Source organism: Octopus sinensis, linkage group LG5 (assembly GCF_006345805.1).
Source record: "Octopus sinensis linkage group LG5, ASM634580v1, whole genome shotgun sequence".
In the NCBI taxonomy this organism is placed as follows: Eukaryota; Metazoa; Mollusca; class Cephalopoda; order Octopoda; family Octopodidae; genus Octopus; species Octopus sinensis.
In genome coordinates this window covers 106,692,861-106,764,949 of record NC_043001.1, presented here as the reverse complement: position 1 = coordinate 106,764,949, position 72,089 = coordinate 106,692,861, and the positions used below count along the sequence as shown (strand labels likewise).

The 72,089-nt window shown below is 39.4% G+C and overlaps 3 protein-coding genes across 4 annotated transcripts; 1 reads left to right on the top strand and 2 right to left on the bottom strand.

Annotated features, from left to right (window-relative positions):
• Window positions 1-14,923: 14,923 nt before the first annotated feature.
• On the bottom strand, window positions 14,924-33,031 carry LOC115212014 (coiled-coil-helix-coiled-coil-helix domain-containing protein 1). The gene is made up of 4 exons (XM_029780806.2): window positions 32,688-33,031; window positions 21,196-21,314; window positions 18,927-19,061; window positions 14,924-15,280 (listed from the first exon to the last, which is right to left on the bottom strand). The coding sequence occupies exons 1-3, from the start codon at window positions 32,833-32,835 to the stop codon at window positions 18,969-18,971; spliced, it is 360 nt and encodes a 119-aa protein (XP_029636666.1). The 5' UTR covers window positions 32,836-33,031; the 3' UTR covers window positions 14,924-15,280; window positions 18,927-18,968.
• A 4,495-nt stretch (window positions 33,032-37,526) lies between these two features.
• Window positions 37,527-47,891, bottom strand: LOC115212299 (mitochondrial import inner membrane translocase subunit Tim23). The gene is made up of 7 exons (XM_029781147.2): window positions 47,708-47,891; window positions 46,661-46,728; window positions 43,857-43,953; window positions 41,742-41,829; window positions 40,501-40,559; window positions 38,634-38,744; window positions 37,527-37,963 (listed from the first exon to the last, which is right to left on the bottom strand). The coding sequence occupies exons 1-7, from the start codon at window positions 47,787-47,789 to the stop codon at window positions 37,854-37,856; spliced, it is 615 nt and encodes a 204-aa protein (XP_029637007.1). The 5' UTR covers window positions 47,790-47,891; the 3' UTR covers window positions 37,527-37,853.
• A 50-nt stretch (window positions 47,892-47,941) lies between these two features.
• Window positions 47,942-64,920, top strand: LOC115212298 (H/ACA ribonucleoprotein complex non-core subunit NAF1-like). 2 transcript variants are annotated; one of them, XM_036502986.1, is made up of 10 exons: window positions 47,942-48,868; window positions 51,501-51,552; window positions 54,217-54,310; window positions 55,853-55,938; window positions 57,244-57,404; window positions 58,760-58,811; window positions 60,885-61,036; window positions 62,742-62,794; window positions 63,901-64,245; window positions 64,294-64,920. In XM_036502986.1, the coding sequence occupies exons 1-10, from the start codon at window positions 48,258-48,260 to the stop codon at window positions 64,821-64,823; spliced, it is 2,136 nt and encodes a 711-aa protein (XP_036358879.1). In that variant the 5' UTR covers window positions 47,942-48,257; the 3' UTR covers window positions 64,824-64,920. The 2 variants fall into 2 exon arrangements, with proteins under 2 accessions (XP_036358879.1, XP_029637006.1); XM_029781146.2 differs by having other exon boundaries at window positions 47,943-48,868; window positions 63,901-64,920.
• Window positions 64,921-72,089: the final 7,169 nt, after the last annotated feature.

Genomic DNA, 72,089 nt, shown 5'->3' with positions numbered 1-72,089 from the left:
GTATTTCAAAGGGCTGGACTTATCACATTCAGTGTTACGTTGAATCTCCCTGAGAACTACATTAAGGGTACGTGTGTCTGTGGAGTGCTCAGCCATTTGCACGTTGATTTCACGAGCAGGCTGTTCCATTCATCGGTTCACCTGGAACCATCGTCGTCATTCATCGTCGCAACCAATGGAGTACCAGTTATTCCTATTCTTTAAAAGAGATAAAAATCTAAGCGCCCTTCTTGTTAGAAATTCCTGAACACCCGGACACACCAAGCATGGCATATTCCTGTATTTCCGATCTCAGTGTTAGTGGTTTCTTATCGTCTCTTTCGATAACTCTTTCCCTGAACTTCCTCTCGCTTGCATGCTGTAAGGTTCTTATATTGGTAAAAAGCGTCACCATATGAGAAGAATGATGCACATTCCCTAACAACCCTCGGAGAATCCTCGAATTCATTGCCTGACACTTTAACTCCTCTAGCAGCTCTTCGAATCATCTCTCAGTCAGTGATGTTTAAGTGATATTTTTTGCCTTCATTTCATTTTTCTGAGTCTGGTGTAGGAAATACTGATAGTTTTCGATGGATGCAGTTTAGTGATTAATACCTTTACGGCATAAAATGCAAGGTTTTGTTAAACATAAACTTCATTTGATAGAATTTAAATATAATAATTTTTCTTTTCAAATTTCCTGTTCAAAATTAGGATGAGATTTATGACTCAGGAACATGTCTGAGCATGTGGCTGGTTGCGAGTGCTCGCCGTTTCGAAAGGTCCCAGGATTGCCAAAATGTATCTGCTCCTCTCGCTGACAGCTTTTAACATAGCAAGTCCATAAGATATACTATTTCAGTACAAACACTGCAGCAACTGACCTATCGATAGTGTGTATACATTAAGTATGATACGTAGATGGCTATACATATACACACGCATATATACACACATACATGCGATGGTGTGCGTCTGTGTGTGCGTACGATTATATATACCTCGGTATACGACTTAATTTGTTTCCGGAGATCGCTCGTAAAACAAAAACTCATAAAGCAGAGCAATAATTTCCCATAGTAGCAATGTGATAAATCGTAATTCGTACCTATAACATCTATAATCCTCGTAAATGAATGGCAATAAAACAAAAATTGAATGTAAAGAATATTTTATGTTAAGTAAAAAGTGTGTCAAGATCGTTTATAACAAAAAAAAAAAGATTCATTATTAATTATAATCGTTTTCTGAATCACTTTCACTCGGTCTAGACTAATGCACACCATCAACTTTGGACGTGATCACCGATTCACAAGCACTCGTAGACGGGACTTGTAGATTGCTTTTTAAAAAAAACAAGCCTAGAGTTTCCGCTCTCCATAAATTTCTCAGTAACACATAGATGCATTTGTTATGGGGATAGAAACATTTACATTTGGCTCAAAATTTGGATCTTGTGCTTGGAAAATAAAACTCGTAACTCCTGGGTCTCCTAAAGCGGATCCTCGTTAAATGAGGTATTACTGTATACATATACGCGCACACATATATATGTGTATGTTTGTGTGTGTGTGTTTGTGTATATGTGTATGTGTATGTGTATGTGTGTGTATGACAGAAGGGAAACAGAGACAGAGAGAGTCAGCCGAAGATATCAATGAGTACATGGTGCACACACACGCGCACGCACGCACAAATACATATATATGTATGTATGTATGTATGTATGTATGTATGTATTATGTATGTATGTATGTATGTATGTATGAAGGACTCCTAGCCTTTGTTAGGGCATCCTTCTAGGAGAAGGTAACTCAGGAAACTGGGATAACTCCGACATAAAACCTGCGGCTCAGTGGTTACCGATGATGTTGACTTGTTCTTCTTTTCGGATTATGTCTGCTGTTGCTTAGTGAGTGGGATTGACTCGCCTTACCTCACTTTAAAAAAAAATCTTCTTGCACAGGCAATGCCCGATAACAACATTGATTAAGCTTCGTGCAATGGCCATACTCGATGACGAGGGGGCAGCCACCATGTATGTATGTATGTATGTATGTATTTATGTATGTATATATATGTATGTATATGTATGTATGCATGCATGCATGCATGTATGTATGTATGTATGTATGTATGTATGTATATGTATATGTATGTATATGTATGTATGTATGTATGTATGTTTGTGTGTGTGTATGTATGTATGTATGTATGTATGTCCATATAACACAGACATGCTCGCACGCACGCATATCTACATAAACATACATACGTATGTATGTGTGTATATATGTGTATATATATATATAAACCAAAAGGCAGTAGTGTAACTAGCCACCTATATTATTATTATTTATTAATAATGATATCATTATTTATGATATATATACATATTATTTATGCTATACATACATACATACACACACACACCACACACACACACACACACACACATATATATATTATATATATATATATATAGAGAGAGAGAGAGAGAGAGAGGGGGGGAGTGGGAAGCATCTAGGGAGCTAGAGTTAATTTCATTCTAATGGGTTTAATGAATCTTCGAGAAAGCATATCAAACAATCAAGATGGGTTTTAAATAAGATGATCAGCGTCATCAACAGCGCACCGCCATTACCACCACCACCACCACCACCACCACCACCATCAACACCATCAACACCATCAGTAAATTTAATAATAATAATAATAATAATAATAATAATAATAATAATAATAATAATAATAACAACAACAACAACAACACCGACAGGAACAACAATATTACAATTGTAATTCTGGAAATAATAGGTATAATACTATTTTTGATAATAACAATATTTTTGACAATAGTAGTAAATCAAATATAATTTTCGATTATAATATAGCAAAAAAAACATCGTCATCAACAACAACAACAACACAACAACAAAACTCCAATGCATATATAGTGAGGCGCACACAGATATGATAGCAAAAATAGTAACGAGAAGTGCTGACGTCATTGGGTCTAGAGTTTTGTTTCCAGCGCGGAGCGGCTAAACTGATAGAGGACAATATAGATGATGCCAGAATAAGATACTCTGTGTTTGAATGTCTACAGTGTTGTTGATAAGTTAGGAATGATCCGGAGAGACAGTCAGACACTGGTTGGCAGACATATAGAAGGCAACAGAGGCGGTGGGAGAGACACAGGAGGAGACATATGGAAGACAGAGAGGGAGAGAGCCTGGATTGAGGAGAGAAAAAGGGAAAACATAAAGGAGAGAGACAAATGGGAAACGTCCATCATTCTGATATATTTTATTGATGAGTTCACGCAATTAGCTGTAGTTAATTGAGATACATCATAATTGGTCATTTATTGTAATATGTAATGATGAATCACACATGGACTGAAACACACACACACACATACACACACACATACACACACACACACACACACAACACACGTACGTACATACATGATTCCGGTCATGCAGGGGCACCACCTTGCTGGCTTAAGTCGAACAAATCGACCACATGATCGCAAGATCGTAATTTCGATCTTCGAAACGGCGTGTGTATGTATTATATATATTTTGTGCCTGTGTGATAAGAAGCTTGCTCACCAACCACATAGTACCAGGTTCAGTCCCACTGCGTGGTACCTTGGGCCAGTGTCTTCTATTATAGCCTCGGGCCGACCAAAGCCTTGTGAGTGGATTTCATAGACAGAAACTGAAAGAAGCCCGTCATCAGTCTAGTAATTCCTTTTACGGGACTGTGACGTTATGTTGACAGTATACAACCGCTCTCTCTCTCTCTCTCTCTGCTCATATCTCTCTGAGATATTTAGAAATGTAATATATGCATATATACATGTGTATGTATATATGCATATATATATATATATATATATAATATATATATATAATATATATATATATATATATATATATATTATATTATATTATATATTATATCATATTATATATTATATATATATTATATATTATATGATCGAATGCCCTGCATCCTTTTCCAAGTAAGTTTTATCTGAATAATTATGATGCGCACTCTTCTTCTTTACTATCTCTTCTCTGTCTATCTCTTTTCATTGTTCCGTCTTTTACTGTTTTTACTTTTTTATCATTTTCACTGTTTTGTTCATACTGTCCTGTTCTTGTTACCACTTTCACCCTCCGCAAAAAACACCCAAATTTTATTTAATTTGCTTTGCGGGAAGGACTGTTTCAACGGAGTCGCGTCGTGTCCTTACCTTCGCAACGCGGAATAGATGAAACAGGGACAACTGAAGAAGGGGAATATTCTTTATGTTGTATGTCTCGTTTCTCAGTTTTTTTTCGTTGTTTGAAAAAAAGTTCGTTTCTATGTTTTTGTTTTTACGTTTTCGTTTCTCATTGTGTTCAACGTTTTTTTTATGTCCTGTACCCATACATGCATGAATATATACATATATATGTAGGTATGTACGTATATGTATGTATATATGCATATATTTATATATTATATATATATATATGTGTGTGTGTGTGTGTGTGTGTGTGTGTGGTGTGTGTGTGTGTGTGTGTATACATATATATGCGCCTCTCTCACTTTCTTATTTCTTTACTACCCACAAGGGGCTACACAGAGGAGACAAACAAGGACAGGCAAACGGATTAAGTCGATTATATCGACCCCAGTTCGTAACAGGTATTTATTTAATCGACCCCGAAAGGATGAAAGGCAAAGTCGACCTCGGCGGAAATTGAACTCAGAACGTAGCGGCAGACGAAACACCGCTAAGCATTTCGCCCGACGTGCGAACGTTTCTGCCAGCTCTCCGCCTCTCTCGGTTTCTGTCAACCAAACCCACTTACAAGGCTTTAGTCGGCCCAAGGCTACGGCAGAAGATACTTGACCAAGGTGCCACGCAGTGGGACAGACCCCTGACCCATGTGGTAGTGAAGCAAACTTATTACCACACAGCCACTCCTCCCGCCTTAGAGAAATACTTAATTCGTAGACCGACGTGTACAAAATGTATGAAATGGTTGGGGATGCCTCTGGTAGCAGATTCCTTCAATTAGAACAGATCTGATACTAAACAACAGCAATTAAATTCCATATGCCTTTATAGGAATTTCATAACGGAAAGCTTGCTTTCTTCGCACTCACGTCCGCTACCGACACCACAAACCACCAACTGACTACCTCCTTGCATTTTTCAAACGTGTTTAGCCCTTAACTTCATAAATTTTACTAATGTCACACAAAATACACAGGAGATTGTGTAAATATCGCTAATTTAGCACATAGATATATTCGAAGAAAAGAAAGAAAGAAGAAGAAGAAGAAGAAGAAGAAGAAGAAGAAGAAGAAGAAGAAGAAGAAGAAGAAGAAGAAGAAGAAGAAGAAGAAGAAGAAGAAGAAGAAGAAGAAGAAGAAGAAGAAGAAGAAGAAGAAGAAACTGCATCTATAAACACACGGAGATTCGGACGGAATAGAATAAAAAAGAAAAGGATGAGTTCGTTTTAGCGCCTGTTTGTTCATGTATTATATTCATTGCTCCAGAATGGCCTTAGCCCCGAAAACTAAAACGAACTAAAGAGCATCTACTTATTTACATGCAATTTTTCTCCTTGCAGACCTATGTGTTTAACACAGCCATGGTTCATGTTTCTTTTTCATTTCTGGCATTGTGTTACGTTCCTTTACATTCCAAGTTTCAAATCCAGCAAGAGACGATTATACTGTAGTGGGGATTCGAAACCGAATTCGTGGATATGTGGTCAGACATCACGAGCAAACCACCATAATTTCATGTGATCGGTCTGCTGACCGACCAATCAGCGTGTAGTGATGGCGTGGACAGGTTTTCTCGAACATTCTACAATTTAACTGCCGGTCCCCTATAAAAACCGCTGTGCGCACAATTTTATTCGGCCAGACAACCCAAGAAGGCGGCTAAGACAGATGGCGTAAATTGATGGCAATAATCACCACCAATATAGCACAATTGTTTCCAGTTATGTTGGGGCAGCCACATGTTGCATCAAAAGGTTGCCATAAATTCCAGGTAGTATCCCTCCACCCAACAGAATATAATTATTGTCGTTGTTATTTGTAAAAGGCCAATGCAGTTTGTCTTTGTGTGCGATAATGAAATCAACAGTTAAATGTTCGCGGATGTCGTTCAGTTACTTCTTCACACAACCCATGAAACATATTTTCATTTATTAACTGAACCAGTCACCCCCACAGACCAGCCCTCTTCACCTATACACCCCGACAATACCTGATCCTTAAGGGGCTTTAACAATGACCCATTCAATTTAATCAACGCCCAAAACACATGCGGTGACGATCCTATGTTAGAAAATTATTTTAATTGAACAAATTTTATTTTCAGGCATGGGCCACCGTATTTTAGAAGCGGGTCACATGTGTCATGATTTACTCTCAGGCAAGCCGCACTACTAAAAAAGTTTCAAGGGAATTTTCTGTTAGGTGTGCTGTTAAGAAAGTCCCGTGGGCCGCAGTTTGCCCATGAATGCTTTACATGACGACTCAACTCCCCAATAAAATACCCTTCAAATCATACACTACAATAGACGCAGGAGTGGCTGCGTGGTAAGTAGCTTGCTTCCCAACCATGTGGTTCCGGGTTCAGTCCTACTGCGTGGCACCTTGGGCAATTATCTTCTACTATTGCTTCGGGCTGACCAAAGCCTTGTCAGAAACTGAAAGAAGCCCGTCGTATATGTGTATGTGAGTGTGTGTTTGTCCCGATAGAATAAGTAGTAGGCTTACAAAGAATAAGTCCTGGGGTCGATTTGCTCGACTAAAGGCGGTGCTCCAGCATGGCCGCAGTCAAATGAACGAAACAAATAAAAGAATACCCTTTTCCAAAAATACCAAAACAAAACAAAACGAAAAGAACGTCACATTAGACAACGTAGTTGTGAATATATTTGAAACGCCTTTGATCCTGAGCCTACGAGATCAAGATTGAACTGGGACGAAACGACAACGGGAACAATTGATATTAAAGGTGAAGAAAACGGGGGAAGGAAGGAAAGAAAGAAAGCCTGAATGAAAGAAGTGAATGAAAGAAGAAGAAAAAACGTCAACTGCTTTTAACTGTCTAAAAGGTGGCACTGTTGTTTACTGGTGAAAAGAACTGTGGTAAAAGGAGTGGACTAAGTTAACTCATCATCGTTGGCTGAGCTTGACAAAGTGTGAGGACGAGGATTTGAAAGGAATCAAAACATTGAATGTGTCTGAAAGGATAAAGAAGTAAAAAACGAGTGAATACAGAAACGTTTTCACACCTTTCAGCACGGGAATCGACTTTCGTTAAATGTACCAAGCACAAAAGGGGACTTAGACATACACGGAGCTTTATTTCTTGCATTTAAATAAATAAAATCTTAAAGGATACTTACTGAAAGATTAAATTACATGGGAACAGTTTACACACACACAAACGTACCTACCTATGTATGTATGTATGTATGTATGTATGTATGTATGTAGTATGTATGTATGTATGTATGTATGTATGTACTATGTATGTATGTATGTATGTATGCATGTATGTATGCATGTATGTATGCATGCATGCATGCATGTATGTATGTATGTATGTATGTATGTATGTACTATGTATGTATGTATGTATGTATGTATCTATGTATGCATGTATGTATGTATGCATACATGTATGTATGTATGCATGCATGCATGCATGTATGTATATGTGTGTGTGTATGTATGTATGCATGCATGCATGTATGTATGTATGTATGCATGCAGGTATGTATGTATGTATATATGCATGCGTGCATGTATGTATGTATGTATGTATGTATGTGTGTGTATGTATGTATGTATGTATGTTTGTGTCTGTGTGTGTTTGTATGTATATATACATATTCTTTTATTTGTTTCAGTTATTTGACTGCGGCCATGCTAGAGCACCACCTTTAGTCGAACAAATCGACCCCAGGACTTATTCATTGTAAGCCTAGTACTTATGCTATCGGTCACTTTTGCCGAACCGCAAAGTAATGGGGACGGAACACACCAACATCGGTTGTCAGGCGATGGTGGTGGGGAACCATTTGATTGGGAAGCAAGCTTCTTACCACACAGCCATGGCTGCGCCTATGTATAATATAAATAAACATACTGAACATATACGACGGGATGATGAAAAGGTCCTGGTTTTGTGCAAAAGAAAACACAGGATGATCACTTAATTATGATTTTATCCAACATAGCCACCCCCCCCCTCAGATTCACACACTTATTGCAGTGGTCCTTCAGTTTTTCTAAGCCCTGTAAAAGAACACGGAAGGTTTGAACCTCTAACCAGGCATTTCGTGACACTCTTAAAGGCAGGACTTTTCCAGCACCCGCCTCGTATATTATTCTTTTATTCTTTTACTTGTTTCAGTCGACTGCGGCCATGCTGGAGCACCACCTTTAGTCGCGCAAATCGACCCCAGGACCTATTTTTTGTAAGCCTAGTACTTAATCTATCGGATCCATTTGCCGAACCGCTAAGGTATGGGGGACGTAAACACACCAGCATCGGTTGTCAAGCGATGTCGGGTGAGACAAACACACACACATACATGCATGTATGCATACATATACATATTCATATACATACATACATACATAAATGCATACATATATATCAAATAGATATACCAAATCCACTCACAAGCTATAATAGAAGACATTTTCCCAAGGTGCCACGCAGTGGAACTGAACCCGGAACTATGTGGTTGGTAAGCAAGCTACTTACCACACAGCCATTCCTGCGCCTATTGTTTATATTTTTTTATTGTTTTTATTTTACTCACTTCATTCTCCAGACTTTCGTTATTACTGGTACACAGCTTTTTGGATAAGATTCGACATCGATTTCGATTCTCATTTGAACGACTGCAGAAAGGTAATAAGACAAAGTTACCTCCGTGAGATTTGAAATCACGATATCAAGACGTCGACGAATACCACAAAGATTTTCCTCCAGGCTCTCCCAAATCAAGTCACCTAACCACATATTTATGTCAAGATACAACGCGGCTTCATATTAAAACTCTTCTCGGTGCTCTTAGCAGAGTTCAAACCATTTCCTCAATGTTCATGTTTTTATATTGCAGATCAGATCTCCAGGTTTTGTACCGATTACATGAATCTCACCTGTCTGACCCTTCAAAAGCCTTACATACATACATGCATACACATATGTATATACATACATACATATACGTTTATATCATCATCATCATCATCATCATCATCATCATTTAGCGTCCGTTCTCCATGCTAGCATGGGTTGGACGGTTCAACTGGGGTCTGTGAAGCTGGAAGGCTTCATCAGGCCCAGTCAGATCTGGCAGTGTTTCTACGGCTGGATGCCCTTCCTAACGCCAACCACTCCGTGAACGGATGGTGCTTTTACGTGTCACCGGCACGGGGCCAGGCGAGGCTGGCAACGGACACGAACGGATGGTGCTTTTACGTGCCACCGACACGGGGGCCAGACAGGGCTGGCAAACGGACACGAACGGATGGTGCTTTTACGTGTCACCGGCACGGGGGCCAGGCGAGGCTGGCAACGGACACGAACGGATGGTGCTTTTACATGTCACCGACATGGGGGCCAGACAGGGCTGGCAAACGGCCACGAACGGATGGTGCTTTTACGTGTCACCGGCACGGGGGCCAGACAGAGCTGGCAAACGGCCACAACGGATGGTGCTTTTACGTGTCACCGGCACGGGGGCAGACAGAGCTGGCAAACGGCCACAAACGGATGGTGCTTTTACGTGTCACCGGCACGGGGGCAGGTCAGGCTGGCAACGAACACGAACGGATGGTGCTTTTACATGTCACCGACATGGGGGCCAGACAGGACTGGCAAACGGACACGAACGGATGGTGCTTTTACGTGCCACCGACACGGGGGCCAGACAGGGCTGGCAAACGGACACGAACGGATGGTGCTTTTACGTGTCACCGGCACGGGGGCCAGGCGAGGCTGGCAACGGACACGAACGGATGGTGCTTTTACATGTCACCGACATGGGGGCCAGACAGGGCTGGCAAACGGCCACGAACGGATGGTGCTTTTACGTGTCACCGGCACGGGGGCCAGACAGAGCTGGCAAACGGCCACGAACGGATGGTGCTTTTACGTGTCACCGGCACGGGGGCCAGACAGAGCTGGCAAACGGCCACAAACGGATGGTGCTTTTACGTGTCACCGGCACGGGGGCCAGGTCAGGCTGGCAACGAACACGAACGGATGGTGCTTTTACATGTCACCGACATGGGGGCCAGACAGGGCTGGCAAACGGACACGAACGGATGGTGCTTTTACGTGCCACCGACACGGGGGCCAGACAGGGCTGGCAAACGGCTACGAACGGATGGTACTTTTACGTGTCACCTGCACGGGGGCCCTGATGTTGATCGACCTCAATTTGGTTTGATCTTGATTTTGACTGTTCTCACTGGTCTTGCCGGGTTTTCTCACGCACAGCATACCTCCAAAGGTCTCGGTCACTGGTCATTTCCTTGGTGAGACCTAAAGTTCGAAGGTCGTGCTTCACCGCCTCGACCCAGGTTTTCCTGGGTCTACCTCTTCCACAGGTCCCCTCAACTGCCAGGGTGTGGCACTTTCGCACACAACTATCTTCAGCCATTCTCATCACATGACCATACCAGCGCATACGTCTCTCTTGCACACAACAACTGATGCTTCTTAGGTTCAACTTTTCTCTCAAGGTACTTACACTCTGTCGATTATGAACACTGACGTTACACATCCATCGGAGCATACTAGCTTCATTTCTTGCGAGCTTACGCAAATCCTCAGCAGTCACAGCCCAAGTTTCACTACCATGTAGCATGGCTGTACGTACACATGCATCATACAGTCTGCCTTTTACTTTGAGCGAGAGGCTTTTGTCACCAGCAGGGGTAAGAGCTCTCTAAACTTTGCCCAGGCTATTCTTACTCTAGCAGTTATACTTTCAGCGCACCCGCCCCCGCTACTGACTTGGTCACCTAGGTAACGGAAACTATCAACTACTTCTAGCTTTTCTCCCTGGAAAGTGACAGAAGTTGGTCTCAGAGCATTTTCAGTGTTAATTGTTCCTGAGCATCTGCCACATACAAAAACCATCTTCCTAGTTAGCCTTCCTTTGATATTGCTGCACCTCTTATGTGTCCATAGCTTACATTTGGTGCATCTTATAGAGTTTCTACCTACACCTTTTCTACAGATCGAGCAGGGCCATCTACCTGAAGGCGTTTGTGATTGGTCTACCTTCCTACTTATTAGGACTTTGGTTTTGGCTAGGTTGATTCTAAGGCCCTTCGATTCTAAACCTTGTTTCCATACCTGAAACTTCTCCTCTAGTTCTGATAGAGACTCAGCAATTAGAGCAAGGTCATCAGCATAGAGGAGCTCCCAGGGGCATCCTGTCTTGAATTCCTCCGTTATTGCCTGGAGGACTATGATAAATAGGAGGGGACTGAGGACTGAACCTTGGTGGACCCCAACCTCTACCCTGAATTTTCACTGTACTCGGTGCCAACCCTCACCTTACTAGCAGCGTCTCTGTACATGGCTTGTACAGCTTTCACTAACCATTCATCTATCCCTAGTTTCCTCATTGACCACCAGATGAGGGATCGGGGGACCCTGTCGAAGGCTTTCTCCATATCAACAAAAGCCAGGTATAGGGGCTTGTCTTTGGCTAGGTATTTCTCTTGCAGCTGTCTTACCATGAAAATAGCATCAGTAGTACTTTTCCCTGGCACGAACCCAAACTGCATCTGATCTAGGCTAACTCTCTCTCTAATTAGTTGGGCTATAACCCTCTCCGTAACCTTCATTACCTGATCCAGCAGCTTGATACCCCTGTAGCTATTTGTATCTAGGGCGTCACCTTTACCTTTGTAGCAGCTGACAATTATGCTGTTACACCAGTCATTGGGAATGACTCCTTCGTGTATCACCTGGTTAACTATACGGGTGACTAGGCTATAGCCGACACTACCAGATATTTTGAGCATCTCTGCAGTAATTCCTGATGGGCCTGGGGCTTTCCCTGTTTTCATGCTTTTAATTGCCTTATCTACTAAGGAACTGTCAACTCGGATTGCTGGTCCCTCTGTTGGGTCAACATTCGGCAGACTCTCTTTATCCCATTCATTTTCCTCATTCAGCAACCTTTCATAGTGGCTTCTCCAAACCTCTCTCTTTGCATCCTCATTTAGCGCAAGTGAGCCGTCATCCGTGCGAACACATTTTTCTCCTACCACATACATACATATATGTATGTATATATATATGTGTATCAAATATAAATTAGAGATAAAACCACTATTATGCAACTCAGTGGTAGACATAAACCAAAACATAAATAACAAATAAAATATATAATTTTATAAAACATATAACTAGATCTCAAAAAGTATAAAAATGAATGAGCAATATGTAAGTAAAAAAAAACTACGTACGTTTAAATTTTAATTCAATTTAAAATTATAGTCAATCTTCAGGTTAATGATAATAGTTAAATAAATAAGCAAATAGAGTTAAACAATATTTATTTTGAAAATAAATAAAATAATTTTCTTATAGAAAAAACTCCATTAACTATATTATTTCCTACAACACATTTATTATGTTGAATTTAAGGTAAAAAAAAATATTAAATATTTAACATAATAAATGTGTTGTAGGAAATAATCCTAATGTTTTAAGTTTCAAATTTAGTTAATGGAGTTTTTTCTATGAGAAAAATTATTATCTTATTTATTTTTTAAATAAATATTGTTTAACTCTATTTGATTATTTATTTAACTATTATCGTTAACTTGAAGATTGACTATAATTTTAAATTGAATTTAAATTTAATTGTAACCATGAAACGTACATAGTTTTTTACTTATATATTGATCATTCATTTTTATACTTTTTGAGATCTAGTTATGTTTTATAAAATTATATATTTTATTTGTTATTTATGTTTTGGTTTATGTCTATCACTGTTTGAGTTGCATAATAGTGGTTTTATCTCTAATTTATATTTTATATATTTATATTGTGAAATTTGATTTAATACTAAATTGAATTTTTCCTTATAAGTTTGGAGTTATACTCCCTATTATTGTTATTATATATTTGTGTGTGTGTGTATACTGACACTCCATCACTTACGACGACGAGAGTTCCAGCTGGTCCAATCAACGGAACAGCTTGCTCGTGAGATTAACGTGCAAGTGGCTGAGCACTCCACAGATACAGTACTCCTTCACATATTTCTCAAGGAGATTCAGCGTGAGAAGACTGGCCCTTTGAAATACAGGTACTACTCATTTTTGCCAGCTGAGTAGACTTAATGTAGCAGTCCCAGGAAAGGGGAAAATGCTACTGATATTTAGCCCCAGGAAACACCGTTTCCAGTTGGCTATGTGACACAAGCGTTCTGTGTCCTCAAGTTTTCAAACAGGCGAAGGAGATAAGCTACTCCAGATGATGAAGAGCAATGACTCAAAAACAAGTCTCTGGATGCTGGCTTTGCTGGGTGGAGGTGCTTATCTCCCCTGTTTGAAAACTTAAGGACACAGAACGCTTGTATCACATAGCCAACTGGAACGGTGTTTCCTGGGGCTAAATAGCAATAGCATTCTTCCCTTTCCTGGGATTGCCACATTAAATTGGCAACAAACCATCACTATATATATATATACGCACATGTATATATATCCATAGCTGAAATTTACAAAAGAAAAAAAAACCCAAAAAAAACAAAACAAAAGACAAATACAGGTGTGTAAACAAGAAACAGATGTATGAAATTTAAGGCTCGGGAAGTGAGAAAGTCTTTTACATTTCGAATCTATGCTCTTCAACAAAAAGGAACACAGAAATAAGCAGGGAGAGAAAACAAAAAAGGTTTAGTGGCTACCGATCAATCATGGCGAAGATACACACACACACACATATATCCATATATATATATATATATATATTACACATGTATAAATATGTATATACATACATGAATATATATATATAATATATATATATATATATATATATATACATATATATATATAAATTTAAAATGAGGGTGAAAATTGGATATTAATTTGATTAACACCAATTTAAAACAAGTGGTCTAGCATTTTAAAATCTGAAAGTTCAGAAAATTGTATTACATACATATGAGGGATGTGGACAACCCTTATGCTAGAAGTAGATCCGCTATGGTCTTACCACTAAGAAATTTTCTCAAGAAAATATAGCAAACACCAGAACGTAAGCAAGCAAGACAAATGAAAAGTAACAAAAATATAGATTAACCATAAACATGTTTCACTATCAACAGCTACATAATTTAACTTACGCAATTTGTCCGTAGATCTTCAGTATGATCGTCATTACAGATATACTTTGCAGAACTATACACAAGACGTCCACATGAGGTTGGACATGTATATAGTTCTACCTATTATACTTGGTTATTTTTCAAAAGTCCTCGCTTTGGCATGCTAAAATACCAAACTAAAATTACGTAGTTGTTGATAGTGAAATATATATATATATATATATATAATATATATATATATACATACGAAATATATATATATATATATATATTACTCTTTTACTCTGCTACTTGTTTCAGTCATTTGAGTGTGGCACACATTCACAGTTTTATCTATATAGAAACATATACAAAAATGCATGTGTATATGCACATGCATGCATATGCACCTCTGAATATATTATGTGAAGTGAAAAAGAGTTAGAAACTGAAGATAGATCAACCACACCATCACACTGGGTTTCTATGGCTTTTTCATTTTTTCATTAAATAAATAAAATTAAATAAACAGACACAAGTTGCTTTATTTACAATCTTTTATTCCAAATTTCTTTCAGGTCATTTCGCACTTTCAAACAGATCATCACAGCATAATGTTAATAATAATAATAACGGTTTCAAATTTTGGCGCAAGGCCAGAAATTTTGAGGGAAGGGGCTAATTGATACCAGAAAAGTCAGAATGAACGCTACAAGGCATTTTTTTCCCAATGCTCCAATGATTTTGCCAGCTTGACACCTTAATACTACTGCTAACAATAATTCCAGGATAATATAGCATATATAACTGGAATATTCTTCAATTTGCTGACATTGGCATGATGATACATGAAGCACTGTGTAGACATCTGATGTGAATTGAACACTGGACCCTTCCTGAAAAACATTTTGCAAAAAAATAAAATTGTCAATCACATTAAAGGAAATGAAAATAGGAAAACATATAGAAAGAGAAACAAAAAGTGTGAGAGAAGTGAATAAGAAATAAAAGAGATCATGGCAGGTACTGACCACCACCACAGACTATTTTTCTCAAGGAAAATGAACTTAGCTTTTAACCCTTTTGTTACTGTATTTATTTTGAGATGTTCTGTGTTTCTTTCAATTAATTTTAAATATAACAAAGAATTTAGTAAAATAACTTATTTATCATTAAGCTGGTGTTAGGAACATAAATTGTGACTAAGGTTTGGTGGAAGAATTTAATTCAAATCTTATGAAAACAAGACATTTGTAGTACAGAGCCAGAGGCGGTTTCAGCCAGGTTGGTATCAAAAGGGTTAATATGATATTAGTAATGTTCTACTATAATTTACTACTACTACTACTAATAATAATAATAAAAATAATAATTTGTTGTTGCTTTGTTTTTCACAAGCTGTTCCTAGTCTTACCCTGAGACCTCAAGTAATAGCAAGTTGGAGGTTTTTACTATGGGGGTTATTTATAATTAACAATGGGAAGACCAGACTACTAGTACTACTACTACTACTACTACTAGGTTTTTATAACAAAAATTTTAATAATTACATGAGAATCAAGGCTAAAACTTTTTAATCATAGGCATGAGGCCTGAAATTTTGAGGGAGGGGGTTAGTCGATTACATCACCCCCAGCGCTCTGACACTTATTTCAACCCCAAAAGGATGGAAAGCAAAGTCAACCATGGAGGTATTTGAACTTAGAACATAAAGACAGACAAAATGCTGTGAAGCCTTTTCTCTAACAAGCTAACAGTTCTCCATTGCCTTAATGGCTAATCTAATATAATGGTGTCAAATTTTGGCATAAGGCCAGTAGTTTCGGGGAAGGGGACAAGTCAATTACATTGACCCCAGTGCATAACTGGTGCTAATTTCATTGACCCTGAAAGGACAAAAGGCAAGAGTTGACCTAGGTTGCATTTGAACTCAGAACGTAAAGACAAACAAAATGCTATCGAGCATTCTGTCCAATGTGCCAACAGTTTTGCCAGGACTAATTGCCTTAAGGACTAATCTAATCTGATATATTGCAAGATATTTAATAGTGACGGGAGGCATTTGAATTAATAGATACATCTTCAGACTGCATCACGCTGCCCTTAGATGTTGCAAAGGGAAAGTGGAATAGATAACACAATATGGATTTAGAAGTCACATGCCAGATCTACATAAAAAGCACCCAAAACACTCCGTAAAGTGGATGGCATAGAGGAAGGGCATCCAGCCATAGAAACCATGACAAAGCAAACAGCTGGAGCCTGGTCCAGCACTGTGGCTGGCCATCTCCCTGTCAAACTGTCCAACTCAAGCCAGTGTGGAAACAGACATTAAACTGGTGAATTAACAAAAAAAGCACAAGACTTATTTGGATGCAGTGGTTCACAAAAGCTACTTGCTACATCATCATCATTATCATTTAATGTCTGCTTTCCATGCTGGCATGGGTTGGACAATCATCATTATCATCATCATTTAACGTCTGCTTTCCATGCCGGAATGGGTTGGAGAGTTTGACTGAGGGCTGGCAAGCCAGAAGGCTGCACCAGGCTTCAATCCGATCTGGAAGTGTTTTTACAGCAGGATGCCCTTCCTAACGCCAACCACTTGGAGAGTGTAGTGGGTGCTCTTTATGTGCCATCGGCATGAAGGCCAGTCACGCAGTACTGGCATCAACCACGTTTCAATGGTGCTTTTTATGCGTCACTGGCACAGGACCAGTCAGGCAGCACTGGCATCAACCATGCTCAGATGGTGCTTTTTATGTGCCCACCAGCATGGGTGCCAATCAGGGAGTACTGTCATTGGCCACAACAACAATTTCACTTGCCTCAACAGGTCTTCGCAAGTGCAGTTTATTGCCCAATGATTGAAGGGTACTCTTAAATGGGCTGGTTATGCTACACTGGCATAGGCCATGGTTACGGTCTCACTTGGCTTGCCGGGTCTTCTCAAGCACAGCATGTCTCCAAAGGTCTCGGTCACTAGTCATTGCCTCCCTGAGGCCCAACATCCAAAGGTTGTGCTTCACCACCTCATCCCAAGTCTTCCTGGATCTACCTCTTCCATATTTCCCTCTACTGCTAGGGTGTGACACTTTTTCACACAGCTGTTCTCATCCATATGCAACACATGACCATACCAGCACATTCATCTCTCTTGCACACCACACCTGATGCCTCTTATGTCCAACTTTTCTCTCAGGGTGCTTACACTCTGTCATGGATGCACACTGACATTAAACACCCAGTGGAGCATACTAGCTTCATTCCTTGCAAGCTTACGCATGTCCTCAGCAGTCATGGCCCATGTTTCATTGCCATGTAGCACGGCTGTTCATACACATGCATCACACAGTCTACCTTTTACTCTGAGCAAGAGGCTCTTTGTCACCAGCAGCAGTGGGAGCTCTCTGAACTTTGCCCAGGCTATTCATATTCTAGCAGCTACACTCTCAGAGAGCATCCACTCCCACTACTGACTTGGATAAACAGGAGAAGGTTACCAATGCACAGATGGCAAGTAGCAGCCATACAGACAGAGGCCCCTTTGAAGGTTCATACACCAAGCAGCTTATCAGTCTCATAATCTTTATTAACTCTTTAGCATTTAAACCAGCCAAATCAGGTCCACATATTCTTTTTGCTTCATGTTCAAACAGGACAGATTCAGCTTTTCACACCTACCCTTCAATGTCATACTAAAAGTAAACAATCCGATCATCAAAATCTCATGATTAATTCAAAATAAATAAACATTGCATCTGACAGAGTAACATGAGTGCTAAAGGGTTAAACATTTGGCTGTTGTTGTTGTTTAGTCCCAGGTCAGCCCTGAATCATAGACCCTGACGTTCCAGCAATGGTCTATAATTGAAAGATGACCTGAGGTTAAATATTTTATTCACACAATGTATCTAAGACTACATAATGTCATTTCCATTTTTAAGAGAGTGTAATTTCAAGGAGATTTGATTGTTTCTAGAATGAGGAGGGGATTTCCACCACTGCCTTATCAAGTAACACACATACAAAACAATAAAGAATTAGTAATTAATTATCAAATCATGTAGGATTTTTCAACAAAGCATGATGGTAAGAAAAATAGAATTTTAAAAATATTTCTACAATTTTACATTAACTTTTCTCTGCTGGGTGGGTCAGGCCATCACATCCTGACTTAGTTCTTATGCAGAGTTACTGGCCTCCTAAACAGGTTAGGGGCAGATGGCATGTCTTGTTCACATGTTCCCTTTTTATAATAGTTTCTATGGAGGGATGTGCCCTAACACAAACTATTTTACAGAGTGAGCTAGGATTGAGCCGGGAACCACATGATCGCAAGCTAAACATCATGACAACACAACCATGCTTGTGCCTACAAAAGAAACAACAACAACACTTTAACATTGCAGCTGTTGTGATTCTTACAGACAGCTAAAAAAAAACAGAAAAGAGAAATGATCTAGAATTGAACCTGCCTCTAATGTAACAACAGGAGTTGACCAAAGCAGGAGCTGAAAGACCAAAGATCATACTTACACACACGCTGTTCCCTTTGTTAAAAACCTTTCACTGGACCCTCTACTTGTATGAGTGTGGAGGCTGAGGAAACCTCTTGAGTAATTTGTTCACTTCTGCTGCGGAAAGTCTGCTTCCAGTTTGAGGAGGTTGATTCTGTAAGAAACATAAAAAGATTAGGAAGGGACTTCAAAGTGTTTGTAACAACACCAGCAATAACGACAGTAGTGAAGGAAGCTGGAAGTTAGTGGTTTCTTGCAACCAAGAACCAGAAGACCCTTGGGAGTAGAAAATGGGGAGAATATTTGCAACAGATATGGTTTAAATAGTAAAAGGTCAAACTAAAGCCTTCAATCAAAATTTCTTGCTAATTTATGTTCCAGACATCAGCTTTATCATCATCATCATTTAACGTCCGTGGTCCATGCTAACATGGGTTGGATGGATTGACTGGGATGGCACGCTGGAAGGCTGCACCAGACTTCAGTCTGATTTGGCATGGTTTTCTACAGCTGGGTGCCACTCCCAACGCCAACCACTCCAAGAGTGTAATGGGTGCTTTTATGTGCCACCAGCATGGGTGCCATTTGTGTTACACCAGGGTGTGCTTATGTGCCAGCTTGCATGACACTGGTATCTGCCATGACTGCGATTTTGCTTGGCTTGATGGGGGTTCTTCTCAAGCATGACATAAACCCAAAGGTCTTGGTCATTGCCTCCGTGAGGCCCAATGCTTGAAAGGAACTCAGCCACTTTGCCTCCATGGGGCCCAACACTTGAAAGGAACCCAATGTTCAAAATATGTTCTTTACATACCGCCAGCATGGGTGGACTTGGCTTGATGGGGCTTCTGAAGCACAGCACATTGCCAAAGGCCTCGGTCACCAGTCATTGTCCCTGTGAGGGCCAAGCACAGCCCAAGTTTGTTGTCAGTGTAGAGAAAGACACACACACACACACACACACATATGCTTGCAACAAGCCTCTTTCAGTTTCAATCTATGAAATCCACTCAAAAGCTTTGGTTGGCCCAGGGCTTAGGTAGAAGACACTCATCCAAGGTACTACAAAGTGGGATTGAACCTGGAGCCACTTAGTAACAAAGCGAACTCCATTACCTCACAGCCATGCCAGCCACATTATATTGTATAATCTGAGACATTCCTAAGAGGATGGGTTGGCCATGGTTGGAATGCCTTTGATCATTAATCTGAGTAGAGTTCCCTTGGAGTTAAACAATAACACTTATGAAATTACTGTGAATGAAAGAGGTTAGAAATACCAGAGAAATCAATGGAAACACTGTTTGGAGAGAAGGAAGATGGTAATTCATAACGGAATCCTAGAAACACACACTGTTGGAATAAAAGACAGGATGGTCATGGTTGGAACACCTCTCATCAAAGGCTTACTGATTAAGACTAGCTTGGCATTCTTCCTCTACAACAACAACATCATCATCATTGTTTAATGTCCGCTTTCCATGCTGGCATGGGTTGGACAGTTTGACTAAGGGCTGGTAAGCCAGATGGCTGCACCAGGCTCCAATCTGATCTGGCAATGTTTCTACAGCTGGATGCCCTTCCTAATGCCAACCACTACGAGAGTGTAGTGGGTGATTTTTATGAGCCACTGGCACATGGGCCAGTCGGGCAGTACTTGCATCGACCATGCTTGAATGGTGCTTTTTACATGCCACCAGTATGGGAGCCAGTCAGGCGGCACTGGCAACAACCACACTTGAATGTTGCTTTTTACATACCATTGGCACGGGACCAGTCAGGTGGCACTGGCATTGACCACGCTTGAATGGTGCATTTTACGTGCCACTGACATGGGTGCCATTCAGGGGGTACTGTCATCAACCGCAACGATTTCACTTGCCTGAACAGGTCTTTGCAAGCACAGTTTATTGCCCAATGATGGAAGGGTGCTCTTAGATGGGCTGGTTATGTGACACTGGCATAGGCCACGGTTAAAAAATTCTAATTAGATTTTTCTTTTTGTTATTTGCCTTCATGAAGAAGATTTGGAAAATGGTATCTATCTGTAGAAGCTTTTTTAGCACCAGTTCCATACATCAGTTGCTGTTCTTCTGCACAGTTGGTACAGTGTAAAGTGTGTAGGATAAATATAGAAAGAAAGTTTGGATAATAACGATGAAAGAGATGATGATGATGGTTATGGGGGTGTGATGATGGTGGTAGTGATGTTATTTCTTGAAAATCTTCCAGAAGGAAAATGGATAGCGGAGTTTTTATCGAAAGATATTAGTGGAGAGAGTACATACCAGAGACGCTGCATAGCATTCGTTAAAAGCCTTTACTTCCTTCTCGCATCCTTTCATGGAAAAATCTGAAGATTTCCAGCAAGTCAGCAACAATCCAATTTCCTCCAGGCAGGGTGCCACTACAGAAGAGAAAAACAATGTTTATAAGTAAAAGTGCAGGTGTGACAGTGTGGTAAGAAACTTGCTTACCAACCACAGGGTTCCTGGCTCAGTCCCACTGCGTGGCACCTTGATTAGGTGCCTTCTATTTAGCCATGGGCTGACCAAAGCCTTGTGAGTGGATTTGGAAGATGGGGATTGAAAGAACCCTGCTTTGCATATATATATTGGTGCAGGCATGGGTATGTGACACGAAGCTTACTTCCCAACCACATAGTTCCGGGTTTAGTCCCACTGCGTGGCACCTTGGGCAAGTGTCTTCTACTATAGCCTTGGGCTGACCAAAGCCTTGTCAGTGCATTTCGTAGATGGAAACTGAAAGAAGCCTGTCACACACACACACACATATATAATTAGGGTTAAGCAACAAGTTACTTAACCACATACCGAAAATTTAGAAATAGCAGCCAAAGACCGCTTATTCTTTTTTAATACATATATTACTCCACAGATAACATTATTTGTAACTCACATAGGCAAAAGAAAACTAACGAAATCAAACAGTCTTCGATTAATTGTGGACGTGTTCCTGGGTTGTGTGTGTGTATTACTGTCTTCTTGCTTTGACTTTATGTAAGAGTTGTCAACGAGTGTCGCCATCTTGCAAGCACTGCCCCTACATTTCTGATACAGAGTGGAAACCTGCCAGGTCATGGGAAACTATTAGCTTACTTGGAAACAAGTGAGGATTGGTGACAGGAACAACATCTACCTGCATAAAAATCTGCCTCGACAAATTCTGTCTGACCTATGCAAGCAAGGAAAGGTGGTCACTAAAGCAATGGTGATGATGATAAGGAAAGTATTCACCAGCATACATTATGTAAAATACTAAGGAATTATGTTTTATTAAAATTACATCCTTAAGAAGGCTTTTTGATTGAGACAGAAGGCCATTAATGCTGAGGAGAGCAGTTTAGTCAATATCATTCAGCCCTACCAGTTGACAATTTATTTTTGATGCCATGTAAAAAAAGCAGTTGTGTTGGTGCCATAGAAAAAGCTGTTGTGATGGTGCCACAGAAAAAGCAGTCGTGATGGTGCTACAGAAAAGGCACCCGTGCTGGTGCCACAGAAAAAGCAGTTGTGCTGGTGCCACAGAAAAAGCGGTCGTGATGGTGCCACAGAAAAAGAACCTGTGATGGTGCCACAGAAAAGGCACCTGTGATGGTGCCACAGAAAAGGCACCTGTGCCGCTGCCATGTAAAAAGCACCTAGTAAACCTAGTTGCTGATGAACTATGACACAGTTTACTCCACACTACATATAGACATCAATGATAACACCAGCTGATACTCATTTCATTTTAGCTAGGAGAAATGAAGTTCAGCGATGGGTGTAGAACTTAGCTATGGGGTTAAGATGTTGGCTTCGAAACAAGATAGTTCCAGGTTCAATTTCACTTTGTAGCACTTTGTGTCTTTTATGTGGAGTCTGGTAGATAGAAACTTGGTGGGAGCCTGTCATGAATGTATGCACCAGCGCCACGATGTGCTGGCACCGCATAAAAGACACTCAGTGCACTCCAACTGGCTTTAGGAAGGACATCGAGTCACAGAAACTATGCTAAAACAGACAATGGAACCGGGCATAGCTCCCTGGTTGGCCAACTCCTGCCAAACCATCCAACCATGCCAGCCTGGAAAACTGGTGCTAAATGATTATGATGTACATGTGTATGTGTTTTGAAGGAAATTTGGCTGCTATTTCTAGCAAGTAAAGTAATTACATATATGCTTCTTCACAAGTATATATTATAAATGAGTGCATTAATTGCATGCGTATAAGTAGTTATATGGAATTATGAATAGGTGTGGCTGTGTGGTAAGAAGCTTGCTTACCAATCACATGGTTCTGGGTTCATTCCCACTGCATGGCATCATTGGCAAGTGTCTTCTACTATAGCCTCAGGCCGACCAAAGCCTTGTAAGTGGATTTAGTAGATGGAAACTGAAAGAAGCCCATCGTGTGTGTGTGTATCATCATCATCATCATCGTTTAGCGTCGATGATGATGATGATACACACACAGAGGATGGGCTTCTTTCAGTTTCCATCTACCAAATCCACTCACAAGGCTTTGGTCGGCCTGAGGCTATAGTAGAAGACACTTGCCAATGATGCCATGCAGTGGGAATGAACCCAGAACCATGTGATTGGTAAGCAAGCTTATATTTACATAGGTATATATTTGTGTGTGTGTGTGTACATATATATATATATATATATACATAGGTATATATTTGTGTGTGTGTGTGTGTGTGTATATATATATATATATATATATATATATATATATATATATACATACATAGGTATATATTTGTGTGTCTACATCCCCGTAACTTAGCAGTTCACTAAAAGAGAACAATAGAATAAGTATCAGGAATTACAAAGAACAAGTCCTGGGATCGATTTCATCGACTAAAAGGCTGTGCTCCAGCATGGCCACAGTCAACCGCCTGAAACAATGATTTGAATGTGAGTACAACATATACACGTATGAGTGACTGACTGTTTTTGTATATGATGTTTACAGTACAATATAGTCTGGTGTATAATGTGAGAGAGAGAGAGAGAGAGAGAGAGAGTGTGTGAATGTGAGTGTGTGTGTGGTGAAGATGATGGGCAAGGAAGGAGAGTGATAAAGGAGTTGTTCTGTCCAATATTAGTATTATTCATCAAAGTAAGTATCAGACAACAATCAACAAGCTAAGTAAAATGTGGGTGGAAAAGGAGGAGGAGGAGGTGGTGGTGTCTATTTGTGTGGAGGAGGGGAGGGAGGGCAGCGGGGGCGATGGGGGCACAAGGGGGACAAAAGTTAGCCTCGTCACACTGTCTGCCCACATTTGCTTCTACGCCCATCAAAACATTGGCAAAAGAGCACTCCACACGCTTACACACACGTAAATCTGCACAGACACATGCAGAGTGATTTGAGACTGGCAAGCAAACACACACACATACACACACACACGTACAGAGTTTTATAGGTACATATAACTACAGACACAAGTGTTCTTCACATAAACATACTCACAAAAATACATAAGAGTTTAAACACAGCCAAACTAATGCTCACACATGGTCATACGTTTATAGAGTCCTAAACACATGAAATACATCCAGACAAACCTTTTCCTACAAACACTCACACCCACACATGTGTAGGTGTGGCTCTGTGGTAAGAAGTCTGCTTTTCAGCTAAACGGTTCCAGGTTCAGTCCCACTGCACAGCACCTTGGGCAAGTGTCTTCTACTATAGCCTGAGCTCAGCCAAAGCCTTGAGTGGATTTGGTAAAGGAAACCGAAAGAAGCTTATCGTATATGTGTGTGTGTGTGTTTGTCCTCCACCACTACCACCACCTGATAACTGGCCTTGGTGTGTTTGTCTCCATAACTTAGCAGTTTGGCAAAAGAGACTGATAGAATAAGTACCAGGTTTTTAAAAAATAAACAAGTACGGGGGATAGTTTATTCGACTAATTAAATCTTCAAGGAACTGCCCCAGCATGGCCGTATTCTAATGACTGAAACAAGTAAAAATAAAAGATAAAAAAATACATAAATAGGTGAAGGCATGGCTGTGTAGTTAAGCAGTTTACTTTCGAACCACATGGTTCTGGGTTCAATCCCATGGTGTGGCACCTTGCGGAAGTGTCTTCTACTAAACTCTTAAGACAACCAAAGTTTTGTGAGTGAATTTGGAAGAAGATGGAAGGAGCCATTTCTGAATGTATATATGTGTATAGCTTTGGAGTTTGTGTGTGTGTGTGCGTGTGTGTATCTTTGAGTTTATGTGTGTGTTTTATTGGCTCCTTGTGTGATTCTGGTAAATGAATGTCCTTGTCATGCAAGCAGGGACTCCATTTCCATTTTCCTGTAAAAACATGCCTCCACATGAAGATTTAATCTTTTCTACTCTAAGCACAAGGCCCAAAATTTTGGGAGAGGAGGCCAGTCAATTAGATCAACCCCTGTACACAACTGGTACTTAATTTATCAACCCTGAAAAGATGGAAGGCAAAGTCGACCTTGGTGGAATTTGAACTCAGAACGTAAAGAAAGAAAAAACACCTATTTCTTTACTACCCACAAGGGGCTAAACACAGAGAGGAGAAACAAGGACAGACAAACAGATTAAGTCGATTATATCGACCCCTGTGCGTAACTGATACTTAATTTATCGACCCCGAAAGGATGAAAGGCAAAGTCGACCTCGGCGGAATTTGAACTCAGAACATAGCGGCAGACGAAATACTGCTAAGCATTTCACTTGGCGTGTTAAAGTTTCTGCCAGCTCGCCGCCTTAACATGGAGATATATTATCTTACTTAAGGATTGGTGACCAGGCACCAGCGATAGGAAAATTGTAATAACAAAATCCCATCCAAAAATGGACATTAAAATGATGTTGATTATGCCACATGTGTGTGTGTGTGTGTGTGTGTGTGTACATAATCATCATCGTTATCAATTAATGCCTGTTTTCCCTGCTGGCATGGTTTGACAGGAACTGACAAGGTTAAGGGCCGCACCAGGCTTCATTGTCTATTTTTATGGCTGGATACCCTTCCTAATACCCTGATATATCATCATCACCATCATCATCATTTAATGTCTGTTGTCCATGCTGGCATGGGTTGGATGGTTAAAACCAGGGCTGACAAGCCGGAAGGCTGCACCAAACTCCAGTCTGATCTGGCAAGGTTTCTACAGCTAGATGCTTTTCCTAACACCAACCACCCTGAGAATGTAATGGGTGCTTTTACATGCCACCTGCACAAGTGCCATTTGCATGACACTGGTATCTGTCACAGTTTTGCTCAGCTTGGTGGGTCTTCTTCTCAAGCACAACATAATGTTAAAGGTCTTGGTCATTGCCTCTGTGAGGCTGAACATTCAAAAATAGCTCAGCCACTTTGCCTCCGTGAGGCCCAACGCACAAAAGGTGCTTTTTACATGCCACCAGCATAGGTGCCAGTTAAGTGACACTAACAACAGCCATGTCTACAATTTCACTTGGCTTGATGGGTTTTCTCAAGCACAGAATACCACCAAAGGTCTTGATCACTATCCATTGCCTCTGTGAGGCTCAAAGTTCAAAGGTCATGCTTCATCACCTCATTCCATGTCTTCTTGGGTCTACCTCTACCACAGCTTCCCTCCACAATTAGAGTTTGGCACTTCTTTACACAGCTGTCCTTGTCCATAATACACAACACATGACCATACCAGTGCAGTTGTCTCACTTGCACACCACATCTGATGCCTCTTATGCCCAGCTTTTCCCTCATGATGCTTACTGTTGAACATGCACACACACACACACACACACACACTGTCATAATTTAGAAAGCTATAACCTCTGTTAGTAACAAAAGGTCTGTCTGTCTGTCTGTCTGTCTCTCTTTTATTCAGAGTGAAAGACTGATGATTGTGTGATACGTGTGTATGAACAGCAATGCTACATGGTGGAGAGATATGGGTCCTGAATGCAGAGGACATGCAAAAATTGGAAAAGAATGAAGCTAGAGTGCTCTATTGCATGTGCAATATCAGTGTGCATGTAAGACAAAGTGCAATGCATTAAAGAGAAAAATTGGGCACCAAGTGGGAATCAAATGCAGTGGAAGAGAGATTACACTGGTATGGTCATGTAATGTATATGGTTGAGGACACCTGTATATAGAAGAAGCAATCAATAAAAATGGGGAGAACTTGGGAAAGAAGGAAACCAAGGAAGACATAGGATGGTGTAGTGAAGGCTGATCTCAAGATGTTGAGCCTCACAGAAGAGATGACAGGTGATTTGCCCTTTTTGAGAGGCCCTGTCTATCTCAGCAAATGGGAGGTCTTAAAATGCATTATGTTTAGACCTATACCTTCACTGGGCCTTGCCCCTGCACCCAATCAGCAGCTGAACTAGAGCGTTGTTCAGCTGCTGTAATTATACAAGGGCAGAATATGCACATATTACATCTCCCTTTCTGACACCTGTTACCTTCCCTTCTTTCTGGAACTACTGCCATTTAAAATCCATCCTTCATTCTCAATATCATCCATTCTCATTATATTCCCAATGATTCCCCTTTTTACAAGATAAGAAAATAGAGAGATAATTAATAAATTATTATTTATTCATTAAAAAATTGACAAACATCTCTTACACAGCTCTTTCAATTCAAGACCTTTCAGAAAATTAATTAATAAAATTAAAAATTATTTGAAAGTCGGATTTCATCAGAGCTGTTCAATTCCTGCAAACCGTTAACTGATAAAATTTATGTATAAAGAACATCGTATAAAGCATGGTATAGACCTGTCCGTTTGCCCCTCAACACTGCTCGACAATCGGAGTCTAATTCCCCGTAACTTAGTAGTCAGGCGAAAGAAATCGATAGAAGAAGTACGAGGTTTTTTAAAAAATGAACTGGAGTCGATCGTTTAACTAAAAACTCGAAGGCAGTACCCCAACATGGCCGCAGTCCAATGATTGAAATAAGTTAAAAACAAAACGGATTCAGTAAAGGATAAAACGGAAAAAGGGGGGTGGGGCGTAGTGCGAGGCAAAACTTTGCAGCTAAATACGATGGATTGAATGCACTCGGAATTATTAATCTGGATTTTGGTGAAAAAGAAAAATCAATTTCAGGCCAAGGGAAATAACTCTTGAGCTCATCACTTGTTCGTCGATCTTTTTGATTTTGGGAAGAAAACCTCAAATTTATCTGTCGAATTTTGGTGCATTACTTTTGCCGACCAGAGAAGACAGAAACACAAATTTTACCTCGGGCGTATTTGATTTCTAAATATAAGGCAACTTTTTTCCGTTACTCGACCGAATCCAAACTTTGCTAATAACAAGAATAATTTCTTATAGAAGCAGAATTAAAAAAAAAAAAATGACCAGACAGGAGCCTGCACCAAACCTCTGTGACTGTTTTGGTATGGTTTTTATGTCCTTCCAAACACCAACCACTTTAGTGTGAACTGGGTGCTTTTTAAGTGGCACGTGCACTGACAAGGTCACCAAGTACATGCAAGATAAAAAAAAAGACATACATACATATGTGTGTGTGTGTCTTGTCACCACATGATACTTATAAATGAGTGTCACAGTCAAACAAGAGTTGTCATACATTTCAAATATCATGCACAAACATCTAGCCAAGGGGAAACAGTGCTTTGCATGGAAACAAGCGAAGGTAAACAACAAGGAGGGTATCCAACCATAGAAAAATTTGCCTAAAAACAATATATCTGACCCACACGATATTGAGAAGTGGGTGTAAAAATAATGATGATGATAATTTTAGACATATACAGATATCTTTTCCTTTTTCATTCATTTTATTTCAATTTGAAATAAAGAGCAATAACAAAGAAGTGCCAGGAATCATCTACAAGCATTTCCTTGTGACTTAGCAAGGCACATTACTGTACATAATCACCTCATATCATCTTCTGTCTTTGGCATCTGTATTTCTCATGAGATGATGAATCAACAAACCAAGGAAGTCTTGCTTCCGTTTGGGTAAGTAGAATGTGGTGAGGTGATGCTGGCAGGTCTCCTGTAGGGTGCAGGCCAGAGCAAGACTGTATGGAAGACCGGTAGTGGCCCATGTAGCAGGTGTTCTCTTTCCAAGACACTGATATTGTCCAAGGGGAGGGTAAGGACCGATGCAGCTTCGTACCAGTTTAATTGCAAAAGATACTAGAACAAAGTTGAAGCAGGGATGTGTATAGAAATTTTCTCCATCACAAAATATGAGGAATAGATTTCTTATGGATTTCAATATGCTTCAAGCATATTTGACTGACAAGTTTGTATTAATACACATCACTGCTTAATACTGCCACTCCGTATGTGTGTGTGTGTGTATATATATATATCATCATCATCATTAGGATCATTTAACGTCCGTTGTCCATGCTGGCATGGGTTGGACGGTTTGACCAGACTGGCACACTGGAAGGCTACACCAGACTCCAGTCTGATTTGGCATGGTTTTCTATAAACGGATGCCCTTCCTAACACCAACCACTCTGAGAGTGTAATGGGTGCATTTACATGTCACTAGCACAGGTGCCATTTGCATGACACAGCGGTGCATGTACGTGCCAGTTTGTGTGACACCAGTATCTGCCACAAAAGAAATTTTTCTCAACTTGATGGATCTTCTTCTCAAGCACGACATAATGCCAAAGGTCTTGGTCATTGCTTCCATGCATCTCTTTTATGAGTTTTAGTCATTGGTCTACAGCTGTAACCTACACCAGTGTCGCATAACCAGCCCATTCAAAAGTACCTTGAATCATAGGGCAACATGATGTGCTTGAGGAGACCTATTGAGTCAAATATATCAACAGCAATATCAAAATCAAATCAAATGGAACTTGTGGTTGTGAGTCCTGTGCTGGTAGCACATAAAAAGCACCATCCGAACCTGGCCGATGCCAGTGCCACTTTGACTGGCTTCTGCACCAGTGGTAGGTAAAAAACACCATCCAATCGTGGTCGATACCAGCTCCTATGGCCCCTGTGCCGGTGGCATGTAAAAAGCACCCACTACACTCTCAGAGTGGTTGGCATTAGGAAGGGCATCCAGCTGTAGAAACACTGCCAGATCAGATTGAAGCCTCCTGGCTTCACAGACCCGTCGAACCATCCAACCCATGCCAGCATGGAAAGCAGATGTTAAACGATGACGATGATGATGACTACAGCCATGCTGGGGTACCATCTTGAAGTGTTTAGTTGAACAAACCAACCCCAGCACTTAATTTATTTTTTTTTATCAGCTATTTATTAAAACACCACTTGAGCGTGGCTGTTACCAGTACCACCTGACTGGCCCTTGTGCCTGTGGCACATAAAAGCACCCACTACACTCTCAGAGTGGTTGGCATTAGGAAGGGCATCCAGCTGTAGAAACTCTGCCAGATCAAGATTGGAGCCTGGCGCAGCCATCTGGTTCGCCAGTCCTCAGACAAACCGTCCAACCCATGCTAGCATGGAAAGCAAATGTTAAACGATGATGATGATGATTTATACTATTGATCTCTTTTGGCCAAAATACTAAGCTGCAGGGATGTAAGCAAACCAACACCTGTTTTCAAGCAGTATGGTGGGGACAAACAAATACACACACACATACAAGGTGGTATCAAAAAGTACCCGGACTAGTTCAGTAGCATGCCAACAGATGGCAGCACATGATTGCATGTGCGGTGAATGCTAGCAGTGACCTTCATGATTCAGTGTGCTGAGTGACATTGCTGTTTACTTTGCAAGTTTTGAAATTTGTGGTTTTGGATTACATGTGTGTGCTGTAGTGTGCGATTTTGTCATGGACAGGAAGTTGGATCAAAGAGCGAACATGAAATTTTGCATTAAACATGGGAAGTCTGCTATAGAGACATTGAGCATGCTTCGGCAAGCTTCAGGTGATGAAGCAGCAGTCATCACAATGGAAGAGGCCTTCATCTCCATGACTGAAGATGAAGGCACGACAGAGCTGTAACTCAATCAAGAGCAAGCTCATAATTTTTTTATTTCAACATCTGTGGCATTGTGCATCGAGAATTCAACCCTCTGGGACCAGACTGTCAATCGAGAGTTCTATTGTGATGTTTTGAAGTGTTTGAGGGGAGGACGTTTGGTGAAAGTGACTGAATCTGTGGGGTGCAAAGAATTGGATTCATCAAGACTGCGATGCACCTTGTCACTGGGCTCTCCTCACCTGTGAGTTTCTTGTCAAGAACAACATGGTATCTCTGCTGCACCTGCCCTATTTGCCTGCGGACTTTCATCTCTCCCCCAAGATGAAAATGTAGCTCAAAGGTGGTGACAAATCACAGAAAGTGCTCAACTTCCAGGCCGGATTCCAACAATGCTGCGACTGGTGCATTGCTGCGCAAGGTGAACATTTCGAAGGAAGGGATGTTAAAACTTAGATAAATAAGTTATTTTTTATTAAACATAACTAGGCCTGAAATTTTATGATACCACCTCGTACACACACACATATATATATTTATTTATTGAACAGAAGCTCTTTAAGCACGTCACATAAAACTATAATTAATAGTCAGCAAATATTGGGTAGTAAAAATCATTTTGGACAGAAAAAGTCAAAGGCTGCCTATCCAAATAATCTATAATAATAATGATAATAATGAAATTATTGTGTATCTTGCTCAGGTGCACTACAACTCATCGAAAGTGCATGTACAGTACATAGAATTATGTATGAAAGTCAGGAAAGGGAACAGTGTAAGAGTCATGATATACAGGTGTGCATGCATTGGAGGTGGGGATATCAGGTGTGGTCTTAGTGAATTTCAGGAAGCATGGAGGTTTTAAAGGATGCAATGTCTTAGCAACAACTGATGTAGGCAGTTTGTTCTATGCTTCAGTAACTCTAAGTGAGCAAAAATGTTTCTGAAAGTCATGGGAGCTGGGGTTTTTTTTTCTGACTTTGTAGGTATGTTGGATACACGGATATTTAAATAATTAGCCAATATGATTGAATGATTGAGAGGAGTTATATATGTGATAATAATATTCCAAACTATTGACCTCATCTTTAGAGAGTAAACATTGTTCCGGGTACAATCCCAATGTGTGGCGTATTGGGCAAGTGACTTCTACAATAGACACGGGTTGATCAAAGCCTTGTGAGTAAATTTGGTAAACGGAAACTGAAAGAAGCCCGTCGTATGAGTGTATGCATCTATCGGCGTACATGGCGGAGACGTAACCCAACTCCTTTGTGTTTGAGTTTATCCCCCACCAACACATGGCAACTGGTGGTGAAGTGTTTATGTCCTGTAACTTAGCGGTTCGGCAAAAGATGTACTAACAGAGGCTTCAACAAAGTCTTGGGGTCGATTTGTTCAACTAAAAACCCTTGGTACTACTTGAGAACAGTGGTCCCGGTGCGCGCACTCGCGTATTCGCGCTAGCTAGTCATGACTAGTCGATCCTTACTTTGTGTTTTTGCGTGTTATTTACTTTGTTTAAAAAATGATTTATTTTGTGTTTTATTTACTTTGCTAGGTAGTCGTTGTAGGATCGACTAGTCACGACTAGCTAGCGCGGATGCGCGACTACGCGAGTGCGCGCACCGGGACCACTGTTCTCAAGTAGTACCCAACCTTTCAAGACTGTGCCCCAGTATGACCGTAGTCCAATGACTGACACAAGTAAAGAATAACAGTTTTATTTCCTGGCTGTGGACAACGATGACTCTTTTGGAAGAAGAAGGAACTCAGAGAAGCGATTTTCCACGTAATTAGTAGACGAGAGAATCTAAATAAAGATCTTACCTTTCGATTTGTCTTTCTTATTCGATACACTGTTCTTAAGGATCGGAGGCAAAGGCAGTTTATAGGGAAACACTTCTTTGTAATTGGTGAACTTCCCATGATAACCGGGTCGTCGGCCCCGATTTAAGACTTCTGTAAGCCTCGTCATTTCAAGATCGATTCTGTTGTTGTGACTGCTATTTCTACCCGGTCCAGACACCACTCAGAAGTTCCCCTACAGTAGGATATAACCCAGGCTAAACTACAGACAAGATTATCAGGAAGGCGACGATGGTTCGGTTCCAAGCGACAGCATGCTTAGAAAGCTTCAACCTTCAGACCTATTTCCGATTACCGTAGTTACATAATATAAACACAGATACATTTGTGTTTGCAAATTATATAATCTAGTTTAATTATCGAAAGTTTTCTAATTTTGATGATACCATACTTTATATATTCGTAACACTTTAATAAGTTTCTAGAAAATCAAATGTGTTCGATTGATTTCATAAAAGTACGACACTAAACACTTTATGGTAACTAAAGGGAAGCTACTCAAAAAGTTTTAAATCTAAGGGGAATAATTCTGTATTCGCGTGATCCGTGGAAATTCCTCGATGTCAGGAAACAGATTTGGAAAATATTGTTTTAACATATTAGACACGCAAACAAAGAATTTCAGAAGAAAGTCTTCCGAAATCCTGCCATTCCTAGCTGACCCGCTGCGAAGTTTCTGTCTCCAGTTCGTGTGTCATGAATCCTGCCCTACAACCTCTAGCTTACCCTCCCGGTTGTTGATGGAGTCTATTTTCTGTTTTATTCTACCTGTGCATCTTCCACACACAAAAGCTATTTTCCCTGTTAACTTTCCTTTGATATTGCTGCACCTCTTATGTGTTCATAGCTTACACTGGGTACATCTTATGGAATATCTACCTACGCCTTTTCTACAGATTGAGCAGAGCCATCTAATTGAAAGGATTTGTGATTTGCCTGCCTTCCTACTTAGTAAGACTTTGGATTTTGCTAGGTTAACTCTAAGGTCCTTCCGTTCTAGACCTTGCTTTCATATCTGAAACTTTGTCTCTAGTTCTGGTAGTGATCTGTCCATCTATCTATCTATATATATATATAATGCGTGACAATTATTCAGTGGCCATGATAAAATTCCGAGTTTCGGATGCTGAGGTGGAAATCCACACCGCCATCTCTTCAGTAATGAAGAGATGGCAGCGTGGATTTCCACCTCGCCATCCAAAAGTCGGAGTTTTATCATGGCTACCGAATAATTGTCACATATTACATTTACAGATAAATTCCTCTATTTACATAACATCGAGGTCTCTTTCATTCATTTGTTGTCTTACCATCTCTATCAATATATGGGAAGCACTCCGTCGGTTACGACGATAAGGGTTCCGGTTGATCTGATCAACGGAACAGCCTGCTCGTGAAATTAACGTGTAAGTGGCTGAGCACTCCACAGACACGTGCACCCTTAACGTAGTTCTCGGGGATATTCAGCGTGACACAGAGAGTGACATGGCCGGCCCCTTGAAATACAGGTACAACAGAAACAGGAAGTAAGAGTGAGAGAAAGTTGTGGTGAAAGAGTACAGCAGGGATCACCACCATCCCCTGCCGGAGCTTCGTGGAGCTTTTAGGTGTTTTCGCTCAATAAACACTCACAACGCCCGGTCTGGGAATCGAAACCGCGATCCTATGACCGCGAGTCCGCTGCCCTAACCACTGGGCCATTGCGCCTCCTATCAATATATATATATATGCAGATTGGAGCCTGGCACAGCCATCTGGTTCGCCAGTCCTCAGTCAAATCGTCCAACCCATGCTAGCATGGAAAGCGGACGTTAAATGATGATGTATGTATATATATTAAAACAAGAGGTTAATTTCTGGTTATTGAGTTACAAATGGTTTCGTTTCCACGAAAGCCACAGCCTTGTGGACAGCTGGTCAGACTCTATACAAAGACAAAATTTAATATTTCTAGGTAATGTTAGGACAATGACGTTTCATGTCTAACGTATAAAAACGTTAATGAGGATGGTTTATCTCCATCGGACTAGAGGATAAAAAAACATTTAGTCTTGTAACAGCCCAACCAGCACACGAGGAGAACCAATTTTCCAGTAGGTGACGCTTGAAATGAACACATTTAGAGAAAATTTCTCTACGTACGACCATTTAACGCGCCAGGTTTAGTCCTTAAGAATTTTGGTTCTCTCTGCGAAACAGATTTTGCAATGGCCAATCCCATTGATATATGAGCCTGGATGTTCTGTTATTTTCCACCTGGGGTCCCTTGATGTTTGAGGTGCCATACACGGCTGGCTAAGGGTGTGACAAAACGTTTTTCTGTGACTCTGAAGGATGACTGGTTGTTATAGAAGCGTTATTTGAAGGATGTACTGGCTGATCCGATATATTTACAAACTTGGGAGGTGGCTATATTCGTACTCCTGGTATATTTCTGGTGGGCTCCAGGCCTGGGGATGCTGTTGGCAACACCATTGCTGACGTTGTCATTATGATGCAATGATTCGGCCGTGGTTGCCATTTCTGGTCATATGGTTGGCAATGCTGCTGCAGGTGTTAGTGAGGGTGTGACAACATATCGTGCAGGGGCCGGTCACTCCTAACGATGACCAAACGATTATCATTGACACTGATGGAGTGACCAACTCCTTAACTCCTTTGCAAGTTATATAGCAACACTACTCATAATGGTTGCCCAAAAATAAAGCACCTAGTACACTCTGTTAAGTGGCTGGTGCTATGTCAAAGATATTACTGGAGCTTGATGCTGCCCTGCATATAGCTGGTTCCCTGTTGAACATTCCAGCCCATGCCAGCGTGGAAAGTAGGCGTTAAATAATGATGACGAAAGATCTGGTCCTGAATGTTTGCATCAAAACATACAGAAAATAGTCTGCATCAAATGCCAGCATGGAAATCTACAAGGAGTTGATAGCTTCTGTTACCTAGGCAACCAAAAGTCAGTAGTAGAAGTTGATGCTCCAAGAGCTTGGCTGCTAGAATAAGAATAGACTGGAGAAAGTTCCGAGTGAAAGGCAGATTGTATGACACCTGTGTGCAAACAGCCATGCTACATAGCAGTAAAACATGGGCTCTGACTGCTGAGGACATGTGTAAACTTGAAAGAAATGAAGCTGGTGTACTTCGCTGGATGTACAACTGAGAGCAGGCATCCTGTGAGGAAAATTGGGCATAAGATGTAGTTTGCAAGAGAGAGACGATTGTGTTGGTATGATCATGTGATGCATATGGATGTGGACAGTTGTGTGAAGTGCTGATCTTGAATTCTGGAAGAGGGAGACCCAGGAAGACATGGGACGAGGGGGTGAAGCATGATCCTTGAATATTGGGCCTCACAAAGGCAATGACTAGTGACTGACACCTGTGTTGGGGACATGTAAAAAGCACCTTTTGAGTATTGGGCCTCATGGAGGTAATGGCACATGACCAAGTCCTTTCGCAATATGCTGTACTTGAAAGGCGGCGAGCTGGCAGAAACATTAGCACACCGGGCAAAATGCTTAGCAGTATTTCGGCTGTCTTTATGTTCTGAGTTCAAATTCTGCCAAGGTCAACTTTCCTTTTCATCCTTTTGGGGTCGATATATTAGGTACTAGTTGTGTACTGGGGTTGATTTAATCATCTGCCCCTGCCCCACCTTGCCAAAAAACTTTTGGGCCTTGTGCCTATTGTAGAAAAGAATCTGCTGTGCTTGAATAGAAGACCCTCAAACCAAGTGAAATCGTCATCGTGGCAGATAATGAATGGCGTCATGCAAAAGCAACTATTACACTCTTGGAGTGGTTGGTGTCAGAAAGGACATGCAGCCATAGAAACCATGCTAAACCAGACTGGAATCTGGTACAGCCCAGGTCAAACCATCCAACCCATGCCAGCATGGACAAAAGATGTCAAATGATGATGAACTTCACTAAAAGCATCCAAGAGCAAGCAAGTGAATTATACAAGGCAGACGGAGCCTCTACATGGTTGCTTGTCTAGCTAGCAATAATAGCCACACCACCTTCTATGGTCTTTAATCCTTTTGATGCCAACCCACCTATGTTCACCTCATGTTGTATGACACAAATTCCTGTTTAAAATAACCTAAATTATAACCCTCCATCAAAATTTCAGGTTGATTTGTTCCAAACGCCAGCTAAATTATGACAAAGTCACTTTAATTAGTTCTTTGGCACGTAAAAAGCACTATTCGAGCAAAGTCGATGCCAGTGCCACCTGACTGGTCCCATGTTGGTGGCACGTAAAAAGCACCCACTACACTCACAGAGTGGTTGGCATTAGGAAGGGCGTCCAGCTGTAGAAATACTGCCAGATCAAACTGGAGCCTGGTGCAGCCCCCTGGCTTCCCAGACCCTGGTCGAACCGTCCAACTCATGCCAGCATGGAAAGCGGGTGTTAAACGAAGATGACGATGATGATTGATTGCTAATTTGACGGGAATTCTTGCTTGCTCAAATATGCAAACACACTTATCATCATCATCATCATTTAACGTCCGTGCTAGCATGGGTTGGACGGTTCGACTGGAGTCTAGGAAGCCAGGAGGCTGCACCAAGCTCCAGTCTGATCTGGCAGTGTTTCTACAGCTGGATGCCCTTCCTAACACCAACTACTCTAGTATAAATTGTAACAATTACACCTGGGTGCCAACTCTTCTCCCACGTTCAAACACCCAATAGATTTTTGCATTTCTGAAGAACCACAAACAAAGAAAAAAAAAAAGAAAGAAAGAAAAGTCAAGTTCAAAAGAAGTCAGAAAGACAGAACATTCTTTTATAAATTGGTAAAATGGCAGTTATTGTTTAGATCTTTTTTTTTTTATTTAGTTTCTCTGGAATCTCTGGAGAATGGATAAATAGTTCTTACTGACATTGTTTTAAATAGTGTGAGAAAACATGGAATTGGCCAGAAATGGCATTTGACACTGAACAATAGAATTTTAACGTGATCGATGCCAAAGTTTATATTTATAATGGTCCGATGATGAGTTTTAAAGAATGGTAAACAAAAGTGGAATTCTGAGCAACTACATTCATGTTAAAAAATAAATTAATTAAAAAAGAAAACATGAAAACAAATTAAAAAAAGGAAAAAAAAAATCTTTTAATCAGAATTTAGCATAGATTTGATCCTGTCTCGGTTGGAAAATAAGCAATAAGCAGCAGCCAAGCTGAAACCAATTCCACCTGCACGTACACACTTTTTCAAACCAGCTGGAAAAATATAGAAATAGAACAACAGATGAAATAAATATTTTTTAAAATCTTTCAAATTTGGACACAAAAAACAAAAACCATTCCAAAAAGTATAATACAAATCTACAATCATTTTAGTTTCTAGAATTTTAATAAATTAAACGGTTCCAAAGTATTTATGTCCAAGGCTGTGACTTCCAAGACTGCCTGAACTTTTAATTTGGAAGAACAGAGACTACTGCTGTCAACCATGGAAGATGGATGTTAAACGATGATGTACTGTATGTGATTACATGCTCACACATAATGGAAGCTATTTAAAGGGTTGTCTGTGGCTTTTCTTGAATAAACTCAGCGAGGTCATTGCCAGTACCGCCTGACTGGCCCCCGTGCTAGTGGCACGTAAAAAGCACCCACTACACTATCAGAGTGGTTGGCATTAGGAAGGGCATCTAGCTGTAGAAACTGCCAGATCAAGATTGGAGCCTGATGCAGCCATCTGGTTCAACAGCCCTCAGTCAAAATCGTCCAACCCATGCTAGCTTGGAAAGTGGACGTTAAACGATGATGATGATGACTAGTCCGTATGTCTTTCCATGTCCCTTAGAAAAACAAACCCCAAAGAAGACCCTTAACCGGATTCCTCACAGTTGGTTGAGCTGCAATGGTACAAACAAATTATTCTTACCAGACGATTTGTAAAGCAGACCAGTGCTTGTGGCTGCCGTTAGTGTATTTATTTCATCATCAACGCCACGGCCGAGCTGCAGTAAGACACCAATGACACTGTACATCAAAGCTGGAAAGAAACGAGAAAAACTTCATTGCTGGAATTGCAAGAATTTGGAATATGACAATTGTAAAGGTTGCGCTTATAAATAATTGGTTCATTGGGAATTGTGAGTAAAGATATAGAGAAACGACTGAAGGAGATTGGAATAGAAAGTCCTGTAGAACTTCTACAGAAAGTTTGCCTCTTAGGGACAGGAAAGATTGCCAGGAATGTTTTGAGCACTTGAAAGATTATTGAAAGCTTGTGGATACCTAAGATTACAGGTAGCAATCTGCTACTCACATAAATTCTATCAGGAATAAGAACGAACCCGAGTCAAATCATCAATAATAATAATAATAATAATGAGAATGGTTTCAAATTTTGGCACAAAGCCAGCAAGTTCGAGTGTTGGGGGTAAATCGATTACATTGACCCACAGTGCATAACTGGTACTTATTTTATCAACCCTGATAGGATAACAGGCAATAATAATAATAATAATAATAACATTTTTGAAGCATGAACCAGTGACACTCTCCATCATACCCAGCAAAATAAGCTGCAAGTTTTCATCAAATAATAATAATAAGAAGAATTAACATTTATAAAACACCCAAAATTCTGAGGTCAGAAGAAGAGTGAATTTGATTGGCCCCAGTACTTATGCCCTCACCCTTAAAAGGATGAAAGGAAACATATCTGTACTCAAAAAGTAATGAGATAAACATTTTGTCAGCTGCTCTGGTGATTCTACAACAAGAATGGGCGAGTTAACGGATTTACAATTCTATATTTGTGAATAATTAAATGATTTAATCCAGGGCTGTGGAGTCGGAAACAATTAAGTGGTTGCTGGAGTCAGAGTCGGTAAAACTATATTGACTCTGACTCACAATATCTTTATTCTTTAATATAAACCAATTATAAGATATACGCCTACTCAAAGTACGAGTGTATGCATATGCTTTATGAGGTATGTTGACCACAATCACTTGATCACATGAAGAGGAGTCAGAGTAGGAGTCGGAGGTGCCAGTAGTACAGGAGTCGGAGTCAAAGTTTTTTGTTTCGACTCCACAGCCTTGATTTAATCAAACCAAAGAATTTCAATGTTATTTATTTTATTAAACAAGAATTAATGGAATACAAAATTCCAGTCTTCCTGCAAGCTGTTGTCTTTGATGCAGCTTCAGCTCTTATTAAAGATATATTAGTATTATCACATTTTAGATTTGCTTGAAAAACATTATCAGCAATGAATTTGACTATATTTCTTTCTAATTAATGAATAATTGAGAAAGACAACATCTATAACATGGAGGCACATGGCCAAGTGGTTAGAGCAGTGGACTTGCGGTTGAGGGATCAAATCTCAGACCGGGTGATGCGTGTGTTTATGAGCGAAACACCTAAGCTCCATGCGGCTTCGGCAGAAGGTAAAGGCAAATTTATGCTGACTATTTTGCCACCACTTTCTCTCACTCTTTCCTCCTGCATCTTGCAGCTCACCTGCGACAGACTGGTGTCCCATCCAGGTTGGGAGCCTATATGCCAAGGAAACCAGCCCTAATGAGCCAGGCATGGCTGGAGAAGGAACAAACATCCATAACAGACAAGATCCTCTGATACTTTTAAGTGCAAATGTACAGGAGGACATAAGTACATAGACAGCTATGATGCACCCTACCCCAACAAAAAAAGCGAATACATACATGGAAAGACAAACCATTAAAATTATAATAAACACAATCTCCAAGAACTAATGTAACTGTGGACTTACCAATAACACCTAAAGATTGAGCTGAAGAAGCACCTTGTTTTGTGATAAAGTTTAACATCCTGCAAAATCAAAAGAGATATGCTTTAGAAAAGAATCTGATATGAAGAATTAGAAAAACTTTAGCAAAGCCCTATTTAGGAAAGAAAGTTCAATCATTTTCTGTTGTGTCTGGGGAGAGTCATTTTCTTTTTGTGCCTTCACACACGAACTCATATAAAGAATCTTGCAAACCAAATCCAAAAACGAAACATAGTTCAATCATTGATAATAGGAAATTATTCTCTCTCACACACACAAAACCACACACTACAGCCGCTGTTGTAGTTTTAATGTCTACTTTTCCATGTTCATGCAAGGGTCAGGCAGAATTTGTTGAGGAGGATTTTTCAAGGCTGTTAGCCATTCCTGTTGATCCTGTTTCTAAGCAAAACAATATTTCTTCAATGTCAGATATTATTATCTTCATGGAGGATTGGATATGAAACCATTTGTAGGATGGTAAGAGTTCATTTATAACTGTTACATGATGTCAAGACAAGGACACACAAACACATGTATCCACATAAATAAAGGATTCCTTTTAGTTTCTGCCAATCAAATCCACTCACACAGTTTGGGATGGCCTGGAGTTATAATAAAACAGAGTTGTTCAATGCGCCATGCAGTGGGACTGAACCCAAGACCATGTGGTTGGAAGCAAACTTCTTAACCACCCAGCTATACTTGTGCATATAGACCTGTTTCATCATCATCGTTTAACGTCCGCCTTCCATGCTGGTTTGACAGGAACTGGTCAGGCAGAAGCCTGCACCAGACTTCTGTGTCTGTTTTGGCAAAGTTTTTACAGCTGGATGCCCTTCCTAACATCAACCACCCACCAAAGTGGACTGAGTGCTTTTTATGTGGCACAAGCACAGGCGGGGTCAATTTTGGTAACGTTTTTACAGCTGGATGCCCTTTCAAATGCCAACGACCCAGCAGAGTGGACTGGGTGCTTTTTACATGTCATTAGCACTGGAGATGTTTATAAGAAAAACAGGAAAATTTAGATAAAAGAGAGAAGAGTACATGTGGTGTGTTACACCTTAAAAATAAACAAAATTTAAGTGGTTGAAAGTGTTAAGCTCTAAACGTACAAAATCCAAGCATTTCAACAACTGAGCAACAGTGAAAAAAAAAAAAAAAGGAGATTATTAGAATGTTGTTTCTTTTTTAGATGATGTTAATTTGAAATTACTTACTGTGTTCGTCGTACAGCCCCTGTCAACTGGGCTGTGCTTGTTTCTCGGAAGCCTGAATATAAACCATTTAAACCTCCTACAGCTGCTCCTGTTTAAGACAAAAAACAAAAGAAATTTACATACTTTAATTACCATGTGTTCCTTAATTCTTTAGCATTTAAAATAACCCTATCCAGCCCAAATATTCTACATGTTTTATGTTCAAAAGGGCCAAAGTGTTCAAATTCATCTCACTAAATTATGATTAATAATAATAATGAAATTAGTGTGTATAGTGCTCAGGTGCATGTACAGTAAATAGAATTATGTACGAAAGCCAGGAAGGTGAACAGTGTAAGAGTCATGATATACATGTGTCCATGCGTATGGAGGTGGGGATATCAAGTGTAGTGTTGGGGAATTTCAGGAAGCAAGGAGGTTTTAAAGGATGCAATGTCTTAGCAACTAACAACTGATGCAGGCAGTTTGTTCCATACTTCAGCAACTCTGGGTGTGGAAAAATGTTCCCAAAAGTCATGGGAGCTGTGCTGTTTTCTGACTTTGTAGGCAATGCCCACATGTATTAGACACATGGAATTCAAAAAGGTGCTCAAAGTGGTTGTTGGTGCAATGGCTAATAATTTTGTGGGTGTTTACCAAGTCAGTTGCCAGACGTTGGAGCTTCAATGTATCTTCTATGCCCAAGAAAGCAAGGCATTCAGAGTATGACGGATGCTTGATGGAGGGTATTCACTTGGTTGCAAGTCTCTGAATGGTTTCCAAGAAGTCAATATCCTGAGCAAAATAGGGATTCCAGACTGGTGATGCAATCCTTCGTTTACTTCTTTCTGCTCAAATGACAATTGTGTGAGGGAACCCAAATCAGAGTGGAGTGGTTAGTTGTTAGACCCGGATCGGATTCCAAATAACTGACTCCCTATGATCAAAGGTATTCCAGCCACATCCATTTCATTTTCTATCAAGAACTACATTATCAAATGCATCCTTCCATTGTTTTAAAGATACTAGGATATGACTTGAGAAAGGCTCCCTAACGACTGGTGGAGGATCTCTCTTTCACCCACGAAGTGGTTGATATATAACTCACATGTTTTTGGTTCAGTAAAAAATACCTAATCATGTACCAATACAGTTTTTCCATGCTGGCATGGGTTGGATGAGACTTACTGATGTACTTTTCTACAGCTGGATGTCTCTCCTGTTGCCAAGGAAATTGTTTTTTTTTTATTCCACAGATCCCTGAATGAGAAAACAGTAGAGCTAAGAGATGTACTAAAAGTGCCGATCTCTAACTGTGGAGGGAACCTGTGGTAGAGGTAGAGCCAGGAAGACATAGGAAGAGGTGGTGAAGCATGACCTTTGAACTTTGGGCCTCACCGAGGCAATGACTAGCGACCGAGACCTTTGCAATATGCTGCGCTCATGAAAACCCCTCAAACCAAGTGAAATCGTAGTTGTGACTGCTGCTGGAGTCATATAACTGGCACCTATGCCAGTGGTGCATGAAGAGTACATTTCAAATGTTGGGCCTCATGAAGGCAAGTTCATTTTGGGTGTTGGGCTCCACTGAGGCAAAGTAGCTGAGTTCTTTTTGAGTTTTGGGCCCTTCAGAGGCAATAATTGAGACCTTTGGCATTATGTCATGCTTGAGAAGAAAACCCATCAAGCCCAGCAAAATCGCAGTCATGGCAGATATCAGTGTCATGCAAATGGTACCTGTACCAGTGGCACATAAAAGCACCCATTACACTCTTGGAGTGGTTGGCATTAGGAAGGGCCATCCAGTCATAGAAACTATGCCAAATCAAACTGTAGTCTGGTGCAGTCTTCCAGCTTGCCAACCCTGGTCAAACCGTCCAACCATGCCAGCATGGACAATGATAGGAGACATAAGCAATCACTATTTTTGCTCAAATGGTGACAATAAGAAAACAAACATAATGCACATTCGCACGATTTCCATTTGCTAAATTTCTCTCCCAAGGTATTTGTTGTCGCAGGGCTTTAGGAGAAGACACTCAAATTGCAATAGAATAGGATCAAAACAGAAACCATGTGGTTGTGAAGTTCACTTTGTAACCAATCATGCCTAAGATTTTTGAACAAGAACTTTACCTGCAAATACAGAACCTCCAATCTGAGAGAAAGCTAGTTCAAGTCTACCACGTTGTCGACTTGCACCTTCTGGGAAAATGAAGTCTGATCCACTGTCCTGCAAAATGAGACAAACGGAAAAGATTCAAGACATTGGCAGTGGTAGAAATTTGAGGAGATAATAAAAATGTAAGGATTACCATTCTTTTATAGCTTCCAGCAAGTAATTGGTCTTTAGCATTTAACCCTTTTGCTACCAACCTGCCTGAAACTGCCTCTAGGTCTGTACTACAAATGTCTTGTTTTCATAAGATTTGAATTAAAATCTTCCACCAAACCTTAGTCACAATTTATGTTGCTAACACCAGCTTAATGATAACTAAGTTATTTTACTAAATTCTTTGTTATATTTAAAATTAATTGAAAGAAACAGAGAATTTCAAAATAAATAAAGAAATAATTCTTAACCCTTTTGATACCAACCCGGCTGAAACCACTTGTGGCTCTATAGTACAAATGTTTTGTTTTCATAAGTTCTGAATTAAAATCTTCTACCAAACCTTAGTCACAATCTATGTTCCTTAATGATAACTAAGTTATTTTACTAAATACTTTTGTTATATTTAAAATTAATTGAAAGAAACACAGAACATCTCAGGAGAAATATGGTAACAAAAGGGTTAAACCAGCCTTACCTGGCTAAAATATTCTATGTTTTAATTTTGAACTGGTCAGATCTGGCCTTTCAAACCTACCCAACAACTTCTTTCTAAATACATCTCGGGAAAGATGTTGATAGCAAAATCTCAAGGCTGCAAGATAATGCAAGTTTAATTCAAAACAATGTGAATGAATAAGCATCCCATTTGACAGAAGAATCTGAATGCTAAAGGGTTAATATACCCAGCTCCCTCCTGTTCATCAGTTATCAGCCTCCTCCTTATTGTCATTCCTCAGCCCCCTTCTGTTCATCATAATCCTCCAGGTAATAACAAAGGAATTTAAGACAGGCTGTCCTTGGTTGCTCTTCTATGCTGATGACCTTGTTCTTATGGCTTAAACCACTATCAGAACTAGAGAAGAAATTTCAGGTGAAGAAACAAGGTCTAAAATCAAAGGGCCTTAGAGTTAATCTAGCAAAAACCAAAGTCTTAGTAAGTCGGAAAGCAGACAAATCATAAATGCCTTCAGGTAGATGGCCCTGCTTGACCTGTAGAAAAAGGATAGGTAGAAATTCCATAAGATGTACCCAGTACAAGCTATGGATGCATAAGAGGTGCAGTAATATCAGAGGAAGGTTAACTAGAAAAATAGTTTGTGTGTGTCAAGTGCACAGGTACAATAAACACTAAATTGAGGCTATGAAGCAAAACTTCTTGACCCTGCCTGTGTCTATCAACATGTTAATGTCCACTTTTTCATGCATGGGTCTGATGGAATTCACTGATTTTTTGTTGAATATTGTTTTTTAACATTCATTTTTCGTCCTACTACAATAATTTCTGTGTTTAGTTGTTCTGACATAGTTTGAAGTTTGGTTGGATCTCTTAATATGAGAACCCAGGATATTTTACGAAATTTGCATCTGACATTTTCATTCTATTTTGCCCTGAAGTGGAGTTTTTTAAGTATGTTGTGAACATCTTTTAGGTAGTTGTGAACATCTTTTAAGTATGTTGTGAACATCTTTTAGGTAGTCTTAAGGAAACAGAATCTCGCGGTCTTTTACTCATTCTTAGCAAAAATTTGTGTATAATGATAAAAGCTGTAGCATTCTGGCAGCTGTATCGTAAAACCTTGGTTTCTTATAATTGTCATCATTGCTGGGACTAACACAATCAAATTCTTTTTAGTGGTCCTTGAAGATTATGAAGATTGGGATATAATGTCAATGGCAGAAAACTGCCAAGAAATCCTATTTGTATGACAGAATCGTTAGCACACCAGGCGAAATGCTTATTGGTATTTCGTCTGCTGTTACATTCTGAGTTCAAATTCCGCCGAGGTTGACTTTGCCTTTCATCCTTTTGGGTCGATAAATTAAATACCAGTTACACACTGGGGTCGATATAATCGACTTAATCCGTTTGTCCCCTCTCTGTTTAGCCCCTTGTGGGCAATAAATAAATAAAAGACCTATCAAATTTGTGATTATTTTCGAAATTAATTTAAAGTAATAGACAATATTCTTTATGATTATAAAAAGGGAAGGAATATTCTAATTAATTGGTTAATGATCATCCACTACCTATTCATGGTACTTTCACTTCCCTTATCGAGTTCAAATGCAACATTGTCTCTGGTTATCGATTCCAATACCCAAATACTTTCTCAGGTCATTCGCGGTCAGATTTAAGTTATACGAGAAAAAACACCCTGCATTAGAAGTTACCATAAATGATGTATGGTTAGTGTGTGAAATAATTACTTTCCGACAATAATAGTAGAAAATACTGACTGGCTTGAAGCAATTAAATAATAAAACATGGAATAGATATCGAATGAAACGATTTTTAATACAAGGCTGTATATTTTTGGAGGAGCTGTTGGTTTAAATGTCAGTAACTGACAGGTACCAACGAAGAAAATGCCGCAGAATTTAAAAACGGAACGAAAACGGATGTAACTAAATATCATAAAGTATCGGAACCGGACACTGGAATAACAACTAAGAAGCAAATAGTTGATTAAATAGTCATCAGTAGTAATTGATTTGTACTTATCGATCTCGGGAAAGGGAAAAGTAAAGTCGATCATCACAACACTTGAACTACTATGAAAAAAAAAATACTGTAGAACAAAATAAAACAAATAACAAAACTTACTGCTCCAATGTACGCTGGATCGAAATTTAGGTACGGTGACATTACACTACCCATGCCCCCGGCCGAAACTGGAAAGGAAATGGAAGTTATAAGTAAGATTACACACTTGACTGAAGTATAATTCAAACATAACTTAATACATAGAATTAGCAAAGGTTCCTAACTTGATGATGTAACATACTAGCCGAACAAAGGCGTTAACCGAAATCACTGTAGCGACAGACTGAGAATGGTTCAACAAGCTCAACGTCCATATCAAGGAAACGGAATTCTTTGGACAGCTTGATATAAGCAAATCATACAAATGAAGCTATTTATTCAAAATATTGACTAAAAGGTAGACTCTGAGAGCATAGTTAATGACTTCTAAGATCTTTAATTTAATAATAGAAGCACTTTGGTTATTAATACCAACTCGCACACACTCATATTACGCACGAACAATGTTTCTCTGTTATTGCAGACAAGATTAATAACCAGAAGGCATTCGACAATTAAAAACAACATCAACCGAACATGTGTGTGTGTGTTTGTATGAGTGTATATATATATATATATATATATATATGTTAGAAGTATTGGGGTGATGTACAGATTTAATACATATGAAAGAAAAAGGTGTTCAGAATGTTGGATGGTTGTAAAAATATATATTTATTTATTTACATATCACATATTATTTTTTCATATTGTAATATGTAAATAAATATATATCTTTACAACCATCCAGCATTCTGAACACCTTTTTCTTTCATATATATATATATATATATATACACACCACAATGTACAAAGCGATTAATCTACAGACAACACATAATAGATTACAAATAGAAAGGCGATTTTTAAAATATCTTGAATTAGAACTGCAAAGTTTGTAAATTAGGTGTCTCTGTCACATTATTTGTTATATTTAAATTCATAGGTAAAACAGAAAATCGCTTGTATAATCGATTATGAGAATTGTTCTAGTAATTAAAGGTCAAGTTATCAAGTACGTGACAATAACTAATTGGTTTAACAGAGAATATAATAAATCATAAATACCTCCAGCTGCCATTGTTGGATCAGAACTGGAATATGGATTAAAGAATGCTCTTTTCGACGAAGGATCTCCACCGCTGTCCATTTTCCTAAAGAATTCCGTTGACGACCTTAAACCCTATTGCTAATATACAATCTCCTCACAGAGTCACCATGCGGGGGTCAAAAGGATAGTGCGCATGCGTTAATTATATAACATTAGAGTTATTCCCCCTTATCACTGGAATTGATTCCCCGCGAGGAAGCACGTGTCGTATGTTTCGTTGGGTCCCAGAATGGTTCTGTAATTATACTGTCCTGCTCTCTAAGATCACTGCTTAAAAGGTAAATTTAATTGCAGTTTTGAAATATATCCGGATAGCTAAAAGGGAAAAAAAAAAACGTTACGAAACGACATACATGTTTGATAAACAAAATTCAAATTAAACTTATTTTTGTACGATTCTGCTACCTTGAAAAAGAGAAGCAAGTGTTTAGTCGTTCACATGGATATTTCTTAACTTTGTAAAGTCTCTTGTTGATTAAAAAAAGTCTTTGTTAGCGTTTTCCCAACATGGATGTAAACGATCCGACAGAATCTACTTTTAAAGATGTTATATTAACAGAAGTTAGAGATACTAACGCGGAATCAACGATGGATGTTCCAAGTAACACCGGAGAAAATTATAGCTTGGAAGATGATGATACAACGGCAAATGACGGTAATGATAATCCGAGAAACGACGGTGTTAACGAAGTCTCTGTCACACCTTTATCTAACAAAGATGTTGATAACAAGAAGATTCACACAGTTGTTAACGAAGAATCCGTTGCAGCAAGTGTTGCTGACGAAGAAAATATTGTTGAACATGTTGTTAATGAAGAGAATACTCTTAATGTTGGTAAGGAAGAGGGAATTATCAGCAATGCTACCAACGAAGTTGACCATTCGAAGACTGACAACCCGGTTACCATGGGTGCAGAGAAGAAATGTGAGACGTCGGAGCAGAATGCAGCTAACGTGGACCTTCATTTAGATGCAAATCACACAATTTATCGCTCCAGTAATGTTGATGACGAATTGACTTCGGACAGTGATAGCGATTCCTCTTCATCTCTTAGTTCTTCATCGTCAAGCGACGAGGAGGAACCAACGAAACCAAATGTGACAGAAAAATGCCCAGAGTAAGTAGATTAATTGATTTAATTTTCAAGTTTGTATGTAAAATATTCCAGTTTTTTTTAAATCTTCCATTTGCCGCGTTTTTCTCCGTAAATTAGAGACCAGCAATTAATATGTACTTTACTGTTAATCTATAAACTTTATAGTTTATTACCAGTATTTGTCCTTATGTGTCTGTAACTGTTACAAAATAAAAAGAAGAGAACTTGATGGCCTTGTTTATATTCAATAAGACCTTATACGATTTGATGTCTTCCTTCTTTATTTCCAAGATCACACCCCGTAGGTATCCATTTGCATAACGAGGTACTCAGGTCTTCAGTGAGCTCCATATCCATACTAAAACCAGGAAAAAAGTCATGGGCGTTGAAAAAGGCCATATTTTTTTTCAGAAAACTATTGTGTAAAATTTATCTGTCTACTGGTTTAACACTATCGTCTGGTTTTGGGGCACCTTTAGGGGAGTCCATTCTATTGCAAGTATTTGAGTTAGATCTGTAGTTTGAATATATCTTCCTCTCTCTGTTCTTCCCTTCCTCATAAAATCGGTTAATATAGGGCGTAACAAATATCAGAAAATCAAAAAAAAAATGTGTGTAATAGGTGTAAAACAACTTCCTATGAACGAATATGAAAAAAAATTCGCGCACGCGAAAGGGGGGTGGGGGAGAGGCCTCGGAAAATTCACATCGGGAAGTTCCGAAAGCGTCTGAGGGGCTGACCCGGGCACCAAACAAAAAAAAATAGTGTAATATGTGTAAAACAACTTGCTCTAAACGAATATGAAAAAAAAAATGCGCTCTCGAGAAGAGGGGTGGGGGAGAGGCCTCGGAATATTTATATCGGGAATTTCCGAAAGCGTCTGAACCGGGCACAAAAACAAAAACAAAAACAGCGTAATAGGTGTAAAACAACTTGCTCTAAACGACTATCATGAAAAAAAGGCGCGCTCGCGAAAGGGGGGTGGGGGAGAGGCTTCGGAAATTTCACATCTTCAGTCCACGGCCTTTAAACTAAGAAAAAATAGTGTAATTGGTGTAAAACTACTTGTTCTAAACGAGTATCAAGAACACACACTCACACATGAATCATAAACTCCGTATTTCGCAAAAAAAAAAAAATAAAGAGAAGAAATTCTGGAAAAAGTGAAGAAATGTTGGATCTCATTCCTTGGTTAAAGCTATTTTAAACATTAAATTTATGCTTTTCTTTGAAATAGTTCAGATATATGCAATTCTTCTCTGTCATCACTATTCTTGTTAAAGAATGATGAATTTAAAACTCTACAAAAGTATGGTGTAAGCCTTCAGATGAACGATTTCAATATAACCGAACACGCACACATACATGTATAATGTATATTCGAATGTTTGTTTTTTATTAAAAAAGTATCTAAGATTATATTACCAAGTAAAATAAAACCCTGTAGGACCCCCTCTATTTCATAAAAATGATCTTTGGATTTTGTTTTTCTTTGTGAAATATTGAGTTAAGTTGCATTTGTGAAAAGACTCTCCCATGAAAGGGTCACTCGGCTACAAAAGGTTGCAGGTTGCACTGTGGTTGTTGGGAAGTGCACTTCGTTAGTTGTCTTTCATTTGCCTGGACACAAATACTTCAGCTGTGTCTATCCTAGGATTGCTACTGACCTCTTTTGTTCCAATGAGCTAAGTTGGCAGAGTCGTTAAACCAGCCTTACCTGGCTAAAATATTCTATGTTTTAATTTTGAACTGGCCAGATCTGGCCTTTCAAACCTACCCAACAACTTCTTTCTAAATACAAATGATCACATCAGCAAAATCTCAAGGCTGCAATATAATGCAAGTTTAATTCAAAACAATGTGAATGAATAAGCATCCCATTTGACAGAAGAATCTGATTGCTAAAGGGTTAATATACCCAGCTCCTAAGAACATTAGGATGGAGGCTGTGCAGTGTTCATTCAATTCTACAAACTGAGTTCAAATCCTACCATGGGTTTCTTGGATGGTTCACTTAACCCACCACATGGCACATTGGGTGACTTTGTTGAAGGGGTCTTCTCTGTTGTAAGCATTCAGGCACAGTCTCCGGTTTGAGGTCTTCCACTCTTCCTTCCTCCTGGACAAAATGCTTAACAGCATTTATTCTCAATTTACATTCTGAGTTCAAATTCCAACAAAGTCAACTTTACTTCTCATCCTTTTGGGGTTGATAAAATAAATGCTAGTTGAGTACTAGACTTGTTTCCCCACCTGAATTTCAGGCTTTGTACCTTTGATAGAAAAGATTTTTATGTATAAAGAAAATCTGTTGTTTAACCCTTTCGTTGTTGTATTTCTTTACAGATGCTCTGTGTTTCCTTCAATTAATTTTAAATATAACAAAGAATTAAGTAAACTAACTTAGTCATCATCAAGTTAGTGTTAGGAACATAGATTGAAACTAAGGTTTGGTGGCAGATTTTAATTCAGAACTTATGAAAACAACACATTTGTACTCAGAGCCAGAGCTGGTTTCCCCGGGTTGGTATCAAAAGGGTTAAAGTTTGCTCAGCTGTCTTATTAAGTTTGTGTAGGAAATTCTATCTCCTGAAATTCTAATTTAATTCAAAATTTCACCATGGTTTAAAATTTTGTTCTTTGACATTTTAGGGAGAAGAAAACTATTGAAAAGCCTAAAGTGAAAGGAGAATTAAGTATTGAGGTAAGACTCGTCTAGAAATATTTATTTCAAAATTTCTTTTACTTTTTACTTGTTTTAGACTGCAGCCATGCTGGGGCACCACCTTGAACAGTTTAGTTGAACAAATCAAGCCCAGGATCTTTAAGTTAGGAAGGGCATCCAGCTGTAGAAATCTTGCCAGATCAGATTTGAGCCTGGTACAGCCTCTTGGCTTGCCAGTCCTCAGTCAAACTGTCCAACCCATGCCAGCATGGAAAGCGGACGTTAAACGATGATGATGATGATTGTTCTACCAGTCTTTTTTGCTGAATCACTAAATTATGGGGATGTACAAAAACCAATTTGTGTAGTGGGGGGAACACAAACTTACAGACAGACATCACCTGTGAAATTGTAGTTGTGGTCGTTGCCGATGTTCTGTTGGCATGTAAAAAAACCACCCATTACACTCTTGGAGTGGTTGGCATTAGGAAGGACATCCAGCTGTTGAAACCATATCAAATCAGACTGGAACCTGGTGCAGCTCTCCAGCTTGTCACTCAAACCATCTAACCCATGCCGGCATGGAAAGTGGACGTTAAATGATGATGATAGGTGCAGGCGTGGTTGTGTGGTAAGTTTGCTTTTCAGCCACATAGTTCTGGGTTCAGTCCCACTGCATGACACCTTGAGCAAGTGACTAAAGCCTTCTGACTGGATTTAGTAGACAGAAACTGAAAGAAGCCCATTGTATATACGTTACATGATTGACGCTGTTATACAAGCTTCCACTTTCATTTCCAATATTCTGTATGAACTTGGTCTGGTTATAGAGTATATTTGCTTGGAAACCGGTGAGGGTCAGCAGTAAGAAGGACATGGAAATTCTGCCTCAGTAAACTCTGTCCGACCTGTGCAAGCATGAAAAAGTGAACATTAAAATGGTGACACACGACAACTTCTGTCTGCTGAATTTTCTCACAAGGCATTGGTCAGCCTGGGGCTATAATAGAAGACACAACTGCCCAAGGTGCATGTGGTTGCAAAATGAACTTCTTAAACCCGCAGCCATGTCTGCAACTACAAGATGGATTTTTGTGGACTTGGTTATAGATTTCTTAGTCAATCATTGGTTGATAAAGGATGCCTGTGCATCACAGGGTGGAATAAATACCACAAGGATTTTTGTTTTAAACACATTAAAAAAAGTGCCGTGTAAAAAGCACAACTCATCTGTGCGTGTGCCACATAAAACACACTAAGTCCCTCTGCTGAGTGGTTAGTGTTAGGAAGGGCGTCCAGCTGTAAAAATCGTGCCAAAACAGTTACAGAAGTCTGGTGCAGGCTTTAGCCTGGCCAGCTCTTGTGGTACTATCTCACCCAGGCTAGCATGGAACATGGAAGTCAAATGATGATGACATTGGCTTTCTCCTCCACAAAAGACATCAGCAAAAGATAATCTGGTGTAGATATACACCATAGCTCTAGTATATATCTGTATTTATACCTGTGCTGGTGGCACGTGAAAAGGCACCATCTGAACATGGTCGATGCCAGCGCCGCCATGACTGGCTTCCGTGCCGGTGGCACATAAAAAGCACCAACCGATCATGGCCGTTGCCAGCCTCCCCTGGCACCTGTGCTGGTGGCACGTAAAAAGCACCCACTACACTCATGGAGTGGTTGGCATTAGGAAGGGCATCCAGCTGTAGAAACACTGCCAGATCAACTGAAGCCTGGTGCAGTCTCCTGGCTTCCCAGACCCCGGTCGAACCGTCCAACTCATGCTAGCATGGAAAACAGATGTTAAACGATGATGATGATACTTGTTTACGTAGAAGGGGCTTTTGTACAGCTTCCTTTCTCAGGTTTCACTCCTAAGCTATTAACCAAAGTGGTGCTACGGGTGTCACTTGCTTGTCATTCTACACATTCATTTGGTATAGAAATTGGTATCAGACTTAATCAGTTGCTTGGCTTTTTACTTGTACCATTTGACACTTGGTGCTTGTAGCAGACCACTCCTTTGCAAGAGTGTATGGAACAGACCTCCAGTCTGTTTGCCTTTGCTTTCCTCACAATCTTGGAGATCTTGTAGACTATTGCAGTCACACTTCTTCCTTCTGTATTCACATTATTTTTAATTAATCCTTCATTATCTCATAACTTCAGGATTTCAAAAATGTGATTGTTTATATTTAGAAGGACATTATAGGGTAGATGTGAAAGAGTAGATCTGGTCAGTTTGAACATAAAACCAATAGAATTCCTGGACCATTTAAGGCTGGCTTAAATGCTAAAGAATCTCTCTCCCAATCTCCCCAATATTTTCACTGCTAATATATCCAACTGTAGAAACAAACAGCAAAGTAGACCTTAGCGAAATTTGAACTCGGAACGTTAGGACAGGCAAAATGCTGCTAAGCTTTTACCTCAGTTTGGTAACAATTCTGCCAGTTTGCTGCCTTACTGTGTTATATTGAATGTTGGTATGTGCTGGCACCATGTGAAAAGCATCCAGGGCATTCTGTAAAGTAAAACAGATGACTGGAACCGGATGCAGCTCCCTGGCTTACAAGCTCCTGTCAAACCGTCCCACCCATGCCAGCATGGAAAACAGATGATAAATGATGAATGTAGCCATGAGTAGGGTTCAAATTTTTGGTATATAGGGTCTATATCACTTACATACTTTTTTCTTTAAAGGATCTTCCTCCTATTGAAGAACTGAAGATAACTGCAGACGACAATGTGGAGCTTGTATGTGTTGGGTTGATTTCCACTATCATAGACACACTTGGTAAGTATTATGGTTTAATTAGAGCTTTTTGCTTGATAGAAATGTGATAAATGAGATACAGGATAGGAGGGGAACGGGCAAAACCTAGAATTATTTGAAATTTGTTTGTGCTTCATTGAGTTCTGTAATATTTATTATAACAAGAGTTGAGCATGACTCAGCCTAGAAAATTTTTGGAGATGAAAAGCACTGGAAGAAAATTTGGACAAGAGAGATATGTGTGTTAACCCTTTTGTTACTGTATTTATTTTGAGATGCTCTGTGTTTCTTTCAATTACTTTAAATATAACTAAGAATTTCGTAAAATAACTTAGTTATCATTAAGCTAGTATTAGGAACATAAATTGTGACTAAGGTTTGGTGGAAGATTTTAATTCAGAACTTATGAAAACAAGACATTTGTACTCAGAGCCAGAGCTGGTTTCAGCCAGGATGGTAATGAAAGGGTTTATGTAGACATATAAAGTAAACAGATATAATCTACTTTATAAATGTTATTAATATTTGCCATATTTTCTGGCATATAAGTGGAATTCTTCGGACCAAAATTTACAGCCAAAACAAGTATGATGACTTATACATCAAGATGACTTTGGAGGACCAAAATTCCTGCATGAAATGCAGCAGGATTTTGAAGGATACAGTAATGATGTTCGAATGTTTACATTACAATGATTTGTATGTCAGAAAATATGGTGGCTGTGATTTAGCACTTATTCAGTGGAACTATGACCAAAAGCATTCAAACCATGACCATCCTGACTTTTGTCAGACACTACAATATCCAGTCTATTCTTTCTTAAGATGCTAGGGTGTGGTTTGAAGGAGATTTACCACCTATTTCATGCAGGTTGATTGCTCTCATTAAAGATCATTCTTAGCTCTTGTCACAGTCTAAAGTTGATTCTTATCAAGGATGCTTAAAACAAATCATTTCATTCTGAATCAAGGGTTTATTTAAACTGAGCTCAACTTAGCCAATGAATTTTAACAATATTCTTCGACACCAATATGGATAAAGTAAATTTGAAAAATGTAAAAAGAATTAGTGTTTTTATTCGAAGTTCTTTTTAAAAATATCTAAATCTCAAAAAAAATAAAAGAAATTTATACTTTTGAAGAGATTGGTTCTGTTTTTCTTTCTTGTGGAAGGTTGAGCTGTTTTATGAAGGGTTATTACAATAGCCATGTTTGGTGGGGTTACAAACTTGAGTAAACAGAAAGCTACTGAATAGGGTGTGAAGATGCCCTTCCATCCCTCCTTTCAAACACTCACCCACATATGGGGTAACATACACAGTTGCATAGACCTGTATACACACATATCTTTTGTTCTTTTCAATCATTGGACTGTGTCCATGCTGGGGCACCACTTTGAAGGGTTTTTGTTGAAGACATTGACCCCAACAGTTAAGTTTCTCTTCAAGTCTGCTCCTTATACTATTGGTTCCTTTTGGCAAGACAGGTTGGCAAAATGTAGAATATGGAACCATTTTTCTGTATATCTTTCAGTGTCTCATTTTTACTTGAATTGTTTTCCAGTTGTAATCCAGTCTCTTGATTCGGAAACTTCTCCACTCAACGATGACAGCATATTGTTTCTAGAGGACCGAACCTCCTTGGGACAGGTAGGAAGATTCTAGAAATGACTCTTTTACAAATTTCTGGATGTTGTTTATGGTTTATTTTTTTTTATATCATTAATCTTTTCTACTTGTTTCAGTCATTGGACTGTAGCCATGCTGGAGCACAGCCTTAGTGAAACAAACTAACTTCAGTACCTAGTTTCTATTTAAGACAGGTACTTATCCTATTGGGCTCTTTTGCCAAACTGCTAAGTCATGGGGAAATAAACTAATCAATTTGTCAAACAGTGAATTAGGTAGAAATGCACACACACACACACACAATCTAAATTGAGGGAATGGAGCCAGTAAGATCCAGGCTGCATATGTTTCCTAGCTAGTAGAACCTTGAAAATAATAATTACTCAAAGAGGAATATTCCACTAGCTACTCATCAGGCTGAAGATACCTTAGTTAAATGAAGGTTACACTGTTGTCAAGTAATCCCAAAATTTGATTTCCTTTGAGTTGGTTTGGAATCTCTTGATGACAGTGTAACCTTCGTTTAACTATTAAATCAAATGATTGAAACAAAGGAATATAGGTGTCAGCTTGGCTGTGTGGTATGAAGTTTGCTTCCCCACCACATAGTTCCAGGTTCAGTCCCATTGCATGGAAACTTGGGCAAATGTCTTCTACTATAGCCTCAGGCTGATCAAAGCCTTGTGAGTGGATTTGGTAGATGGAAACTGAAAGAACCCTGTTGTGTATATATGTATGTATGTGTGTGTATGTTTGTTCTCCACTACTGCTTGACATTTGGTGTTGATGTGTTTATGTCCTCATTAACTTAGCAGTTTGGGAAAAGAGACTGATGAAATCAATACCAGGCTTAAAAAAAATATGTTCTGGAGTTGATTCTTTTGACCAAAATTCTTCAGCAAGGCTGCAGTTTAATGACTGAAACAGGTGTAAATATGAAAAATAGAATGCAAAAAAAAAAGTAATGAATATAAACGGTTAAAACAGAAAGAAGTTAGTTTGCCATGTGGAAGAGATGATGTCTGACGTTTTGGGGCTGGGCCCTTTGTTGAAGGAAAATCATGTGAAATCTGTAAACATAGAACATTGCCTGTTTGTCCTGGATTACACTGTTTCACTTGTTAAAACTTTTTTTCCTTTTAATACAGTGTATGAAAATGATGATACAATGAAGTGTGTCAACTAAGCAACCAATAAAATGAATTCCCATCCATTTTTGCCATTCTTGCAGGGCTAAATTGGTTTTCATGTTGGAGCAGTGAAATGTTGATTAAGCAGTTTACCTGTAATTTTCTTTTACCTTTTCTTTTTTCTAATTTCTAACAGGTGTTTGAAATATTTGGTCCTGTACGGAACCCTTTGTATTCTGTTCGGTTTAACACCACTCAAGATATCGAAGAAAAGGGTTTGAAAGTTGGCACAGAAATTTACTATGCCCCTAAAGAGATGAAGTATACAAACTACGTGTTTGTACAGGACTTAATGAAGTAAGTTTCTGCTTTTATGTAACTTTTGACTCGGAATGTAACAAAATAAAAGGAATTTTTTCCAAAACTTGTTGAATAGGAGTTTCATTGTGTTAGGTTTGTGAAGTAAGTTAGGTTGGTGCTGTTATTAGTCAGGATGGAGTCATTGGAGTGGAATTCTCTGGTATTCAGACAAGTGGTTCATTATTTATATTTGATGGATATTTGTCCTCATCTTGTTTGTTGTTAACACAATGTTTCGGCTGATATACCCTCCAGCCTTCATTAATGTAAATAATGTACATAATTCCTCATCACTTGAATATAGAACTGAAAGACAAGTGGTTGTTCCAAAAGATATCTTACATGTTATGCCTACAAAGAGAAGCAGTGGTCAGCGTGGTAAGAAGTAGACAGATTGGTTTAAGAGGTTATCAAGATTGCTTTTATGCCCACTTTTTCCTGCTGGCCTGCATTAGAAAAGTTTACAAAACAGCAAAATCTTCCACATGGATAAATACTGGATATTTTGCAGTTTTAGAAATCACTGTCCTGATTTATAGTAGAAAACTTTCTGAAGAGAATAGTTTCTAAAGCTGTAGATGGAATATACGTGAAAGAATGTTTTGAAATGTGTCTAGTACACCAAATAGAAGTTGACCGAGAGAGATCAATAAATGGAATTGTTAGGGGGTCAGTAAATGGTTCCATGCACCTCACCTAAATCATAGGTACACGGATGGGATGCCGAATGCAATTTTGCCGAAGGACAAGAAGCTGAACAAGCATAAAGCCAAATGGACAAGATACTGAAGAAACATACATCATCATCATCGTTTAATGTCCGCTTTCCATGCTAGCATGGGCTGGACGATTTTGACTGAGGGCTGGCGAACCAGATGGCTGCACCAGGCTCCAATCTTGATCTGGCAGAGTTTCTACAGCTGGATGCCAACCACTCCGAGAGTGTACTGGGTGCTTTATACGTGCCACTGGCATGGGGTCCAGTCAGGCGGTACTGGCAACGATCTCACTCGAATCTTTTTACACATGCCACCGGCATAGGTGCCAGTAAGACTACGCTGGTAACGATCACGCTCGAATGGTGCTCTTTTCACCCTACTAGCACGAGGGCCAGTCAGGCGCTACTGGCAACAGCCACGCTCAAATGGTGTTTTTTACGTGCCACCTGCACAGGAGCCAGTCCAGCGGCACTGGCAATGACCTCGCTCAAATGTGTTTTTTTTTCTTTTTAATTTTGAGTTAATAATTCATTGTAGTCTTAAATTGTTTGGCTGATATCTTTTTTTTTTCCTTTTCAAGAAATAATTCACTTTGTGATTCTCCCCCGTTTTTTTCCCTCTCTCTCTCTCTAGACAAAAGGGTTCTGATGCATCTTGGGAACATGACTTGGAACCTCCAGAAAAGGTTAGAATGCTTTTCTTGTTATTGGTTTTTTTCTTTATTCCTTAAGCCTAAATATAAACTGATTGGTGCAAATCACCTTTTATTGTGTCATAAAAGATCTTATTAAGACTCTTTGTTAATTATTGTAAATGTATTTTACTATAGCTGAGCCACTCAAAATCTTTCGGTAGTTAAGTAGTTTCATAACGCCTGGTATTTCTACTCCATGGTCAAATGGCTAGTTAAAGCCCATTAAATTAATTCAGACAAAGCTGTTTTTTCAGGTCCCAAGTAATTGCACCTGGTGTAGTCCAAGGGTTTGAAATTTTGGGGGACATACCAGTTCATTATATCAACCCCAGTGCTCGTCTCTGACAGGATGAAAGGCAAAGTTCATCTTGGCAGGATTTGAACTCAAAGTGTAAAGCCAGAAGAAATGTCTCTAAGCATTTTGTGTGGCATGTAAACAATTCTGGCCTGCTAACATTCAAAATGGTCCAAGTATAACTTTAACCCTTTAGCGGTCACACTATTCTGTCAAATAGATTGCTTCTTTATTCACATAGTTTTGAATTAAGCTTGCATTATCTTGTAGCTTTGAGATTTTGATGAGGTAACTGCTAATATTTAGAATGATATTTAAGGGTTGGGGCAAGAGGTTGGATCTGGCCAGTGTGAATATAAAACAGGCAGAATATTTTGGCTGGATATGACTGGTTTAATTACTGAAGCTCTCCATCAGTTATAACAACAAGGTTTCCAGTTGATCCAATCAATGGAATGCCTGCTCATGAAGTTAATGTGCCAGTGGTTGAATACACCACAGACAAGTGAACCCTTAATGTAGTTCTCAGGGAGATTCAGTGTTGCACAAAATGTGACATGGCTGGCCCTTGAACTACAATACTGGTCCAACTCATTTTTGCCATTTCTGACCCAATATTCTATTTGTTTTATTTTCAAATTGGTCAGATTCAACCTCTCACACCAACCCTACAATGTCATTCTAAAACTCAACAATTACATCATCAAAATCTTGAAGCTATGATATAATCCATGATTAATTCCAAACAGTGTGAATAAATAAGCATCACATTTGACAGAGTAATCCAGCAGCTCATCTCAATGAGCTCCTTTTATTATGCAGCCATGCCTGTACCTGACAATGGTCGTCAAGAGGACATGGGTTGCATGGTTTGACTGAGGACTGACAAGCCAGAAGGCTGCACCAGGCTCCGATCTGATCTACCAAAGTTTCTATAGCTGGATGCTCTTCATAATACCAACCACTCCGATAATATAGTGGGTGCTTTTTACTTGCCACTGGCATGGGTTCCAATCAGGCGGAGCTGGCAGGAATGTTAGCACGCCGGGCGAAATGCTTAGCGGTATTTCGTCTGCGTTACGTTGTGAGTTCGAATTCCGCCGAGGTCGACTGCCTTTCATCCTTTCGGGGTCGATAAATTAAGTACCAGTTACGCACTGGGGTTGATGTAATCGACTTAATACCTATGTCTGTCCTTGTTTGTCCCCTCTGTTTTAGCCCCTTGTGGGTAATAAAGAAATAGGTATTGGCATTGACCATGCTTGAATGGTGCTTTTTATGTTCCACCGGCATGGGAGCCAGAGAGGCGACACTAGCAACAACCACACTCGAATGGTGCTTTTTACGTGCCCCAGGCATGGGAGCCAATCAGGCAGCACTGGCAATGACCACACTCGAATGGTTCTTTTTATGTGCCTGGACCAGTCTGGCGGCACTGGCATGGACCATACTCGAATGGTGATTGTTCAGATTAATATCCTGTGCTTAATGTTACTGGTTACTTACTGTAACATTCAAGCTCTGTCTTTCGGTGGTTCCTGTAAAAATTGTTACGAAATTGAGAATTTCCAAACTTTGTGATTCTTGTGTCTGGTCCAACTGATGTTATCTGTAATCATCATCATCATCATCATCGTTTAACGTCCGCTTTCCATGCTAGCATGGGTTGGACGAATCTTTTGTAAATTCTATGAGGTCTTGTATTTCTTTGCCATTTCTTCTCTCTTTTCTTTTTCTCTTAAATCTTGTTTTGTATGCTTCACATTTAGTTCTTAGATTATTCTGACGATGAACAAGAACGTTTGATGAAGAAGAATAAAAAGAAACCCCATGATGACAATTCTGAAAGTGATGATGCGAACAAGGACGGTCAAAACCAGTCACGCCGAAAGAAAGATTCCAACAATCCATTCTATTTGAAGTAAGGAATTTGTTATTTTGTTCTTGTTCTATTTATTGGATTCAGACATTGGACTGTGGCCATGCTGGGGCATTGTTTTAAGAATTTTTAGTTAATCATAACAATTTCCATATTTTAACATAAGGAACCCTTTTTTGTCAAAAATCAGGTTAAAAAAATATGGGAGTTTCTTATATATGGATAATATTATAATCCCTTACAAAACCTTTTTTCCAAATTTTAAGCCCCCAAAACGAGTGTTGCTTATACACGTTAAAATACGGTATATCACTTAGTCTAGTCCTCGTCTGTATTTGTCGAATGGTTTAACTGGAATTACGTCCCTCTATGGAATGGGTTACCTCCCATTGCACTAAATGCCCATTTACGAGTGTTACACTCGAGGTACAGTAACTCCCTCGACTGTGGCGAGTGTTACATTGCAAACACGCCGCGGTAGGTGAAAATCTGCGAAGTAGAAACAGTACGAGGTGTGGGGTGAACGATTTGTTTGACTAAAAGGCGGTGCTCCAGCATGGTTGCAGTCAAATGACTGAAAGAAACAAAAGAATATGATAATAACAAACCCCACTCATCATTTTTGTATCCACTTTTCTATGCTGGCATGAGTAGGATGGGACTTTGTGAGGCTGTATTTTCTGGTTGAATACTCTTCATGATGTCAGCGTTTTTAATTCCCTCTGATGACAAAATAGGGATGTGATATAACCATCCTAAAATCTAGGAGACATACACGTATTTTAGCTTTGATCTTTCTCTTGCTTCAGTCAGTGGACTGCGGCCATGCTGGGGCACTGCCTCGAAGGGCATAGTCAAACAAATCAGCCCCAGTACAAGTGTGGTCCCTTATCGGAGTCCCTTGCCATTCTACTAAGTTTTGGAGACCAAAACAAACACCAGTTAAATGGTGACGAGAAATAAACCAAACCAAACCAAACACACATGCACACACACAAATGATCTTCCATTCAGTTTCTGTATACAGAATCACTCACAAGGCATCGGTCAACCAAGGGCTATATAGTAGAAGATACTTGCCCTAGATATCACACAACTGGATTGAACTCAAAGCTATGAGGTTGCAAAACAAGCCTCGTAACTACACAGCCAGGCCTGTGTTCTGTGTAAAGTATACTCTTTTACTTGTTTCAGTCTTTTGACTGTGACCATGCTGGAGCAACACCTTTATATGAACAAACCGACCCTAGGACTTATTCTTTGTAAGCCTAGTACTTATTCTATTGGTCTCTTTTGCCGAACTGCCAAGTTACATGATGTAAGCACACCAACATCGGTTGTCAAGCGATTGTATGGGCTTCTTTCAGTTTTCATATACCATATCCACTTACAAGGCTTTGGTTGGCCTGGGGCGATAGTAGAAGACACTTGCCCAAGGTGCCACACAATGGGACTGTACCCGGAAACATGTGGTTGGTAAGCAAGCGGCTTACCACACAGCCACTCGTGCACTTTTATATATATACACACACACGATAGGCTTCTTTCAGTTTCCATCTATCAGATCCACTTACAAGGCTTTGGTTGGCCTGGGGCTGTAGTAGAAGACATTTGCCCAAGGTACCATGCAGTGGGACTGAACATGGAACCATGTGGTTGGAAAAGAAGCTTCTTACCACACAGCCACCATATTTTCTTTTTTCTCTTTGAAATCAGTTATTAATATTTTTAAAAATCATTTTTGCAGAAATAAATCTCCAGTGACGCAGAAGAATAGTAGAAACTACAAGAAGAAATCTGGTACAATTTTATTTCTTTTGTCCTTATAAATGCTATCTGTATGTTGTTACCCTCTTTGGACTATAAGCCATGTTAGACATATCCATTATCTTTTGATTGTTTCAGTCATTTGACTGTGCCCATACTAGGGCACTGCTTTGCCAAGCAAATTGACTCCGTTGTACTTATTTTATCGGTCCCTTTTGTTAAACCGCTACATTATGGGGGATGTAATCATCATCATCATCGTTTAATGTCTGCTTTCCATGCTGGCATGGGTTGGACAGTTTGATGGAGGACTGGCAAGCCAGGAGGCCGTACCAGGCCCCAATCTGATCTGGCAATGTTTCTACAGCTGGATGACCTTCCTAATGCCAACCACTCCGAGAATGTAGTGGGTGCTTTTTATGTGCCACTGGAATGGAAGCCAGCCAGGAAGCACTGGCAAGTTTTGAGTGGGACAGACTAGAATGGGTGTCTTGCAGTAGAGAAGATATATGGCTACTGTATATTCTGTGTGTGATATAATGGTGAATGGGAGTAACAGGAAAGTGAGATAAACATTGTGGTAAGATGGTATTAGGACGTAGTTTTGAAAGTACAAAATTATTAGAGAGAATAGGAAGAGAAGATCTGGATGGATGGATGGTTAAGAGTTTGCATCTGTGTGTGGGGAGATAACTTACCATCGTTTTTTTATCTGCCTTTTCTTGTTGGCATGGAGATTGACAGGTTTTTCTCATGCAACGCTTTACAGCTGATGCCCGTTTGGTCACCTTTTATGACATGCAAGGTGATGATGTACCTATTCTAAAAGTGGGTCACAGACAGTGAAGAGGTCGAGTGTGTAGTGGAACAAATGGTAGGACATCTGATGAAACCTCTAACTTTTCAATTGTGTCCCTCTATTTTCTGGTTACAAATCCTGCCTTAATGCATTCTTGCCTTTATATTCTTCTCAGGTTAATGAAACACTTATGAGCTGGATTTAGTACAGTAGCACATGTGCTGGGATTGATTAAATAGCTCCGGTATTGGGGTTGATTCAGTCAGTTAAGCCACTCTTTAAAGATTTGTAGCTTTGTACTAATGTGTACCATTATTATTATTATTTTGTTTTTTTTCAGAGGGTGTCAGTCATCAAGGCCACCGAAATGAACAAAAATCCAGGCCACAACAATCCAACAATTGGCATTCTAGTGCTTATACCAGTTGGCCACCAAAAGATCCAAAACCTCAATCTTTTCAAGCCTCTAGCAATAGGTTTCCAAACACCTTTGGCAACAGACCTCTAAATCCATCTAACAATTGGTCCACAAATCCGCCTAACCAGTGGCCCTCAAATCCTGCAAACAGTTGGGGCCAAACTGGGACCAATAACTGGCCTTCTACAAATGCTCCTAACAAATGGCCAAATACTCCAAACAATTGGCCTCAAGGTACTCCAAACAGTTGGTCTCAGAATACCCCAAATAGTTGGTCTCAGAATACCCCAAATAATTGGTCTCAGAATACCTTAAACAGTTGGTCTCAAAGTACCCCAAATAACTGGTCTCAGAATACCCCAAATAACTGGTCCTCGAATGTTCCAAACAATTGGTCCCAAAATAATCCTAACACTTCATTCCAAAATACCCCAAACAGTTCAACTCAAATGACCCCTAATAATTGGCCTGCACTGAATAGTTGGACCCAAAATAATCCTAATAGTTGGTCTCAAAATACTCCAAACATTTCAGCACAAAATATCCCTCAGGGCTCATCACAAATTAATCCTAATGCCTGGTCTTCAAATTGGCCTACCAATTGGTCTTCAAATCCTTTTAGCGTTCCCCCACCAAATACTTTGAATAGCTCCTCCTCAAATTCCACAAGCCAACCATCTTCCACAATCCCAAACAACCCACCTCCAAATGCACCAAACTGGACTCAAAATTCACAATCATCTTTTGCTCAGACACAAGGATTTCTTCCCAATAACAACCAGTGGCCTCCTCAACAAGCAGGCAATGTTAATTCTTGGACTAACAAACCAAATTTTAATTCCTAAATACCAGAAGGCTCTCAATCAACGAGCAACGATGGATGTAATTTGCTTAATAAATATCCAAGGTTCAGCTGCATTCGTCTGATCTTGCTTGAACAAACTTTTGAATTTGTCTCCAATCCATTATGCACCCACAAAATTTGAAACCATGTTGCAGCTGAGTCAAACTTATTAAGAAATGTAACTCTACTGAGTTTTTGCTTGTCCACATAATATATATCATAATCATCATCATCGTTGTTTAACATCTGCTTTCCATGCTGACATGGGTTTGACTGAGAACTGGCAAGCCAGGAAGCTGCACCAGGCTCCAATCTGATTTGACAAGATTTCTACAGCTGAATGCCCTTCTTAACGCTAATCACTCCGAGAGTGTAGTGGGTGCTTTTTATGGGTGCCAGTCAGGCGGCACTGGCAATGTACTATTTACGTGCCACCGGCATTGGTGCCAGTCAAGCGGCTCTGGCATAAATGTACATATTATTTATTTAATTGGCAAAAGTTAGAAAGTAATGAAGTGGGAATGTACTAAACTCTCTGCCATTGAGTAACTTTGTAACTTCTATTGATTAAATAAAAAATATTCATGTTTCAAGTTCTACTATCCTGTTTGTATTATCAAACTTTTTAGTGTGTATGTATGTATAATATATACATATACATATTTAGTTTTATTAACATTTAGTGGAAGTAACAGAGTGACTCAAGGTCTGAGACTCTCATGCACTTATCTATCAATGCACAAAACTCTCGGACCTTGAGTCACTCTGTTACTTCTGCTAAATGTTAATAAATATATACATTATTTACATTTGTCCTCATCTTGTTTGTTGTTAACGTTTCAGCTGATATACCCTCCAGCCTTCATCAGGTGTCTTGGGGAAATTTCAAACCTGGGTTCTCATTCCTAACGTATTTTTTAATATTATTATTATTATTCAGGTCATTGTCTGGAATCAAACTCGGAATCTTAGTGTTAGTAGCCCATGCTCTTAACCACTAAGCCATATATCCATGGGCAACTAAGGAGTGAATTTTAAGGCTTATAAATCTAATATCCTCCTATCCTTAATACCGATTCCCATATCTGCACTCAGTCTGCTTAGGAGGTTATTGTGTCCTAACATATGTGTTGCTTCTTTTAGTTTTTGTATTTTCCAGTGGTGTTCTGTCTATTATTTTAACTTGATGATGGCTGGAGGGTGTATCAGCCGAAACATTGCGTTAACAATAAACAAGATGAGGACAAATATCCGTCAAATGTAAAATTATGTAAATAATGTACATAATTCCTCATCTCTTAAATATAGAACTGAAAAATATACATATACTCATATTTTGAGTTCTGTTTTTCCTGTTTGCATCAACAAACGGCGGTGCATCAGCATGGCTGCAGCTCTGAGCTGAAACGTTAAAAAAAAATACCTATATATATATACTTATTATTATGAGGATATATACCTCTTAAAGAGATGTTAGCAGTCAAGTTTCCTGGTTTAATTATTTGTAGAAACTTGATCATTATATTTCCATATTCACCCCTTAATTCCTAACACTTTTCCTTCCTTCACGAAGTTTACTACTCACTTTTATTTCCTTCCTCTGTACTACATTCTTTATCTTTCCATCTTAGTGCCTTTTCAAACATATCCCCCCATCTCTAACTTCTCACACATACTCCTTCCTTACATTCTTATCTCTTCTTTCTATCCCTCCCCCTATTCCTTTTATCTACTGATAGCTCTCCTCTCCCCATCCCCTCACAATTGACCAGCATCTAGTACTCCTATTTTCCTTTTTTCCTCCTCCTGTCTTCTTCCTCCCCTAATCCTTTTGACCAATACTATTTTTCTTTCTAACATTCTTATCCCTTCTCTTCTCTCTATCTACTTCCTCTACCAGTATATTATCAAAATTTCATTTACACTACAAAATCCTTTTGAATGAACAGAACATGGATTTAATATCTGCTTACTATCCATTTGAAATAACAACATATGAACTCCTATCGGAATTTACACACCATAGACAAGAAACGTCTTTACTCATTCTACTCAGCACAATCCTAGGATAATGGAACAACAGCTTTCACATCCAACATGTAATTTTGTTTTCTTATTTCCCTTATACATTCTGTATCCCTCCCTTGACAAGATAACTTATATAATGAACTCTTCTAATTTCTTCTATTGAAACACTCTTATCTCTGTTGATGGGATATCATTTATTTCCCTGAAACAGCTGTAAGACCACCTCTCTCTTTATAAATGTCCTAGAAATATCACTTTGTCTTGGCCTTGTTATTTTATTTAACACACACATCATCATCATCATCGTTTAACATCCTCTTTCCATGCTTGCATGGGTTGGACAGTCTGACTGAGGACTGGCAAGCCAGGAGGTTGCACCAGGCCCCAGTCTGATCTGGCAAAGTTTCTACAGCTGGATGCTTTTTATGTGCCACTGGCACGAGGACCAGTCAGGTGGTATTGGCATCGACTACGCTTAAATGGTGCTTTTTATGTTCCACATGTGTATATATTCTTTTGTTTCAGTCATAAGACTGCGACCATGCTGGGGCACTGCCTTGAATTTTTAGCTGAATGAATTGACCCTAGTACTTATATTTTCTGTTAAGCCTGGTACTTATTCTATTGATCTTTTGCTGAACCATTAAGTGGATGGGAACAAACCAACATCAGTTTTGCAAGCGGTGGAGTGGGGGACAGACACAGTGTGTTGTTTTTTTAAAAAATTGTTATTGACAAATAAACAAAAAGTACTCTCCATTTACCTGGGTTAATTATCATTTCATGTTTAAATTTTATTTGGTAATATACCTTCATGATTTGCCAGCCTGTTAAGGGTCTTTTGGCATTTTCCAGTTTTCTTTCTCCACTTCAAGTTGTCAACTCCTGACCAAAAGGTCATGGTTTCTTATGACAGGCAGAATAAATAGTAACAATATTCCATCAAATACCTAACAAATCGAATAATCTGTTGCTCTGGATTAGTATGTTTCTGACTTTTATTAAATGAATTATTTAAATCATTGATTTAGCATCCAACCGATGCTAGCATGGAAAACTGGCATTAAAAGATGATGAAGATGCCGATCCATTTTTCCATGCTTGCATAGGTCAGAGGATGTTTGTTCTAGCAGACTTTCAACTTCAGGATGCTTTTTGTATTCAAAAGAATATTCATTACATAAGCACGAACTTATAAACTGGACAAAAGCGAAGAGTCAGTTACATAGACTTTGAATCTGGGGACATTATAAAAACGCAGTAGCAACTGTTGAGGCTCTGAGAATTCTACCATACTCACCGCCGCCTTATCTTGAAAGAATATTTAAAGGAAATCATATTTACGTTCAAATTCCAAGAATGAATTAGATCCAGGTAATGTAAAACACGAATTACTAATCTAAGGGAGATAATTTGTATATACCTAGGTTTCGTCCCTTTAAAGCGAGCTCGAATAAAAGCATTCAAATGATTAAGTGACGTCCATGTTTTTACTGGCGTAGAAGTTACTCTTTCTTATATAATCATTCTATCAACTGAAGAAGAAAGTAAGACTTTAAATAATCTTTTCTACTCTAGGCACAAGGCTGGACATTTTTGGGAAGGGGGAAAGTCGATTAGATCGACCCCAGTACACAGCTGGTACTTAATTTATCGACTCCGAAAGGATAAATGGCAAAGTCGACCTCGGCGGAATTTGAACTCAGAACGTAGCGGCAGACGAAATACCGGTAAACATATATATATACACACACACACACACACACACATATGTACGTGAGCATGTAAATATATAGCCCGGCGTGCTAACGTTTCTGCCAGTTCGTCGCCTTATAAGACATTATAGTCTTAGACACATTGTATCTGGAAAAGGATGAGTTGTATTTGGCTACAATACAGCTCGATCGTAGACAACAATAGATCGTCTGCCATGTCAGTCGACCTGCTAAAAGTGGGTGAAAAATGTCCTTTAAGTCACACCCAAACATTTTGTAAAAGGAAGAGGACATTGGATAATGTTCTTGTGGACGCAATACGTTTTAATATATATATATATATATATATATAGTATTCTTGTTATTTTCTCGTTTTGTAACTAATTGTACTTTTTGTACATGTATTTTTATTTTTGCAGTTTTATTGTTTGTCTATGCCAGAAAAAAGGCTTTTTCGTTCGTCCTCTTGTGTTTGTTTTTGTACATGTATTTTAATTTTGCAGTCTTATTGTTACGTCTTGTCTGTGTTCGTACTCATTGTGCCCCGCTGCTTGAAATTTTATTTTAATTCTCTCGCAGGAAGGCCTATTGGATTAGTGTTCTGTTATGCCTTCGAAACATGCCTGACTCCTTTAGCGACAGCTGCTGACGGGGGTTTTGTCCTTGTGTAGCTCGTCCTGTATTTGTTTTTCGTTTTCCGTTTTCTTGTTTTTTGTTTTTTGGCTTTTTCCGTTTCTACGTCTTATTGTGATGTCCTGTACTCCCGTATAATTATTGATATATGCATGTATATATACATGTAGATGTAGGTACGTACATATATGTTTGTATGTATGCATATATTCTTATTTATCTCCTATATATATATATATATATATAATATAATATAGATAAGTGTGTATGTGCATATATGTACGAGGAGGTATTGAATAGTTCCTGGGTAAAAGAAAATACAAGAGGATCAGTTAAATGATGATCTTATTCAACATATTCCCCTTTTAGGTTCACACACTTATTACAGCGGCCCTTCAGTTTTTCTAAGCCCCGGAAAAGAACTCTGAAGGTTGGGCCTCCACTCAGGCCTTTCGCGATGAGCTTAAAGCCAAGAATTTTCAGCACCCCATCGTTTGTTTGTATGTTTGTAAGTATGTACACACATATACACGAACATATGTATGTATATATGTTTTTACATACACACGTACATATATATATGTATATATATATATATATACATACATACACGTACGCATATATGATATATAAATGTATATATTTTTTCAATGTGTACAAATAACAAGGAAAAATAAATAAATAAATAGTTACCAGGATAGCAAAAATTCACGTAAGTGCCAAGGATATATATATATATATATATATATATATATATATATATATAATTCACGTAAGTGAATATATATATAATATAAACTTAAGTGTATATATATATATATATATATAATTCACGTAAGTGCTAAGGATATATATATGTGTGTGTGTGTGTGTGTGTACACATACACACAATGAATAACGACGATCATCAGACTTATGGCGTCCACACTCACCAGATTTAAATCCGATGGGCCGATAGTTTTGCAGCGTTTTTGAAATATCCTAATCCAATAGCTTCACTGAAAACCGCCCTTTTCCAGATTATGTCCGACATGAATAAGGGCCATTTAGTGCAGGCATATCAACGATTCCAGTCCCACATTGAAGCAGTGTTTCGAAGCTGATGTAATAGTCCTGTAAGAATTCTTATCGAGAACATTTGCTGAATTTTTTATTACCGTAGACGTGTGTGGTAAGAAACTAGCTTCCCAAATACATGGTAGCACCTTGGGTGAATGTCTTCTTTTAAAGCCTCGGGCCGACCAAAGTTTTGTAAGTGGATCTGGTTGACGGAAACGAAAAGAATCTTGTCGTATACATATATATATATGATGCCAGCACCGCCTCGACTGGCCTCCGTGCCGGTGGCACGTAAAATACCCCAATCCGACCGTGGCCGTTGCCAGCCTCACCTGGCACCTGTGCAGGTGGCACGTAAAAAGCACCCACTACACTCACGGAGTGGTTGGCGTTAGGAAGGGCATCCAGCTGTAGAAACATTGCCAGATAAGACTTGAGTCTGGTGCAGCCTTCTGGCTTCCCAGATTCCCGGTCGAACCGTCCAACCCATGCTAGCATGGAGAACGGACGTTAAACGATGATGATGATATATATATATATACTATTTGCTCACCCACTACACTCACGGAGTGGTTGGCGTTAGGAAGGGCATCCAGCCGTAGAAACACTGCCAGATCACACTGGGCCTGATGCAGCCTTCTGGCTTCACACACCCCAGTTGAACCGTCCAACCCATGCTAGCATGGAGAGCGGACGCTAAATGATGATGATGATATATATATATATATATATATGTGTGTGTGCGTGCGCATGTGTATGCGTGTGTATTTGTTCGGCTAAAATCCCCCAAGGCAGTGTTCCAGCATGGCTGCAGTCACATGACTGAAACAAATAAAAGTAACATATTCGGTCGTCAAATATGAAATTTGTCGTAAGGTATACAATAAAATTTGACAGCTGCTCATTTTGCGCTATTATTATATTTTGACAATTTAAATTTTTTGTTAGAAAGCTGACACATCTCTTTCTTTATTCTAACTCATTTTGCGATTTACAAAGTATTTATAAATCGTTTTTGCTATTTTTGTTTAGACATGGATAAGTCGGAAATTCGTACAGTTTTGAAATATGAGTTCTTTCTTGGAAATACAGCATCACAGACAGCTCGGAATATCAGTGGAGTATTTCATTCTAATGTTATTACACAGCAGCTAGTATCAAACTGGTTTGCAAAATTTCGTTCTGGTAACTTTGACTTCACAAATGAGCAACGTGGTCTACCAGAAACAAAGGTAGATAATGACGAACTGAAAGCCGCCGTCGAGGCAGATCCATCTCAAAGTGCCCGTGAATTATTGTTGTTGTTTGGTGTTAACAAGCAAACAATATTGACTCGCCTAGTTCAAATTGGTAAAGTGAAAAAGTTGGATAAGTGGATTCCACATGAATTCAATGAAAATTAGAAATAGCAACGTTTGGAAGCCTGCATTATACTTCTATCTCGTCACAAAAATGAATCATTTTTTAATCGAATTGTGACATGTGATGAGAAATTGATCCTATACAACAATCGTAAACGTATAGCACAATGGTTGGACAAAGGCGAGCCATCAAAACACAGTCCAAAAAGCAAAATTCATCAAAATAAGCTGATGGTGTGTATGTGGTGGTCTGGCGCAGGTGTGATCCATTATGATTTCAATAATCCTGGCTCATCAATCACGGCCGAAGTATACTGCAACCAACTGGATCAAATTATGCAGAACCTACAAAAAATAAATAAATAAAATAAAATAAAAAGAAACAGCCTAGATTAGTTGACAGATCCACTCCTATTTTGTTGCAAGACGCCGCCGCCCACACATCGCAAAAATGACAAATGCGAGACTATA

Bases quoted from the DNA above. Each gene is read 5' to 3' on its own strand.
- LOC115212299 (XM_029781147.2), bottom strand. From the start codon at position 47,789: ATGGACAGCGGTGGAGATCCTTCGTCGAAAAGAGCATTCTTTAATCCA. The intron at 46,729-47,707 runs GTATTTATGATT...TTTCCTTTCCAG, and splicing joins TCCAACAATGGCAGCTGGAG to TTTCGGCCGGGGGCATGGGT. The intron at 37,964-38,633 runs GTAAGAATAATT...ATATTTTTCCAG, and splicing joins TCTGCTTTACAAATCGTCTG to CTGGTTTGAAAAAGTGTGTA.
- LOC115212014 (XM_029780806.2), bottom strand. From the start codon at position 32,835: ATGACGAGGCTTACAGAAGTCTTAAATCGGGGCCGACGACCCGGTTAT. The intron at 21,315-32,687 runs GTAAGATCTTTA...TCTCTTCTGTAG, and splicing joins TAAGAAAGACAAATCGAAAG to TGGCACCCTGCCTGGAGGAA. The intron at 19,062-21,195 runs GTATGTACTCTC...TGTTTCTTACAG, and splicing joins AATGCTATGCAGCGTCTCTG to AATCAACCTCCTCAAACTGG.
- LOC115212298 (XM_029781146.2), top strand. From the start codon at position 48,258: ATGGATGTAAACGATCCGACAGAATCTACTTTTAAAGATGTTATATTA. The intron at 57,405-58,759 runs GTAAGTTTCTGC...CTCTCTCTCTAG, and splicing joins TTTGTACAGGACTTAATGAA to ACAAAAGGGTTCTGATGCAT. The intron at 58,812-60,884 runs GTTAGAATGCTT...CTTCACATTTAG, and splicing joins ACTTGGAACCTCCAGAAAAG to TTCTTAGATTATTCTGACGA.